Source organism: Amphiura filiformis, chromosome 12 (genome assembly GCF_039555335.1).
Source record: "Amphiura filiformis chromosome 12, Afil_fr2py, whole genome shotgun sequence".
Taxonomy (NCBI): Eukaryota; Metazoa; Echinodermata; class Ophiuroidea; order Amphilepidida; family Amphiuridae; genus Amphiura; species Amphiura filiformis.
The window spans coordinates 32,536,764-32,594,147 of NC_092639.1; the positions used below are offsets into that span (position 1 = coordinate 32,536,764).

Sequence of the window (57,384 nt, forward strand, 5' to 3'; positions counted from 1 at the left end):
ATTTGACAAAACATCACGCCCTTTGTTAAAACACTGCTCAAAAACAATAGAACACAGTCATACTTAATAACAAAAAATATTCCTAGCTGTCGGTATTTTTATAAATATACCATTTGACACGGTTTATTACACTCGCCAAGTGCAGCTGGTTTTGGGGCGTATAACAAAGAATAAATAGTGCACAGGAAAGCTGATGCATAGCATCTATATACATACATATACCAACTCCCTTAAGGGTAGCTTAACTATTTTTTCACTTTATCCTAAATTTAAAAATAAAATAAAATTTTAAAAATAATTCATGACAAAACAATATAGGCATATTTAAAAAAACACAATAGCAATGTTTTCTTATTTGTATTTATAACTTACAATCATAGAAACAAATTACTAATAATTATTAAAATCCGTTTTCTAAAAAAAGATCTCTACCATTAAAGAAAATTGTCTAGCTTTAGGGAAAAAATAGAAACACTGCATCCTTTTTTAATAGCCCTAGCACACGAGTAGTGTTTTGAATGGGTGTCTAAAAGAGGTGTGCAGCTATATAGTCATATGACGTGCTTTGTTCATATATGCATTTATAAAAAAATGGCGAGCATCTCCGATATTTTAGGAGATGTCTATGATATTTTACTCAAAATAGTGTTTATATCGTGTCTTCTTACATACACATCTGGACAGGGTAAGTGAAATACGCTTGATCAGTTTTTCATCTATCGTGTTAGATAATTATTGTTTGTGCATCGTCGGTTCGTTCGTTATAATTTGCTTTATCAAGCAGAAAACAATCATCTATTGTGATTATTATCTTAAGTGACTGCATGTACCACTGGCTGCAATTAACATTTTACACATCTCTCACAATGTCACACGATTCTCGGTATTTGAATTTAAGTGATTTTATGTACTTACTTTCAATTCAGGGTTTTTTTTTTTCATTTCAAAATATATAGTTCAACTATTAAGTAAAATGTATTGTGTCGATTAAGAGCTGACCTTTTGTGCATGATTATGAATAGAAGCAGGTTGGCCACAAGTCTCAAATTCTTAAAGGTGCAATACATATAATAACATTACGTGAATTATAGTGATTATAAAGTTCTCAGTCGTTTATAAACAATTATGTAGGCTTTTAAATTTATCAATCCAGGTTGCAATTCATTGATAAGATATGTAGGCTATTTTTCTATCAGAAAAATGTGTATTGGTACCTATTTATTGCTGAATGTGGGTATAGTGATGTATGGTGATGCTTAATGCTTATAAGGGCATTTTATGATCCACAGCCTCACCCCCCCCTTGAGTTTTTTTATACCACTGGAATGTTTTATGTACCAAACATTTCTTGCAGGTTAATTCGTTTAGCAAAAATAGCGTCAAATTTGAATTTCGTTCTGGTATACCAGTGTAATACACAAAATCATAATCAACTAAAATTTTGGGAATAAGCTTTTTTCGTGAATATCTACTGAAAAATGTCATAAAAAGAGGATGCTAAAATCATGCTATGATCACGAAATCCCCCTTTAAGAGTGTTTACTGAAACATCACAGATAAAAGTATCGAATTACAGCAGAGTTCAAATGATAACTTGTGACACGTTATTTGTATCAAACAAAAAGAGCAGTTTGTCGCTGTGATCGATATTTATGGAAACATTTGTGTTCAAGTTCCACTCTTTTGTTTCTATAATTGCTATATATATTGCTATATGAGCATATATGCTCATTATATATTGTAAGCCGTACAGCTCAAACTTAGACATGGGAATTTAACATATAATAGCATTTGAACGGATAAAATATTAAAATAAACAAATAAATAGTGACAAGTAAATAGCGACTTATGACTCATTTTGCATTATATAGCCAGTCCAGTGACTCCAGTTGTTGAACTTGCCATGAATACCATTCCATTGTTTTTCTTGCGTTAATTGTGTTGCACGCGTGATCATGGTGATGGCTTTTTGTATATATAAATAAATTAACCGCACTACGTCAACGGATTACCAGATCTTTCTACTGTTCTAAGCCTATCTCAAGAACCACTGAACCAATAATGCTAGGCATATTTATATTCGTTCACTATTTCCTTCTTGCTTGATTGCTTTCGAATCTTTCTCGCTTTCTTTCTTATTTTTTATTCTTCTTTTCTTTCTTTCTTATTTCTTTCTTTCTTTTCTTTTTTTTTCTTTCTCTCTCTCTTTCTTTCTTTCTTCTTTCTTTCTTTATCTCTCTCTCTTTCCTCTCTCTTTCTTTCTCTCTTTCTTTCTTGCTTTCTTTCTTTCTTATTTTCTTTCTATTTTCTATTTTCTTTCTTTCTTATATTCTTTTCTTTTTCTTTCTTTCTTTCTTTCTTTCTTTCTTTCCTTCCTCGCTTTCTTTAGTTCCTGCTTTCTTCCCTTCCTCATTTGTTCGTTCTTTTTTCTTCCTTCTTTTTGTGAAATAGGTAAGTTAGGTCCTAATTTATATCAGAATCTTTTTGGTGCAATTTTTCTTTGAAAACTTACCTTTTTGTTAAGGGATATATGGCTTAGGGAGTACACCCATATCTAAAACAAAATCTTATTTCCCGAAGGGGGTTCTATCAAAATGTAGCCAGACAACCAACCGGAACTGACAGTTATGTGGTTCAAATTTTAAACGAGAAAGTGAAGTTATATACTGCTGTACATGTATAAATTCGTTGCACTTGAATTATACAAACCAACAAAATAAATTTATACAAAAGCAATATTGCAGTGATTCTTTTTATGCATTGCTTTATATAGTGTTGTGTTTTCATACTGCGTATTCTACACCTGATCACGTCCGCTTTGACGTTGACAGTAATTTATGAACAATAACATTGACACTCCAGGTATATCAGATATTAACATCCTTATAATTCAAAATAAATAAAATTACTAAATGTGCTCATGGAATACACATTTGTTAATATTAATATTATACATTAAAGGAGTATTTCGTGATCCTAGCATCCTCTTTTTATGACATTTTTCAGTACATATCCACGAAAAAAGCATATTCCCAAAATTTCAGTTGATTCCGATATTGCGTTTGCGAGTTATGCATGATTATGTGTATTACACTGCTCCATAGACAATACGTTGTAATTTCGTTCTGGTGCACCAGAACGAAATTCAAATTTCACGATATCTTTGCTAAACGAATTAATCTGCAAGAAATATTTTGTACATAAACATTATGTAGCCAGAGGTTTCCAGTGATATAAAAATCTCAACTTTTTTGAGAAAAGTGGGGGATGAGGCCATGGATCACGAAATGCCCCTTTAATATGTGTGACGTTTGATAATGACAAAAGAAGGTTACAAACAAATTACAATACCGCTACCTTGCAACAAACAAACCTACAAAAAATACCCCACAAACAAACAAACAAACAAAAGAACGAACAAAAGGAATGCAGTCCTACTATTGATATGTTTCCGGAACTAAATCTATCATTATAGGTCTTTTATTGGCTTTGATTTCATCATTTCAATAATTTTTTATTTCTCTTTTTTAGTTCCCCTGTGTTGATTCATTCCCCCCAACTATTTAAGGGGGTACTACACCCCTGCCTAAATTTGTGCCTATTTTTGCATTTTTCTCAAAAATTACAGCGCATTGGGGACAAGTAAGATATTATTATAGGGGCAAGGACTACAACTACTGTACTGGAAATTTTATTTCAGCACAGACAACAGTTGTGGAGTTACAGTCAAAAATGAGGGAAAACCAATATTTGATCAATAAATCAATAACTACTTGCTTTGAGTTGCTGAATTTTCAGTACAGTAGTTATAGTCCTTGCCCCTATAATATACACATCTTTCTTGTCACCAATACGCTATAATTTTTGAGAAAAATGCAAAAATAGGCACAAAATTGGCCAGGGGTGTAGTACCCCCTTAAGCTTCAAGTGAACACTGCCCTTGTCCCATTTCACATTCCTCAAATTAAGGTAAAACTGTATTATGTTAAGCCATGTTCTTAACATAAATCGTTATTTTGAAAGGTCGTGACCAATCCAAACAAAAACGTGATAGAAATTCAGTATTTACATTGGCACGTGTTCTAGTAGTATTAATCTACAGTCGAGTTTCTTTCATTTCTCTCTTTCTCCCTGTCTTTACCTCCCTCCTCCTATAAACCATATTATTTGAACTGGAACGCAAGCAAACAGAAAACCACATTTCGGGAAAAGTTCAATTTTGTTTATCTATAAAGACTTGCAGTTGTGAAACTGATAAATAAAATTTAATTTAGTGAAATTGTAATTCGTTCTTCAATAGAGATGTTTTTATTATTGTTATTATTATTATAAAAAATATTATTATATTCATTATTATTATTATTATTAGTGGTATTATTATTATTATTATTATTAGTAGTAGTAGTAGTAGTAGTAGTAGTAGTATTAGTATTATTATTAGTATTATTATTATTATTATTATTATTATTATTATTATTATTATTATTATTATTATTATTATTATTATTATTGTGTATAAATAATTTGTATGTGCACACAAATTCATAATTAAAATACGTCAAAGAAAAAGGTCACTTTCAACTAAACCTTTATTGAACACACTTTTATATCGTTTAATATCATCATCATCATCATGCCAATCACAGCGTTTAATTTAATGCTAGTGGACTATCTACAAATTGCCTGAAGGGATTATATACCCTTCACTTAAAAATGGTTAAGCATTTGCATTTCTGTATTGTATGATAATAATAAACTAGATACATTTTCGAAGTTGAAGATGACCTTTTTATTCTGTTGCCCATTTTGAAATTTCTCACATTTACAACAGTAAAATTAAATCTACAATAATATTGGATAATACAGTGAAAATGAAAAATGTTTGTCTTTGACCAACGAAAACCATAAAAATTGTGGCATTTAATTAAATAATCAGGAAACACTCACACATCCATTTCACAAACAAACAAATAAAAAGCGTCTTTACTCTGTAAAACCTATTCCTCAATAGGATAGGTTATCATACCATATTTTCATACAAGGTTTTTTATTTTTCTACGTTCAACAGAAATGCTAACAGGCACGGCTATGTAAGCAAACGAAATGAAAGTAAATTTGCAAATATTTTACAGCTGTATAATATGACATATAGCAGCATGTATTATCATAATATTTTGTGATGAACACCGGTATTTGTCTGATGATTTTATGTCACGTGTATGATATAGTCTGGTATTCTGTTTATGGTCAGCTTATACAGAGAGGTATGGCGGATGATTAATGCCGAAATCATAATTCAAAATAAAATTGATTATAATTATATTGGACATATTATATCCAGAAAATAGATTCACACCCTCCTATAGAGAAGTTCAGATTTCCGGAATTTTTATCCAATCGTGACTGTTGGAAATCCAGACTTTTAAAGTGTCCAAACAGGTTTAAAAAATCCGGCACAAAAATAGTTCAAAATCAGAAATCCTCAATTTGAGAACTCATTTTGGACATTTCCGTGATTTTCCTTCATTTAATTGGATTTTCGCGCTTTTTGCAAGTGACATTGGCAACTGGAATTCCAGTCGTTTTCAGAAAGCAAACTTGGAAATCCAGACATTTCTTTGATTGTAAAGTTACTCCTCTACAGGGGATGTGTACTTATTTCCTGGAATAGCCCACTGTGTAGAAATATCAACGCATAATAAAAAATAATTCTGCTGGAAAAAAAGGACCACAATATTATGTCAATTTATTCCAAGATGCATTATGCCAAAAAATATTGTGTAAACAATAAATTACCCTGACTAATTAATCAAATATGATTGTTAGGCAGCTCAATAAAATAAACACTTTCGTCAGAAAACATTATGTATACATGTACACTGTGTAATATTGTGACAAGCATGTGATCTTTAGAGTGTCCATTGCCTTCGTTTGTTAAGACTTTTCTTCGACAATAAATCATTTCATTACTTCTATAAATGATTGAGTTAGGTGCCTTATTATTTGAAACCGTGTGAGCAGTAGTGTCTATTTTAAGACATTTTTGCCTTGAACTCCTACATGTATTATTATGGTTATACACATACAATATACTACAAATGTATTGAGGGGAAAAGATGAAACAGCGGAAAAGAAGAAAAACACAGAAAAGAAGAAGGCAAGGATTGATGAAGTAAGATGATGACGATGACGAAGAAGAAGTAGAACCAGCAGAAGAGGAAGACGACTGAGACGAAAATAAAGAAGAGAAAAAAATATGAGTGGAAGAAGAAAGCAAGCAATGAAAAGAAGAAAAGGAAGAGTAAACAAAAATAAAAAAATAAAAAGGAATGCAAAGAATACATAATGCCACAACTTATCAAATTTAATACCAAAACACTATTGAACGTTGTCCCCATAATAATTAATGCAAAATATTTAATGTTACATCTTCTAAAGTAAAGTAGATGATTATTAAGCGATTTATATGGATGGTTGGCTAATGACTACTCACTCGTCCAATAATTACCACAATAGCCCATTAAACGACAACATATTGCAAATTAATTGGTGCAGCAGAAATAAGGCAGTGCTGCAAAATATCATTGTAATAATAAAACGGAGTAGCGATAAATTCTACTCCAACGCACGAATGATTATAATATGTAAAAAACTATATGCAAACATAACATTCATATGGCAAATATATATCCATATATCTAAAATAAATGTCACTGTTATGGTGATCTCCCTCTATTCTCCAAATATAAAAGATCAATTTAAAATGATTAGTGATAGAAAAGTGTATTACCTCATTATGATCATGATCATTAACATAATCATGTGCTATCTACTGAAGATAACACACTTGAATGAGTTAAATTAGAGAGTGTGAGATCAACTGATCTATAGATATCAAACCAGTTTTTCGGACCTCTGTTGATAATTTTCACAAGAACTTCATGGTATGATACACTATACCGGTATAAGGAAAAAAAAAAAACATGTTTGTTTCCTGTAGGTCAAAAAACTCAAATGCGAAATGCGGTGTTTATTTTTTTTTTTTTTTAATCCATGTCTTCAAATGAAAAAAAAAAAAACAGTTTTTTACAGTGGGTCTCTCCAACACACAAAAAAGTCATATTTCTTTCAACCTGCAGATTAAAAAAGTATTTAAAAAAATGTGTGATGTTTCCTTCAGTAGTTTTTCACTAAGCTCGTTTGTTGTGTGATGTGTAAATGTTTACTCCAGTAGTGTTTCTTTTTTTTTAAAGATTTTTTCCCATTTTATTCTTTTATTTTCAAAAGTGAAAAAAAAAAATCTAAATGCGCAAAAAAGCCGTCAAAAACGAAATGCGCGCGCTCACAGAAAACAAACTTTTTTTTTGGCCTAATTTTTAATTTTAAAAATCAGTGGTCAGAAGATATGGTATTTTCAGGTAATCTATACAACACATCTATCAAATTCTTCATCTACACACCTGAAGTTAATCATTTAAAGCAAAAATATGATAACCATATACTAAGTTTAAACTTTAAAACTATATTTTACACTAAACTCTGAAGCCAACAGAACAGACAAGAAATAGACAACATGTATTGCAAACTCTCTTTGGATATTATTTTAAAATAGGTGAATATATTTTTTTCAAGTTGGGTCCGGTACAGATAATTCAATTTAATTTCATTCACAATTTTTCATCATTTTTTTTACAATTCTTCCCTTTTTCTGTCACCCTGGTTAAAAAAATAGTCTATTGTTAACCCAATTTATTTTTTACCAACCCCTTCCGTCTACCGACGGCCTTACATGCACAGACGGCCATGACGAGCTGGAGGGGGACACCGTCCCCTGTCCCCCTAGCTACGCCACTGGACATGTGTAAAAAAAGAGGTCTGAGCAAATAACCAATTTCATATAATAAGATCGTACATTGTGGCTTTAAATATATCGCATTATTATTGGAAGGTGGATATCAAAGCTGCTTTCAGGGTCCATGTTCGAATTTCAAATATGTAAATTTATTTAATATTAAACATTGATATCGCGCCAACAAGTTTCTACTTAGGTGTTTGATGGATGTCACCTTTTGCTTTTATATAATTATGTTAATACTTACAGTGTTTATATATACTGCGCCAAGAAAGTATCCTTACACTTGGAAAAATAATCACAATTTCAAAATTGAACCATATTGGGGTAAATTTGTTTTTGTAATAAATGTACTATCTAATCCTGCACATTATGACACCACATTGAATCCAATGTGACTTTTTAAAGAAGTAAAGTTACAAGCAATTTAATAGACGAAGGTCCAGTTTTAAAAGTGACAAATTGGTCTATACAGGTCGTAAAAAGATTCCAACAAGCGCAACAAAGAGGCTACACAGTTTCTTCAATGAAGCCTTATTTAAAGCAGTATTTATTTCAGTTTTTACTTCTCTGTACTTTTCATAACTTGCATTTTATTTGTCAGCTCTTTTGTTTCAGTTTTCTTTTGTTCCTTTTGTTTTAAATTAAAGACACACAGAAATTAGCCATTTACCACTCTCAAACCAGATGTCTGGTCCGTGGAGTCTTGAATAGGCCAGTGAGTCACTTTTAAAACTGGACCTTCGTCTAATCAAAGCCTTGTAACTTTGCTTCGTGAAGCATAGACCATGTCACATTGGATTTAATGGGGTGTCAAAATGTGCCGGGTTAGATAGTGCATCTGTTATAAAACAAAGTTACCCCAATATGGTTCAGTTTTGAAATTGTGATTATTTTTCCAAGTGTAAGGATACTTTCGTATGTTTGGAAAGCAGTTTTGTTTAAAAATGTTCTTGGGACGCGTGGATGAATTGTATTTTAAATTTTAAATTGATTTCACTCGTACACGCTTCTGCTGACTGCTGAATGTCACTTAAATGACACATTACGGTTGACCAAAGACTTACACATATGAGATAATATTTATGACAATCTGAGGGAAAAATTACTGCACACACCGTAATAATTTAATTACCTAACTACTGATGTGTGATGTTATAACGGTTTATGTTTCACTGTAAGATCAAAAGGACTTGTGAAAACAAAACGATATCCACGTAAGGCTCAGTGATTAATGTCTTTACAAAGTCGTGTAAAAATACAGGTAGGTATGCTGAGGCTTGTGGATCAACGTCTAGGTGTTGTGCCAGTACGTAGCGCACTGCAAATCATTGCGCTTTTTTAATACAAGAATTTTCATTTGTCCTTTTCAGATGGAACTTCTCCTTTACCTGATACAACTCTATCAGGTAAGAAAACACGACGATGATGAAACTGGTGATGATGATGGTGATGATGATGATGATGATAATGATGATTGATGACGAAGATGATCGATGACGATGGTGGTGATGGTGATGACGATGACGATGACGATGACGATGATGACGATGATGACGATGATGATGATTATGATTACGATGATCATCTCTGGCATTTGTTTCATCACATCATCATCATCGACGTCGTTAACGTCATCATCACTATCATCATCATCGACTTCGTTAACGTCATCATCATCATCATCCAATCATTATCATCTTCACCATTATCTGGAACATCATATTCATAACAGTAAAACTAGTAGGGCTAAGTCATGTACGCAACGATTTAGGCAAACTACAGCCTGTCTCAAAAAAAATTGTGCAAGTGAAAAGCGCCCTCTTTGGCAATTAGGAAATACCGTTGTGGCATAATGCTTACATCAACGTCACGGGCTCAGTCTTAGCTCTCAAATGCCGTTTGTTCTGTTCAATTTGCTTGTTTCAATTTCGAGATACGTTTATTTAACAACGAAAGGGTAAAATCACAATTGTGCCACTTTTACCAGGGAAGAGAGCTGTACATGCATAAATCAATGATAGCTGATGTTGATGCGTTTAATGCACTCCCTTTCGGGGCGCATGCATTAGACGCATCAACATCAGCACGCGTGCATTATTTTGTCTAATACATCTCCCAACAAGTAATACGCGTTCTTTAACCTACAACATGCATAAGTGCGCAATATTTGTTTGTCTTTTAACATGTCTTAAGTGACTAAGAGAACAGTATTTGATACCATGATAAAATCATTGACATGCACATGTATTTAATTTTTACAGCAGAATGTGAAATATTTATTTATCTTTTAATCTCTTTAAGTGGAAAAAGAGAATCATCATTCCTGCATCATGATAAAACAGTAAAAACAACATTTTGTCTTGTGTAATTGATGCATTCTTTTGATTTCACGAAGGAACTCTTGATAAACTTGATGCTATCACTGTTACATGTAAAGCCCTCTTCCTAGTAAAAGTGGCACAATTGTGATTTTACCCTTTCGTCTTTAACTAAACTTATCTCGAGATTAAAACAAGTAAATTGAACAGAACAAACGGCACTTGAGAGCTACGATTACGCCCTTGACGATGATGTAAGCATTATGTCACAACGGTATTTTCTAATTACCAGAGAGGGCGCTTTTCACTTGCACAATTTTTTTTTGAGACAGGCTTGTAGTAGCTTCATATCAAAAATACATGTAAATCATAATAAAAACACATCCCTTTAATAACAGACACATATAGCTGGTATCTCCTATAACACACAAATTAGATTAATCTGTGCATTCCTGCTTTAATATTAGTTTTATTAACCTCACAAAATTGTGAGGCAGTGTGCTTAAATTGCTGTCCATAATAATTATTCCGATGCCACTCAATATCATTTTTGCAAGTGCATGTGGATAGTCAATATCTAGTCCATACAGGACCAACGCAATATTTAGCACTAATAATCAACGCCGTCAGGCGTTGGTCCTTATAGATTGGTGCTCTACCCCCAGCAGCGCAATCGAATTACCATAAGCAGTGACCTGAACCAACCCAGTTAATGACAACGTAATAACTCCAAATATGGTTGGTAACCCCGCCCATCATTTAACCGCATCTGTTATGTAACTGGGACGAGTACGCTAGTCATCTCAATCGATTGATTTTGAGATTGCATGGATCAAAACACTTCACACTTTTAAAGGAGCTTGGTTTACCAGTGTAGGCCTAAATCGTGATATCATATTGATTTATTTTGTAAAATCAGTGTCATTATATTAGTCTGGTTCTATTTTGGAAATGTGCTTATGTGCTTATATAAGCATCAAGCGGCAAGTTGAACTCCGTGACCCTCAAAAAAGACCCAAAAGACCCTCAAACATCCTACATACTCATAATCATATAGGAGGCAAAAATTAAACATGCTCCAAATTCACTAAAAACATGTCAAATTATTTGTCGGGGTCTAAGGATTCACAGTGTAACATATTTGCACGTAGGACACATAGTTACCAAGTTTTGAGGCTCGACAGGTCCAAGGTCAATTTGCATGCTAGGGGTGAAAAATTAAAAGTTACTCCGATTTTCGAAAAATGGTTGCAAACTGACATTTTTCAAGTTCAAGGGATTCTTAGATTAATCACTCAATCGTTGGTTCATTCAACCAACCAATAAAGTATTCAACAAACAATCAAGAAAACAATCAGAATTATTTAATGAATTGATTGATTAATCATTTAATTGATATGGTCATCCTATCAATCAATATAATATAATAATATAAATAGAATCACAATAACTTATTAGATTGATATGAATTAATAGTCAGTCAAGCATTAAACTACTCAACAAGCATTTGATAATCATTCGTTTGATCAATCGATCAATTATGATTATTAACAAATTACATTGTAGTCTCGTAATTAATGTACCGTATATTGGTGTTAAAATATCAATCAATTAAGTAATCGAGTCAAGCAACCACTCAATTTATAATCAGTCTCTCAATTGGTAGGTCTTCATGTCTTACACTAGGATCCACAACATGCTCATCTAATGAGGGCACAATTCTTTAACCCCAATACATTTGTATATTCATTGAATGACCTTTGAAAATTTGGGTACAAAAACTCATACTCTGCAACTTGAGGTCAAATTTGCACTATTGAGTATTTAATTGAGGTTATTGAACTTTGTCATTGGGATGAAAATCATGGTATTACCCCCTTAAAGTAAATAAATGAGTGAAACCCAAAGTTTTTATGAAGCGTGTGTCCTCCAATTCTATATTTTTCTTAAACATGTTAAACGAATAGGCCAACTATCACAATTAATAGAGGTTGTGCATATGACGATCATACCGTAAATATGGTGGACTCCTCAAATCCATTCAACAAAAGCATGATTGCAATCTACCGAGACAGTTCGTCTCACACACATAACAAATGCACTACGATCAAATAGGTTGATGACAACATTTGATTGAATGGACTGCACTGCCCAATGATTACGGTGAAGAACATCGGTTCAAATCCTTTGTTTGTAGCCAATCAATAATTTCAAGCACAACCTCTACAAAAATAGTAACGAATCGTAAAGGACAATATTAAATGTAGTGATGACAAAAGGAACTGATTGTGTGCTACCTACAGGTCAGTGAACTGAGGGTAAAACCGAGTATTATAATTGCATTAACACATATGCAACTAAAGAGGATTAATAATCAATTTTGTTACGCAATACTGGTGTCAATCCCAAGCTAGAAGCTAGTTTTCTGGTAGCAGGTAGGCAAGCCACACCTACTGACAGCTATTGATGATATTCAGTCGATCGGATTGGCTGAATATCATTAGTAGCTGTCAGTAGGCGTGGTTAATCAGTTTGACATTTCCCCCGACTTTCCGGGAAGGATTTGTCGAATGTAGAAGGACCCACGCCTGACGGCGTGGACTATCGTACTAAATGGAGCGTGGTCCTCCTTGAAGGACTATCAATATCTGGTCGATCCTTCATGTAATTATTTCGTGTAAGCTAATCCTAACTCTAACCCTAATCATAACCTTATAAGCCTAATCCTAACCCTAATCCTAATCCTAACCCTAATCCTAACCCTAAACTAACCCTAACCCTACCCCTCACCCTAACCCTAATTTCGTGTAAAATTACATGAAGGAATAACCCAATATCTAAAATATCGCCATAAAAGTATTGTGACCTATTTGTAAACAGTCCTTTTAAACTTTGAAAAAATAATATTTTCATTATAGACCCATTGCATACTAACATGTTTAGTAAGCTATAGAAACGTGGATTAACCTTAAAACATTGGATACTCAAACAACAACATAATCAAAGCTTAGTTACGATACTATAGTTTTAATTTTAAAAATTCAATCAGATTCTTAGTTTATTTCTTTAGCTCGTTCCTTCACAACAAAGTCGTTACTTGAAGGTCAATCTATAACGATTAGGTAGGTCTTTCGGAAAATGTCAACATCACCATGATCACATTGAGTTATATTTTTATTACTTCGATCAGCATATCTGCAGAGTCTATAAAAATATAGGACTCGCAAGCAGTATAATATCCACCCACCCACACGCTCAGACATAACCACGCATAAAGTGATGAGTAGTATTTCTGACAATAAAGTCACTTTGTATTGCTTTTAAAGGGTCGTTGATGCCTACAAATGTACCAACAGTAACCAATACGACAACACAAAGCTTAAATGGCAGCACCACGGCAAGCAATGAAGGTAAAGAGTCAATTTTTTGAATAATTTCATAATATCCGATTTCAAAAATAAAATTGCAGTCTTGGACAAAATTGGGCGCGATGGACCTTACCGAAGGGGTACCTCACCCATCGTCCCGAACTATTTGTCATGGTAGAAAGCAACAGTTCGAATTGTTATCGTCAGTTTATGTTCAGGAAAGCAATACTTCCGACAGATGATTACAATTGAATATATGAATACAAAAGCCACCTAAGTCCATACTTTGGCCAAATTGAGTTAAGCATGGGAAATTGTTGCTATACATAGGCCTGTTATATGCATGAAAGAACAACTCAAATTCATCCTCTGTGTCTTTTGGGCATGTGAAAAATAGCATGTATGAAAGAATCACCCAATTCCATGATTTGAGTCTTGTAACACATTGATTGAAATCCAGTATGTATAAAAGTCCACTTGTAACACATTCATTGCTGGAGAATGACTTTTGAACAAAAAATGGGTTTAATAAAGGAAAGTGTGTGGTTTATATTACATGGCAGAATGCTTATCAACATTATACATACCTGTGTGCTTTATTTTGTATTATCTTACTAGTGGTAATCTCATTCTAACATTGTTGTCTTTGTATATGATTCAAAAAACCACCGAAGTCCAAAATTTAAAATGAACCCCACGAAGTCCCTGAAATGCTAATCGTCATACCTAATACAGGTTAATCCACTCATTTGCACGTAAAACTTACCATATTGACCAGGTAAATCTAACTGAAGGAATTAAAATGATACACAGGTTTTTCTTTCAAAATAACTTCGCATGGACTTAGGTGGCTTTTGTATTCATGTATTCAATTCTTAGTGGTATAAATTAACAAGTAAGAATTTTTGTTGGTTCCCACGGTAGATAGCAATAACTTCTGTATAGCAAGAATTTAGATAGCAGCAATGCGGTCCACTTATTTATTCTGTATGTACATGCTTATCAATGGTTTGAGCTGCTGTCTACGGTAGATAGCAATAAGTTGATTAGATTTAATCAGTATAATAAGTGTTGATATACTCTCTATGATGGTAAAAATAATTTGCATAGGCCCTAGATTTATTCAGTATAATACTAATAATTGGAGATGCTATCTACGGTAGATAGCAATAATCTGAATAGATTTATTCTGTATTGATAAAGCAAATTTGAACAGATATATTTTGTATATAGCAATAATTCAGGATGCTATCTACGGTAGATGTTAATAATTCGGGCTGGCATTAGGGTTATATGATATCAACCCGAATGTTGTCATTAATTTGATTAAACTATCTACAGTAGATAGCAATATTTTAATTAAGCTATCTACGGTAGATAGCAATAATTTTATTAAGCTGTCTACAGTAGAGCAATAAATTGATCAAGCTGTCTACAGTAGATAGCAATACTTTGTAATTTGATTAAGCTGTCTACAGTAGATAGCAATAATTTGACTAAGCTGTCTACAGTAGATAGCAATAAGTTGATTATATTTAATCAGTATAATAAGTGTTGATATGATGGTAAAAATAATTTGCATAGGCCCTAGATTTATTCAGTATAATAGGCCTACTAATAATTGGAGATGCTATCTACGGTAGATAGCAATAATCTGAATAGATTTATTCTGTATTAATAAAGCAAATTTGAACAGATATATTTTGTATATAGCAATAATTCAGGATGCTATCTACGGTCGATGTTAATAATTCGGGCTGGCATTAGGGTTATATGATATCAACCCGAATGTTGTCATTAATTTGACTACGCTGTCTACAGTAGATAGCAATAATTTGATTAAGCTACCTACAGTAGATAGCAATAATTTGATTAAGCTGTCTACAGTAGAGCAATAAATTGATCAAGCTGTCTACAGTAGATAGCAATAATTTGTAATTTGATTAAGCTGTCTACAGTAGATAGCAATAATTTGACTAAGCTGTCTACAGTAGATAGCAATAATTTGATTAAGCTACCTACAGTAGATAGCAATAATTTGATTAGGCTGTCTACAGTAGAGCAATAAATTGATCAAGCTCTCTAAAGTAGATAGCAATAATTTGTAATTTGATTAAGCTGTCTACAGTAGATAGCAATAATTTGATTAAGCTATCTACAGTAGATAGCAATAATTTGATTAAGCTGTCTTAAGCTGTCTACAGTAGATAGCAATAATTTGATTAAGCTGTCTACAGTAGATAGCAATAATTTGATTCAGCTGTCTACAGTAGATAGCAATAATTTGATTCAGCTGTCTACAGTAGATAGCAATAATTTGATTAAGCTACCTACAGTAGATAGCAATAATTTGATTAAGCTGTCTACAGTAGATAGCAATAATTTGATTCAGCTGTCTACAGTAGATAGCAATAATTTGATTAAGCTGTCTACAGTAGATAGTAGTAATTTGATTAAGCTGTCTACGGTAGATAGCAATAATTTGATTAAGCTGTCTTAAGCTGTCTACAGTAGATAGCAATAATTTGATTAAGCTGTCTACAGTAGATAGCAATAATTTGATTCAGCTGTCTACAGTAGATAGCAATAATTTGATTCAGCTGTCTACAGTAGATAGCAATAATTTGATTAAGCTACCTACAGTAGATAGCAATAATTTGATTAAGCTGTCTACAGTAGATAGCAATAATTTGATTCAGCTGTCTACAGTAGATAGCAATAATTTGATTCAGCTGTCTACAGTAGATAGCAATAATTTGATTAAGCTATCTACAGTAGATAGCAATAATTTGATTAAGCTGTCTACAGTAGATAGTAGTAATTTGATTAAGCTGTCTACGGTAGATAGCAATAATTTGATTAAGCTATCTACAGTAGATAGCAATAATTTGAATGACTGGCTACTATAAATAGCAAACCTCATATGGTACAGATATCTATTTTAGATAGCAAACAATCGGTTAAGCTGTCGTAAGGTAGACAGCAATTATATAGCCAATAGGCATAGACGGTACATAACAATAACCAAAATGCTACCGAAGCAGATGGTGTTACTTTCACTTAAGTAGATAACAATGATTTGAGCATATTATTATTATTGCAATTAAGCATATTGTTATTATTGCAATTATTGCTTGAGGTGCTACCCTTTCTATGGCAAATATGAAAAAAGACAAGTTTTGAAAATGCATATTTTGAGGACCATTCAAATTAGGTGAAAATACTTTGGTCTGCTAAATACGGTTTGCCAGAGAGTGTTAGAAACACGTCTGCACTCAGCAATTTTTAAATCTCCTGCTGGTGGATGGTGGTAATGATACACACGGTAACAAACTGACTTATTAAAATATGCACCAGTATATAATCAATTCTTCTTAACAAAGGGTCGTACGTGACGTATCCTCCGAACTAATGTCACAAAGAGCAAGAAAGACTACATTATACACGACGACTGATTTTAAACAACACCAGCATCATCCTGATATTTCAAATCAATAACAACAAATCTACGGTAGATAGCAATGATTTGAGTCCATGTATTGTATGTTTATAGCAAGAATTTGAGATGCTATCTACGGTAGATAGCAATAATTTTATGTATTCAATGTAATACCAATAATTTGAGATGCTATCTACGGTAGATAGCAATAATTTTATGTATTCAATGTAATACCAATAATTTGAGATGCTATCTACGGTAGATAGCAATAATTTGAATATAATTATTCAGTGTAATACCAATAATTTGAGATGCCATCTACGGTAGATAGAAATAATTTGAATATATTTATTCAGTGTACATTAATACCAATAATTTGAGATGCTATCTACGGTAGATAGCAATAATTTTATGTATTCAAAGTAATACCAATAATTTGAGATGCAATCTACGGTAGATAGCAATAATTTGAATATATTTATTCAGTGTAATACCAATAATTTGAGATGCTATCTACGGTAGATAGCAATAATTTGAATATATTTATTCAGTGTAATACCAATAATTTGAGATGCTATCTACGGTATATAGTATTAATTTGAATAAATGTATTCAGTATGTAATACCAATAATTTGAGATGCTATCTACGGTAGATAGCAATAATTTGACAGAGAGTATTAAAACACGTCTGCATTGTCGCTATCTACTGTTACTGCTATCTACCGAAAAGAGCATTTTAAATTATTGCTATTATAATAAATCTAGTTATAATATTGCTAGGTCTTTTGTGAAACTTCATGTATATCTTCAATACAAAAGGTCAACATTTTCATATGATGGTTGGATTTGCCTCACAGCTACATGTACTCTTTAAAAAAGGAACAAGTTGGAACCCCTCAGGGTTCTTGACCTTGACCCCTCAATGTACTTCAAGGAACCTCTAAAGGGTTTTCTAAGAGTGTATACTTATTAAGTACATATCATTACATTTATAAAGTTTACTTCGAGGACTGTTTAAAGTCAAAAATGTCAATTTTTAATAATTTGCCATAAAATTTGTATTATATCGCAAATAAAAATTAAAAAATCAAAATTATATGAAGGACATTCATCGTATTCAGAATGCAATTTGGTGTGTTTAATGTGCTCTCAGGTCTCACAAAAAGAACTGTGCAAAATTGTGTGACCAAACCCATAACAACGGAAAATACCTGGTATAACCCCCTCCGTCCTCCGAACTAAAATATATCACATAGAGCAAGACAGACTGGTACATGACGACTGTACTATTTAAAAAAAAATTTCAAACAGCACCAGTACTATCCTGATATTTCAAATCAATTAAGGGAAGGGGTATGAACGTTTGGACAGTATTTATTGTGGGACATTAGAGCACATCAGACATATCGAATTGCATTCTGAATACGAAGAATGGCCTTCTGATATCAAATAATTTTGATTTTTGAAATTCGCAATGTAATACACATTTTATGGCAAATCATTAAAATTGATATTTTTGATATTTAACAGTACTCGAAGTAAACTTTATAAATCTGATGATTTCTACCTAAAGTGTACGTAGGTGGAATGAAAAGCCGACGATCAATTGAAAATTTTGACCTTTCGTATTGAAGATATGGATTTTTTTCCCAAAACACCAAAAAAATTAGGTCTTTTTGAGAAAAAATCCATATCTTCAATATGAAAGGTCAAAATTTTCAATGTGATCGTCGGCTTTTCCTCCCAGCTACATACACTTTAAGACTATATCATTAAATTTATAAAATTTACTTCGAGGACTGTTATATCTCAAAATGTGAAAATGTCAAATTTTAATAATTTGTCATAAAATTTGTATTATATCGTGAATTTCATAAAATGAAAATTATTTGATATCAGAAAGACATTCTTCGTATTCAGAATGCAATTCGATAGGTCTGATGTGCTCTCATGTCCCACAAAAATGCTGTCAAAACGCTCATTCCAGTTCCCTTAATACCATCTTAATTATGGAGAAAAGGGTACACATTTCTACCCACACACACATGAACTATTGATGTCGTTTTCTAGCACCTAACTGACGACAATTGTGACGCAGTAATTGGGAATGATTTAATCAGTAGTGATGTTAGAAAATACTTATTTCAATGGATATTTGTCTCGTCCAATACCCAGAATAATACAGAATCAAAATCGCGGCGTAATGTAGCATATAATTTATCACCATTTTTAGTGCACAAAATTTACCATATGTAGGCTACTATTTTGTGAAAACAACTCAGTATGGATACATCAGATAAAATATGTTATAATATATTTTTTGTATCTAAAATGGAACTAGCTTTTAACATTGGTGGAAGGTAATGTAATAATGCTGTAGGTTATACACCACTAATAGGATATGAAAAGACTGCTTTAATATCACTGAAATTGACAAAGTTATATAGCCAATAAAGTACATTTTAGGGTTTGATGCTTCAAAATGGTATATATATATTTTCTCTCATTATATGGCATATTTGTTGTAATATTACCAACATTCATACGCACGGCATCGGTTTTTAGTAAATATTCGCCCCATCATATAGTAACTTTCAGCTTCGAGGGCGCACTGCCATTTTAAGTGTTTACAGTTCAGTGCGTTAAAACAAGAAAAGTCTCAGGTCAACCTATGTTGAGTTTTTGATCATTTGGCATCTAAATCAGTTTCACCTGATATTAGTGGCATTTAACTGTGAGAGTTCTGAATATGAGAAAATTCCACCCGAAATTAGCTATTTTTCCATTGAAACCCGTGTAATAGATAATTAGTGGTGTTGAACCTATAATAATGCCATATTGCTATGGTATTATAATTATTTTTATCCTTTCGCGTGACAATGTTATTTATCAGTAAAAATGACATGCTAATCTATGGTGAATAATACTCATCACGAGTATTTCAACATTCAATACCAAGGTTGTAGGTTCAAGCCAAGTAAGGAGCAAAACACTTTATTGCTCTTGTCTCACTCTACCCAGGTATAAAATGGGGAGCAGTAGTCATACCGGCGCCATTTTTGTTTCTCAGCCAATAGGTGTGATATATCCTAATGGTAGCGGAATAAAATCAATGTAAAGCGCTTTGATATCCTTTGAACTATGGATATAAATGCCTACATTTTATTTATTTATCAAATTATTATATAGGCCAACTGATTTTTGTATTTTGTTTTTCATGTATCTAGTTACAACAAATACCACTACAGACCCCAGTAGGACGACGACGTCGCGTATGGAAACAGTATACACGATGATGGAGGGTAAGATAATTACTATTTATTTATGTAAAATTGTAATCAAAATATTTTAATGACCATTGACTATAGCCTATCATTTCAAATTACATAAATTTTAAGAGCGATACATAAATTCGTGGAATAGGGGAAAAGAGATTTATTATATAAGGCCACACAAAAAAATTGTTGGCTCTCGTTCGGAGGCATGAATTGATGAGAGAGTGAGGTCTTCAGTTCAATAAATATATAGATTTATTCGGTACGATGCCAATAATTTGAGATGCTATCTACGGTAGATAGCAATTATTTTAATAAATTTGTTATTATTTTTTCCCTTTCATGTCAAATTACCACTGTTAGTAGTTTGCGGTCTTTTCCGACAGTGCTCGAAGAACGAAGGAGGCCCTTTTCTTTTCAAATGTGAGATTACAAACTGATCCTTGTTAAAAGATAAACTTATCTGATATGTTTAAAGTTTTCCTCAAGCATAAAAAATCTGACCAGGAAACCCAGAAATTGAGGCGGGAGGGAGAGAGAACCAAAATACAAATTGAGAATTTTCAGTTTTAAAACTGAATTCAGTTTTTTTAAGTCAAAATGTCCGTAACTTTATTTAATTTCAGCCTGTTTTTGGTATTTTTTGCCCAATTTCACGCGCATTTTTCAGGGTTTTTTTACAGGAAAGTTCGGTCTCATGCCTGATCGAAACCATATAGACTTTATCAAATTCAATTCTTCCTGCTGTTGGCTGAAAACGCTCAGTACCTGCATACATTAACCTGATTTTTTATATTGAAATAACACAACATTTTAATGCATAATACTTAATAGCCTAAAGAGTAAGTTGTACAAACAAACTTGGTATTAATGACTTAGCTGTAAGCTAACTTAAGCCAAGGAATTGTATAATATTGGTTGTCATGGTTATGGTGTAAAAATAGGATTAAGGGGATCGAACACAATTATTCATATATTTTTAGAAGCCGTGTTGAGACCACGAGGAAAGGATTTATTTTTAACAACGTGTATTTATATTTTCTTTACTGTAAAAAATGATTTCAGGCATGAGAATACATTTTAATGAAAAAACAGGAAAATTCTGAAAAAAAAAAACCCAGTCCAGGAAAAGTGCATAAAATATGACAAAAATGCTCAAAACGGGCTAAAAAGAAATAAAAATGAGGAAATTTGGGCAAAGAAGAAAAAAATTGTCCTTAGTGTTGGTCTCTGTGTCACCGTTCAATCGTTTTGCATATTGTTAATGTCCCTTTTGTTTTCTTTCTTTGCATTTCTCTCCACAGTAACAGATTTTCAAACCGAAATCGCCACCGAAATTTCAGGTATCTATATAACTTATTTGTATTATATAATTTTGAATAGGTGCATGACTTATTTGATATTTATAGTATTTAAACATATTTTGAACAAAATAATACAGATCTATATTTCTGAATAATTACTCGGCATAAAAATGAAATGATAGTTTATATGTTGGTATGTGAGAAATTATAGTAATAAAGCATAAGCTAATACTCATCAATATGCGGGTATCCAATGTATGGTTCAGCACACAGAATCGCACGTGATAGTAATATTTTTGCAACATAAAAAGTGATTAGGTATCGGTATGTCATTTTTATTTAATAAAATGCATATAATTATCATCATGCAATAATATGTATCAATATGTTTTATTATTATTCAAATTTAGCAAAATATTTTAATCTAAAAGGATTTTAATCAACGTTAATTCTATGTTTCTTCGTATTAGTTGCAATGTTTCAGTCCAGTTCAGCGTAGTTCAATTCTTCAATATTTGTTCTTTATGCTGGTCATTTTAAAATTATAGTGGGAGATGAGAGAAAAAAAAGAAGAAAAAAGGGAGATCTCAATTAATTAAATGAAAACGTTTTTATCAATTTGAAAAGGTATTATCAGTGTCAGTGATCCCAGCAAAAGAGTAAACAAATTATTTATTATAGAATAGCTTAAGGGTAGACTAGGTATTGTTGGTCGAAGCAGCCAAAAAAATCAAATCGATTTTCATTATCTAAATCAATATATATTCAGTATTAAAAAACACTTTGATGCTTTGCCAAAGTTTCTACAAATCATATTCTTGCTTGATTTATACTTTGAAAACTTGCTTGATTTATATTGTTGAAAATGAGTTATGTACGTTTTACAAAAGTATTGTTTCAGCCCTCTTTACAACATAACTCAAGAACCACAGCACCTACTAAAGTATATCTGTGATATTTGAAATCTTCTATACACTCGCTATGAAATGATTAATGCAATTTTTTGCTAAAGCTCACTACCATTTGCAAGATGCCGTGAACTACCAAACTGCAACAGTTTTAAATAGTTGCTAACCTTAAAAGTGAAGGATGAATCAATAAAATTATCATCATTTTTGCACAATCAAAAATGGCAACAAGGAAGAAAACGACAGTAATGGATAAAAAAATGAATCTCCATTCAATCACATGAAGCGAAAGTGTCCGCCTGGACAAACGTCCTATGTGACATTTTACCCTTACTAATTATTACCCTTGTTAGCACACCCATCCTTTCCGCAAAATGTCTAAATTAATGTTTGATGGGGGTTTTTTAGACTTTCTTATTTAGCGAATCAGTGAAGGGCAAAAATGAGATATCAAATTTCTTCTCCGATCTTACAAGAATGCGTTACAAATATATATGAATCTAAGCAAACTTGTTTTGTAATTAAATCGCTCCATATCACCAGAAATCACCAATATCACAAACTCCCAGTCACAGTTCTCTACTGCACGTATTGTTACCATGGCAAAGTCCTCTACTGATGCCTCGAGTAGGTCCGTTTATCTTTGAAATGTCACTTGCGTCACCCTCTTATCATTATTTAATACGAGTATGATTGCCTTCTGCTATATGTTTAAAAAGAAATATGCCTCTGGCAAATTTTTATTGCGATTTTTATTTGGTAAATAGACACTGCTTCTGTTGCGTTTTAAATAGACTCTGCAACATGGGTGTAAAACGATTCTATAATTATGCATTCCAGACTATCCCAACAAAAACAGAAACTGTTTTGTTTGTTAAATCATTTCCATGGAGATGGTGTACCATGTGCTGTAATTAAATATATTAAAGGATTGGATTTTAGTTTATAAACTGACAAAGTACAAGAATAATGCTTGAACTTCATGATTTAATTGATGTCTATGCGCACGTTGTACTGTAGTTTACGTACGACGACTGGTAGTAGCTATCTACCGTAGACGAAAGTATATTCACATACGAACATTTGAGATATTTTCAACCGGAATATAGTTTGTTTGCTATAAATCTGTAAGTTGTGTATTCATGGTATTTATTCTTGAAAAGCTCTCGGAGCATATTATTTTGAAGGAATCTAAACTTCGCTGGTTTGTACGTAGGATTTATCTTTTTTTCTTTTTCTGCAATATTACAATGTAGCTGTATAGTTCAATTTAGTACAGGTATTGAACACAATTTATAAATACGTTCTGATTTAGTTAGCAAGTGTTCTATTGCCTGAAACATTTCAATTTCAATTTATTATTTCCCATATTAAAAACAATACATCAAAACGACAAACAATAGTCAAAACCTTATTAAAACCATTACTGAATACAATGATACTCAGCTGATTTACAAGTGTAATGCTGTTTTTGAAAAATGCTAATAAATAAGTCTGATCCTTCAATTTTGATGAGTAATGTAAATTTTAATTTCTGTAAGTTTTATTTATTCAAATTCACATTAAACCCTTTTAAATATTCGACTGTCTAAATTGATGTTTTAAAAGATAGTTCAGGAAAGGCAAATCGATCATAAGACAGGGTGTTAGAGAATAAATGATGGCCCGGAATGGTGTGAAATAGTTATTGGAATAAATTAACCCCATGTCAGCGGCTACATATACATTTTCTGAAACTAAAATATTGCTAAATGTTTTACTATTTTTTTACTTTTGCTTTTAGAATATGAAGATGATAGCAGTAACACAACAGATACAACAGATACAACAGAAGACACAAAAAAGAAAGGTTTTCCAAATGGTAAGTACAATATCTTGTTAAAATAAGAATGACTATGTGCCATTAATTAATAAATTAGTTAAATGAAGATCTATAGCCGATCAAGATTTAATTAGTACACATATGTTTTAGAAAAGGTGTGTAGGGAGATGTGTGGCAGAATTGGCTGCATTTTAGGCCTTCAGAGCTTTCTTTTAACTGGTTTAAAGAAGGGGTGCTCTATCAAAATGTTGTCCAAAAATCTGGGAAAAGTGTCAACTATTATTCCAGTTGGAATCCATACACCCCTATGGAAGACATGGCCTTAATCTCCCACACAAGGCGGTGTGGATGTCGATGGCGTTACATGAATTCGTGACTCTATTTGAAATTGACACCCTCTGTGTGGGAGATTAAGGTCATGTCTTCCATAGGGGTTTATGAATTTCATCTGGAATAGCCCATTGCAATTCATTACAAATAAAAAAATGCTCAAAAATGATATTAAATGACAATGAACTTGGATTTCTTCAAATGGTAATTAATATTGATTGTGATCTCTTTGTTTTCAGTTATTTTCCCCATTGTTATCTTTGGAGTCATATTTCTTCTATTAATTCTGGTAATCGCCTTAACGTATCTGATAGTTGCTGTAATGAGGTAAGACAATACATGTCAAGGGTGTAGGGCAAGAAAGCCCCATCTGCAATAGCTGCCAGGTGTCATATGTATACAATATATAATGCAGAAATGTTCAAATGTCTATAGGGCAGCTATTACAGATAGGGCCTTCTTGCATTAAGGGAGTACTACACCCCTGCCCAATTTTGTACCTATTTTTGCATTTTTCTCAAAAATTATAAAGCATTGATGACAAGTAAGATATTTATATTAGGCAAGGGCTACAACTACTGCACTGGAAATTTTATTTCGGCACAGACAACAATTGTGGAGTTACAGTCAAAAATGAGGGAAAACCAATAATATTTAATCAATAAATCAATAACTACTTGCCTTGAGTTGCTGAATTTTCAGTGCAGTAGTTGTAGTCCTTGCCCCTATAATATACATATCTTACTTGTCACCAATGCGCTATAATTTTGAGAAAATTGCAAAATTGGCCAGGTGTAGTACCCCTTAACACCCCAATATTCAATCCTTTGTTTGCAATAACAAACTAAGGTTTTAAAAAATATGTTAAAAAAGAGGTTTAAAAAAAAACACTGAGTATTACATGATGGTGAACAACACCTTTTATATCTCAAATCTATATTTAAAAAAAGCATATACCATTGTGTATGATGCATATTGGATCTTACTGGAGAATATTACAATTTTATGATAATCTGATCCACTCAAGTCAAAAATCTTGAAATTGAGTTATTACTATTTCTAACTTGCTTTATACAGGGTGTATCAAAATGATTGGTACCCATCAATAATTGATGTTTATTGAAGTCTGCCTCTTCCAAATGCAACATTGGATACTTTGAAATGTTCAGAATGTATAGTTTATGACTTGTTATACAATTAATATACAAATAATTTGCATCTTACGTTGAATTTTGATGTGTCCGACTCATCCATTATGAATGAAAATTGATGGGTACCAATCATTTTGATACAACTTGTAGTACTGAATGTTGAATTCTCCACATACCTGGCATACTGGGTTGAAATTTTGTGACCTTTTTATATGTTAATTTTCTTGTTTTTGTTGCAATTTTGTTCCTTATAGTTTTGCCTACATCTCAATTTCATTATTGTCTACTTTGGTCTGATTTGATCAAATCACGTAGGCATTGCTGCAATAAATATGAGGGTCCATGACAGAACTTGGTCCGTCATGAGTCTGACCATGACAGACCCGGGTCTGTGACACTAGACCATTCTGATACAGTACCAGATCTGGGTCATTCATGGTCAGACCCTTGATGAACAAGGGTCTGTCACAGACCTGCAAATTTATCATTGCAGGCATGAATCTGCATGACCATGTGGAAAACATTGCACAGCCTTTAATATCAAACCATGTAATGCATCAAGTCTTACTTGTTAATCATGTTCATAAAAGTTGCAAAACATCGGGTCCAAAGACAGAGTACATGGAAAAGAGAGTTGGCTCAGTGGTTGTTCCTCACCTTGCATCACTGAGTCCCGGGTTCAAGCCCCAGCCATACCCAAGTACTGTATGTGCACTTTGTTTATCCTGATCCATGATCGCTCTCGCAGGTTTTCTCCGGGATCTCCGGTTTCCTCCCATTTCAGAATCGGTGATTAGTTGTTTGGTTATCAAAAACATCCTTCACCCAATGGAATTTGGGGAGCTGCACAGACAAATTGGTGGATGTTGAAATCTAAATGCGGATAGTTTGCGCCGGATTTGGATGCAACCCGCCTAGTTGATGTGAGCTGATTCTGATGATTCACCAGTGGCAGCAAAATTACAGCGGTTTGAATCCTCTTGGAAAATGCGCTATATAAATCCAATTTTTATTATTGTAACACCCACAAATTGTATGCATCATTATTCAATGGTGTTACATTTTTTATTTCACAGGACAAAGATGGGCTTGGCCAGTACATATAACTTAACAGCAGGAGCTGCTGCATCAGCTGATACAAATGGACACAAGAACCCGGCATTTGACGATGGCGAGATTGCAGGTGACATGACACAGAATGGTGGGCTACGCCAAATCAAAATTGAAATGAATAAAGAAGACACATTAACACCATTATGAATAGATTTTGATAAATGAATCAAGGGTATTTTTATATGATGTACAAAAGTGGCGTAATGGGTGAAATTCAAAATTGTCAAAGTTGTCCCACATACCCACTCCCTAGACTTCACTGGGACAATTCCACACACATACACATATCCACAAAATGTTTGAAAATTTGAATATTTTGAGAAATGCTTTATTAGTAACACCATTTTGAATATATTTACAATTCATTCAGGGTACTTTTATAATGATGCATGTAATGTGGCATACCTTGCAAAATTTCCATGAGTGAGACAAAATTATCCTGACCCTCTCCCAGGACTGGGATACACACAAATTTGCCATTTTTTAAAGCAAATATGAGGTTAGTTTTGAGCTAAAATAGGCCTAAAATGCAAGGTTGATATATATGCCACTGGATGTGTGGCGGAAACTGTGCCATACTTTGAATACATGATATCAAAAGATATTAACATAAGATAGTCTTAAAGACCGTTTCAGCAACACATGTTGCCTTATTCACCTCTGTGGGCAATTGGGGGTTCCCAACTTTCTTTGGAATCAAACCCCATTTTTTTGAGATTTGGGCTGCTAACAACTATGTGGCAGTGGGTAGTTGTACAACTAAAATGTGAACAAAAACTGAGGAACAGAGCACATACAGGGTATCCACATTTACAAACTGTCAAAATGACTAACAATAGTTAGACTCCAAAAAACCGTTCCAGGTGAGCGAAAAATAGTGTAGTGTTGAAGTTAAAACTTTAATTCATCCGAAAAACCTATTTAGTGCGAATCAGGCATGGGACTACGCATTTATGAAAAAGTCTGGAAAAGCCCGTAAAATTGGGCAAAAACACCTGAAAATGGGCTGAAAATAAATAAAACTGCAGGAATTTTGACATCAAAAAAGACTGGTTCCAGAGTTTTGGCTGGAAGTGCTCATTCCTGGTGAATATATGATCAAAGTTGGTGTGTAAAAGTCTAGTTGGTGATTCCTAGAAACCAAGAGATTGATTTGAACCAAGTTCAAATATTTTTTCTTCATTTTATACCTTTTGTAATTATTCCAATTAGTGTTGCATTTAATTCCAATTGACATTGCATTTTGTCTGTGCTCTAAGATCCATTCATCTCCCCATTTATTTTCTATCCTTTTGCTTCTTGCATTTGCACATTTAGGCTTTCTACACAAATTTACTATTTTCATGGAATCACCAAAAGACAACACCCAGATGTTATTTTTAGAGCTACATGTAGATGCATATAGCCTATACTATTGAAAGTGCAATTATTATAACCCATGTGCTTATACAACTATCATATGCCTTTATATTGCTAGCCTCTATATACAGCCTTTTATCATGGTACATCGTCTGAAAAAAAAATCATCACATAGTTGCATTAATTGATAGTATTAGTAACCTTTGCTGTGCCTTAAACCATATACTATAAATATTACACTGGTCATTGTAGATAACCAAGTCAAAACTTGTATTATGTAACATGATCTGATCTACTCAGAGCAAAGTCAGAAATATTGAAATCCTTATTTTTGCCTATATCTCAATTTCATTATTGCTAACTTTGGTCTGCTTAGATCATGTCACATATTGGTACTGATTTCTTTGATCATAGGAGTCATGTATGTGGTGCAGTAAGCCACAATCATGGCCAAATGTTCAACTGTGTTCATAGAAGCATACTATATCTCTAACACACCAGTTTATTTCACAGAAATGTGCACCATAGATTGATCCTAACAGTTTCTTGAGGGCCTCATTCCCATCAGATTGTCATGGTTGTAGCATCAGAAAATGTGTAGAATTTTAACCCTGCTAGTGCTACTTGCTGATTGGTTACAAGAAGACTATTAATTATGATTTATTGAGCCAATCAGCAACATGGTATTAATGGAAGTGCTGAATAGGATTGAGCTTGAAATATTTAGAAGCTGCATTTTAATCACTCAGAAGAATAAATTCCACAAGTAACCAATCAGAAATCTTGTAAGACAGACATTAGTTCTCGGGTGGGGGTGGGGGGTGGGGTGGGGAGGGTTTAACAGTAACACTGCAGCAAACTTGCATCTGCATGTGTCACATCAAAATAAGATGCACAAATGTTGTAGTATGCTGGGCTTAAATCCATTTTCATCCATTAAATTGAAACTAAGTTTAGGTTTCATATTTTAATGTATTTTATCACATCATAATTCAATATTGTATTTTTTACATTTCAAATATGAATATAGATCGTGTTAATCCGATAGCATGGAATAACTCACGAAAAGTCTTGAAGAGCATGAGATCAGTAGATACTTCGGAGAATTTTTTGAATCGAGCCAGAGATCAGCAAATCTCTGTTCCTCCCGCAAATCCAAGAGCATCCTCTTATGGTAAATCAATTAAATGTTAGCAATTTTTTGGTTATATAACACACAATTCTTTCACTTCCATCAGGCACAGTTTGTTTTGTAACCATGGAAACGCAACTATAAATTTATACAGCATTTTCATGCACGTGCAAAATTTATTCACTCTTATAATATAAAATGACTAAAAATCAATTCTTGTCATTATAAAAAAATGCAGTATTTTGAATATAAATGACTGATGTCAATAAAATCAGGAGTGATTTAATTATGCAATTTTAGCGCACCCACTCCTCACAAAACATATTTATTATAATATCAATTCACAGTACCACATATCATCAGCCTACTATAATAATTGCCTAAGTCATTTTTGTAATTTTGAGAACAAAATACAAAATATGGTTCAAAGTGTATGCATTTTTACAAACGTAATTATTTATTCACCAATCTTTGCACAAGAATAACTGATGAGACAAATTAAAGGAAATAAATAATCCGAAATAATTAGGGTGATTATGCAACTGATGCATGCTTGAATCATCTTTTCGAGGGTTGACAAACAGAAGGCCTCAACTCAAAAAGTCCCTTTTTGAGAAAAATGAGTAAAATAATATTTTGCATTGAAATGTGACCAAGTATTATTGTGCTATAGATGCAATAGGAAGTTGATTGAGTTAAGGCTTTATGATTTTAAGAATCTGTGGGTATTACACATTATTTTGGTACCAAAATCTCAAAATGGCCAAAAGTGAGTTACGGCCTTCTGTTTGTCAACCCTCGTTTTGTACTTTTTTCTCAAAATTACAAAAATGAATAACGCAATTAGCGTAGTAGGCTGATGATAAATAATCACTTTATGACTTGATAACTTATACATCACTGTGATAGGTAGGGTCTATTAATCACTAATAATCAGGGATGTGGCCAGTAGTTAGGGTGTGTCTATGTCTCCATAGTTACTCACAAAAAGACAAAAAAGAAAGAAAAAAAGGTCAGAGTGAAATATGGGGATGGGCATGGAAATTAAATAATGCTTCTAAAATTTGGCAATTTTTCCCAAAATAGTGGGATTATCAGTGATTTTTGTTTTGACTACGGCAAAGTGGGGGGAAGCAATTTTAGGTGGACAACGTCATAACCCCACCACTGCTTGAAGCAACCAATACAAAAAGTTTACTATTAGACCCATTTGTACCCCTATTCAGTATTCTTGCAAGAATACTGAAATAGTAAAACAAGGTCAAATATTTCAGAAATTAACCCACACAAAAATAAACTATGTAGTCTTTAAAAAAATCACATTTAGTATCACAAAATGTGATTTTTACCACTAAAAAGACTAATTTTTTTTATACCTCAACAGTCAACAGTTACCATTTTTCCTCATATCTAAATTTTAGTATAGAAATATCTACTGTGGAAGGCCTTCTTCTTGAGGAGATCTAGAAAAATTCAAAACTGCCACACAAATTTATTCCTCAGTTGTTATCATGTTTCTCATATCTTAAATTTTGTATGGAAGTATCTACTGTAAAATGCCGCCTTCTAAAGGAAATATAGAAGAATGAACAAAAATCCAAAAATAGCTACACTTATTTGTTTTTAACCATATATTTTCTCATATCTTAATTTAGGCACAGAAGTCAATATCTACTGTAGAATGCCTTATTCGTTAAAAAAATAGAAATCAGAGATAAAAAAATCCACTTACACCTTACACTCACTGGTTTCATTTAATTTTTTACTCAATTTTCACTGTGATTAAAATGACTGAACTGTTCTTAATTGTGTTTAAACATGTTGTTCAAGATTTTTAAATAACTGTCGTTTAAAACTTACCTAACATGTTTAATTTTTTCCGATAATGTGTGTTCAGTGAAACTATAGACCCTTTCGATGGTCTATGGTGAAACAAATGTTTTAACTTTTTACTCTGTGTAATTTTGGAGGTATTTTTCCAAAAACAAGAATACTTTTAACAGCAACAAATCTATGTGCACATCATAATGGAATACACACATTATGTAAATGAGTGGAAGATACCTGGGAATATAAAGTGTCTTGGAACAGCTCTTGGGTCATGGCAAATCAGATGAAGTTTCCTCAAATATTGTGGTTCATAACTCAAGAGCTTCAAAACCTACAAATGGGCTGTGTCTTTTGTGTTCCTTGCAACTAACAAGGAACACATCCTTAAAGTATTTCATTATTTTTTCACAGAGTGCTGTGAACTTTAAATACATTTCTGATAGACATGACAAAAATAATCACATACTCATACTAATAACTCTGAAATTTGTTTATGCTTATTTGATTTTTTTACTTGCATAAGCATAATATGCTATAAAGCTTTAAGCATTCACTAAGCACTTTCAGATTCCTTCATGAATGGTGATATGTAATGTAGAATACATGCTATAGTATTTGTACACTTGGCGAATCTGTGACATCAATGCATTGAGGCAGCTTTTTCGCGCATGCGACGTCTTTAGATGTGTGCCAGCCCTTTGAGCGAACGTTCGCAATTTGTGAAGCTGCGGCCAATACGCTCTGAAGTAACTGACTCACCAAGAGTGAAAGTACAATACAATGTAGATGCATCCCTAGGCTAAAAAGCATGGTTAAACCAGTTAAATGTTTTTAACCAAATTTATCATAATAATTCTTAGTTTGGGTTATTAGTGGTCCAAAGACTGATTTAAGCACTTTTGTGCTACTGCAGCCTACAAAGTGTCACTGTAAATAAATTGTTGAATACACACAAGGTAGTTTGGATAAAGGCACCCTGTGTACCAAGTATTGGAGGATTCTACCTGTGTACCTATGTCATGAAATCACTACACATTAACCACCTGCATATACACCAATGAATAATCTCATGATGATTTACAACAACTGACACTATCACACACCTGCATGCTTTGATTTATGATATCAAATCTACTGGGATTCACATTACCATTAAGGGTAGACGAGGTGTTGTTGGTCGAAGCAACCATAAAAATCGATTTTCAGTCTCTAGATCAATAAATTATTGGCAAATAACACATTGATGGAAGTTCATTCTACAAACTATATAATTTGAAAACTTGCTTAATTTATTGTTGTTAATGAGTTATGTACATTTTACAAAAGTGTTGTTGTTTCAGCCCTCTTTACAACATAACTCAAGAACCACAGGACCTACAAAATTATTTATGTGATATTTGAATTCTTCAACACGCTCGCAAGGAAATGAGCAATGTAATTTTTGCCAAAGCTCATTACCATTCGCAAGATGTTATGAACTACCAAATCGCAACACTTTAAAATAGTGTATTACCTTAAGGAAATTATTCAGCAAATGAGTAAAGCAGAGGTGCCGCATTTAGCGTTAAGTTTGGATATTTAATTATTTTCTTTATTTTTCACTCGGTTAGCCGGGTGGAAAATAAAGAAAATAATTAGATATCCAAAGCTAACGCTAAATACTGCACCTCCGCCTCACGATATTATATTGTATCATCACCCTAATACAATAATTGTGTAACTGACTCATTAAAAACATGCAAATATACATGGGTAAAGCATTGGGCATATACAAATTTTCCCTTTTTTATGATTTTTGTGCAAGAATTATGAAGCATGATTGGTCATTGACATGACATGACATAATGACGATCTGAGGGAAAAAATAAATCTGGTTGAGTTCCGCAATTATTGTATTATGGTGACAGTGTGAAATTTGTCCCTAAGGTACGGAATCTTTACTTAACTAAGTTCCACACAAGAATGGCACCCTCTTGTCCATGGTGTGAGTAAACAGCTTAAACATGGATGTGGGGTTCTGATTGGCTGATTCAATCATCTCACAATTGCAACAATAAAACCTTAATCTGATTGGCCAATTAAACATCAAAGTTTCATTCGGTGCAGAGCAGCGTTCATGAAGTGAAAACAAAGCCCATCATATCCATGTTGCTCAGGGCATGAAAGAGAGTGACATTCTGGAAGCTAGTGCATGTAATATTCATGCTATTGTATAATTTGTTATTTGAATAAATGAGGCTTTGTATACTTTCAATCAAATGGTTTTGCTAGTACAACTCTTGTGAGGGAGTCAAATTTGACTTTCCCATCCCATACATAATCTTGATTAGCATTTAATACATTAATTTTAGTGAATTCATATTAAATATATCAAGTCACTCTCCCAGTTAGAGTTATTGGCTGTTACTACATGATACTGTGGCACAATCACTCTTGTATTTGAGTTACATTAAAGACCCATTCAGTGATCCCAGCGAAAGTGTAAAAAAATTAAAATTGCTTAAAAAAGTTTATAAATTGATTAAAAGTGAAGGATAAGTCATTCAAATCGTCATTTGGTATTTTTTGAAATGAAAATTTGGCAAAAAATCAAAGAAAACAGCAGTATTGATGAAGTTGAAGCCCCATTGAAATACATGTAGCTAATTTAGATACTGTCAGTATCTAAATTACAGATTCATGTAAATTCCTTATTATTGTCTTAAAATACACAGCTTTCAAATGAACCACTAGCAGGCTTTGTTAACATATTTATGACAATGACAAAGGTACCAAAATCTGAATTTTGATGATTTTTACAATCATCCGGATGAGCACATCACTGAATGGGCCTTTAAGTCGCATTATTTGGATAGGAGTCAATTTGACTCAGCTTACTCTTACAATAGAGTTTGATTGAAAAGTACTATGGCCTCTGGAACAAATCGGATAAAGCTCCCCTACAGATGAGTTATACTCCTTATACAAGCATAATAATTTTAAAGTTTAAATTTGTGAATATGATGTACAAAAGCAAACCTACTGACAATAACATCAGGTAAAATGAATGCATTTAATTTGATATAGCACCAAGTAAAAATAAAATTTAATTTAGATAACAATGAAATTTTCTAAAGGTTATGTATGACAGGCTATTGTATTTGTACCTTCTCTGTGCATTGCTGATGTACTCATAGCTACACACTTTATAATACTATCGCCAATATGTAAGAACATTGAAATATTGAGGTATATTAATTGCTATCATTAAATTTCAATGCATCAGAAATGTTCAGCTGCAGAGAAGTGAAAATACTTGTCAAGTCAACATAATATTTGTTATGCCGACTGTTCTTGCCATTACTGAAATAGGTATATGTAGATTAAGAAAATAGATTAAGAAAATTATTCAATAGTATAGATGTGTACAATTAGTATGATAGAATCTGTAGTTTATCTAATATATTTTTCAAGTTCATTTGTGGTATATTGGAAGAGTTTAGATGCAAAAAACAAATCACCACCATTTTAAAGTTCATGAGTTAAGGGCTTGGTCATCCACCTTTGCACAGTATTTTTGTAGAACACATCAAATTGCATTTTGAACATGAGGAATGCCATTCTGATATCAAATAATTTTGATTTTTTTCTGTAATTTGCGATAATACAAATTTTATGGCAAATTATTAGAAATTGATATTTTTGACATTTAACAGTCCTTGAAGTAAACTTTACAAATCTAATGATATGTACTTAGAATGTATGTAGCTGGGATGAAAAGCTGACCATCATATGAAAATTTTGATACTATACTAAGCTTTGAAAATTCCAAGGTTCATTTTTGAAGATATGATCAAAAGTAGCACATATTTTTGTTAATATTTTCTTTCAAATTGAGAAAAATTGAAATCATTGTTTGCATCTCAACTCTTCATTTCTACCATCATATATACCCAAGAGTGTACAGATATGCTTATTAAAATCAGAAGTAATTTGCTAAGTAACTACCATATTTGATCTAATTAGGCACCCTTAGGACTTCCTTGCTTTATCTGATCAACTGACCTTTATTAATGGACTTGTAGCATTACATTGGGTCAAGATCTAAACAAAATCACAGCAAAATTAGCCTGGGTGTTTAGTTGAAACTGATTTTGACCTTTGTTTACAAATTTCCCTGTTCTGATATTCTGTATTTTATTTAGCTTTGTTTTCCACAGGAAATTTCTGTCACTTTAATGCACACATTAATTAACCACCCTTTGATTATTATTTACATTTTTACTCCATTACCCAGGGCATCAATTAGGTTGAATATGGTATTTGGGCTGAATATCAGATGCTGAAATTGTGTTTTCAACAGTACAAATAACCTATATCTATATACAAATATACATGTAGAGGGATGTTAGCTGTGAACTATCTACTGCTGATAGCAATTTATGATGCATCTGACATCCACTTCTTACAGTACTGTACTATACTTGTCATTTAATGATAATAACATAATATAGTTTCTTTAACATGATTGTTCTTTTTAGGGATTAACTAAGATGCACAACTTGCAATCATTTACTGGCGCAGCATTTTGCATATTATGCTGACAAAAAATATACTATATATTTCACACACCTTATATAGTATACTTTTATCAAATACCATATGGTTCATAGCAACTACTTGCTATCTACTGCTGATAGCACAATGGACTATAATACTTGCAGGATTTTGCATATTGTGATGTCAGCACAATGTACATCATAATATTTGCTAAAGGCCTACCTTGTAGTCCCGGTACCCCAGGTCAACATAAAAAGTGGTAACCATGTGTGTTCTTCCTTTTTCAAAACCCCTTTTCACTGATTTTCATTGATTTTACCCCTTTTTTGCCAAATCACTGACAAAATCAGGGTAAAAAATACCCTCTTTTTCAAGGTTTTCAATGAGAAGATTTCCAGACACCCCTTTTCAATGACTCCAAATATTTTAATATATTAAGTACAAAATGTGCAAGTATGAACATTACTTTGTGTCTGTTGTACTCCCAGATGATCCTGTGTTATTAACTGGGGTAATTACAATGCCTGTATACTGATTTTAATTGAAAATGAACCAAAGAGGAAAGTTGGGGGATGATGTTGTGGATCATGGAATACCCTTTAATTTATTCATTATACATGTTTTATGAACATCCGAACTAACATTACCGAAAGTATGACTGATCGCCCGACTGATCGAGTGTCGTGGGTGGAGTGTTTCTTTAAAACTGAGCTTGAAAAAAAAAAAAAAAAACTCACGGATTGCATGATAGGTTCCAAATTCGGCAGCTTTGTTAGTTTGACACATGTCAAATGCCCCGTAAGCTTACTTTGATTTATTTACTTCACGAACTAACCGGCGACGCCAAACTTCAAGTGCAACAGGGAAGAGAAACAACGATACAAAATAAAACTTACATGCATCAGAATTAGAACAGAATTAAAAACCAAGGAAAAATATCACTCGGTCGGTCGTTTTTTTTTAAAATTTCGCGGAGACAATGCTCAGAATACCCCCTTTTTTTTTTTTTTTTCTGTCCGCGATTTCAGTCAACAAAATACTCCTTTTCCGCGAAATTTAGAACACACATGGTTACCACTTTTTATGTTGACCTGGGGTACCGGGCTTGTAGTATACCTTATATTATACCTTAGAGTATTTAGCAACTACTTGCTGATAGCATTCCTGGTAGCATTATGATAGCTATTTAATACTGATATATTTTTGCACATTATGATGACAATGTAATGTACATTTTGTTAATAGAATGGCATACACTATGCTACCAGCAACTACATGTATTATCTACTGCTGATAACACTATGTAACCTTTGCTAGTATTATGTTATGCTAGTACCAACTACTCTTACTGCTGATAGTATTATTGGCCGCATTTAGTGCTGATTGTGATAGCATGTTAATTTTTTATGATAACAGCTAAATGTACTCTATGTACTGTAAAACTGATACTGAAAGCATGGTGTACATTACAGTAACAGTAACAGTTATCTATTGTAGATAGCAATGTTGACAGTGATGGACCTTTTGCTATCTACTGCTGATAACTTTGTTAAACACAAGAACACTACCAATAGAGGGTAGCCCAGTAGGGTCACTCAACATTACATTTTCACAATTTCCCCATACATACAAAGCGTACATATTTTTTCAACCCACTATAGACCAGGCTGTAGATGAGCTAGGTGTCACTTGGAGCGTAAACTTATCCCATATGGTTTTTCTAGATCAGAATTTCATGAGGAATAAGAATATCTTGGGTAACAAGCCCCTATCCTGAACAGGCTCCCACAAAAGGGGGGTTCTTTCCGGGGGGTTAATTTTTTAAGGATAAATATCATAAGTTACGTTTAAACACAATAGTGTAGAGCAAACTCTTATAAATCTCATAATGTACACCCAATTAGTCAATTAAGCCCAACATATTCTATGTGGTAACAATCTGGAGGGTGGAAGAGTAGTAGGGGGGTCTCTAAAGGACCCCTATTTAAAAACAACACCAGTGAAATTTGCCTAAAGTTTATTCTTTGTTTGGTATGACCAGATTTTTATGAAGATTAAGTATATCTTGACCAAGAAAGTCAAACTCCTTCATACAAACATCCAGCCACCAACTCCCCACCCCACCCCACCCCCAAACAGGCGGGTGCCATTCAGGCGTTATGAGCATTTTGAGAATATAATGTGTAATAAAGTATGATACTGTAATTTCAAATAATTATGATGCAACACATCGTACAACCTAAAATCAAAATTAATCAAAACGAGACTGATTGACCTTATCCAGAGTGTGCTGGAGTCCAAGAGAGAAACTATCCTGGGAAGTCTTAAGAGTGAAGTGGTTTACTTCTCTTCATACCAGAAATGTACTCTCGTGACCAAAGAAGGTACTGCAGAGGTCCCAGAATTTACCACAGAACAAGAAGAAGCTGACACAAAGGTTATCTTGCACGCGCAGCATGTCATGAGAAATAATGATAGTGGCACAGTCATCATCCGATCTCATTCTGGTGACATAGATATTGCAATCCTAGCGTTATCACACTTCATTGATGATGGTGCAAGAGTTGTACTAGATACAAACACAAGCACATATCACAAGGTTTTTAGAATGAGCGACATAGACCTAACACCAGCACAGAAGACATCGCTGATAGGATTTCATGCCTTCACAGGCAATGACTACAACTCCTTTTTTTGTAAAGGTAAACAAACTTGTTGGAAGTTACTTGAATGCAAGCCTAAATTCCTGGATACCTCCTCCAATCTTGGGGTGTCTTCTGCTGAAACCCTGGAGGCAGACCTTGAAGAATATGTTCCCTTGCTGTTTGGCATAAAGTGTAAAAGCGTCAACGAGGCCCGGTATATACTCTTTGATCGGAAATTTACCAAACAGAACAAGATCACTGATGTGTCATTGCTACCACCATGCCAGCATACACTGAGACTTAATATTTTGAGATCAAACTTTATCGCTAGAGAATGGCGCTCAGCAGTCCTTTGTAGTTATGAGGCTGGAAACATTGCTGACAATGGATGGACAGAATCACTAGAACTGAGATGGCTCGAGAAGGTTATGCCTGATGATATGCAAGAACTGTTTATAGATCATGAATGTGAAGACTTTGTAGGCAACAGCGATGAAAGCGATACAGAGGATTAAGTAAGCATAATTGGTAGAACTTTAAAGCAAACTTTATAGTACAAACAAGTATTTGTGCCCTATTTGAACCAAAGGGTAACATAATGGTATGAAGTATTTTCCTACAAACTACGGACCCAAATGCTTGGAACCATATAATATAAGATTCCCCTAAAGACTAAAGACCCCATCCCGTCTATTAAATATGGGGTCTTCAGAGACTTCCTCTTCCAGCCCCCGCCCCTGCCCCCACACACACACAGTATTGTTGCCATCGAGTTTTGGAATAACATATCAACATTAATTTTGATTTTAGGTTGTAAGATGTGTTGCATCATAATTATTTGAAATTACAGTATCATACATTATTACACATTATATTCTCAAAATGCTCATAACGCCTGAATGGCACCCCCCTGTTTGAGGGTGGGGTGGGGTGAGGAGTTGGTGGCTTGATGTTTGTATGAAGGAGTTTGACTTTCTTGGTCAAGATATACTTAATCTTCATAAAAATCTGGTCATACCAAACAAAGAATAAACTTTAGGCAAATTTCACTGGTGTTGTTTTTAAATAGGGGCCATTTAGAGACCCCCTTCTACACCCCAACCCCATATTGTTACCACATCAAATATAAAAGGCTTATTTAAATAAGTGGGTTCAATCTTGGCATTAAAAAGAGTGTACTTTATACTATTTTGTGTTTAAGCGTAACTTAGGGTATGTTTTCCTTTAAAATGGACCCCCGAAATAGGGGTCCTTTAGAGACCCCTACTACTCTTCCACCCTCCAGATTGTTACCACATCAAATATGTTGGGCTTAATTGACTAATTGGGTGTACATTATGAGATTTATAAGAGTTTGCTCTACACTATTGTGTTTAAACGTAACTTATGATATTTTATCCTTAAAATGGACCCCCCGGAAAGAACCCCCTTTTGTGGGAGCCTGTTCAGGATAGGGGCTTGTTACCCAAGATATTCTTATTCCTCATGAAATTCTGATCTAGAAAAACCATATGGGATAAGTTTACGCTCCAAGTGACACCTAGCTCATCTACAGCCTGGTCTACTACCCCTCAATATACATACATAAAAATTTGGTGAACATTTTATCATTTTGCCACAGAAAAAAAGTACGATTTAATTTTTTTCTTATGTTCACACCATGGTTAGTTTTTACCTTCTCTCCTCATATATATATGCATTGTATAATGGGAAAATGGTGAAAATATTAAACAACCTCCTACCTGTCATATCTCTTCCACACATACTGTGAACAAAATCTTCCTTGGAAACCTATAACATGTAGATAGAAAGTTTATTTCAAATATGTGTATAATACTTTGTCAGGTCAAAATTGTTACATCTCAGAATTCTCATTTGTGTCATACTTATTTTGAATAATTTTTGCATGTTTAACCAACAAAATAAGTTTCCTTAAAACAAAATCAATTTTAATTTTCTCATAATTTTTTTTGCCAGATCATAAATTAAAAAAAAAATAGAAAAAAAAGTACGATCATCTTTTGTGCTGAACAAGTTTCTAAATCAATAGAATTCACACAAAAGACAATGAAGGTTCTTTAAAGGATTGACTCATTAATATTTGCTAATTGAAGGTGATCTTGACAATAATCACTGTTGCCTTTATCCCCTAACTGATTACTTGTTGTTTGCCCTCTGCAATTACTAAACACTATATACCTTGATTCACCTTTGCGTGCCATATTTTACTCATGTTGTGGTTGAATCATGTTCGCTAATCAAATTTTGCAGCGCGCATAGACACACACATGCAAGGGTTAGGGCTATCAACTTTTCGGAATTGCTTGGTGTGAGATACTGTCCTAAATTATAAAGTTGATTCAAAATTTGTATTCTGCGTGGTGCAGGGGGGTCGGAGGACGGATGTGCCCCTCAGCCGTGGAAAAATGTCCAAAATGAAAATCCAAATGAAGCCATTTGGTGCATCATTTTTACACTATTATTGGTTATTTTCACGTAATATTTTGACGATGCATGAGACACACCGACACCGCCTGGCTAATAATTATTTGGTGCAGAAGGGACACTAAAATGAATACACGGGATCGATACACGTGAATTGCTATGCACGATTTTGATATCAGACGAAAATCTTCTGATACCGGGTTAGAAAATGATGAATATCTCCGTCATGATTTTTTTCTCAAGAAACCAGATTTGGTCTCATAAACTTGGAAATACGTGTTGAACAGATATGATAGTCGCTAGAATGCGCTTTGAAAATTGGCCGTGCGCTTTGAACTCAAAATTTGACCATTTTATATTGCGTTGGTCCTGTTATGGACTACAGCGTGCAGCGTGTAGTACAGCTGCACTCACTGTAGGCAGTATAAAAGTCGATGACCATTGACCTCAATGGGGTATACAAGCTTAATCACGCACAACCAAGATCGATTACCCGGCCATTGTGAGTAGCCTTAGTTATGTCCCTCGACTAATTATTAGTTTAAAAGAGCTTTAAAGGTTGGAACCAAATGGCTAATCGTGGCTGTGGATTTAACCTACCATGGCGATTCCTGCCATGAAGATATAGGGTCGAAGACACTGTGTGAGAGTCCAGGTGAGAGTTTACCACTTTGGCAGCTCTTGGATTTACTACCTTGGCACAAGTTTTACTACCTTGGTGTGAGGGCATGAGAAAGTGGCCGAATGTGTGATTGCCACACGCAATGCATGAGAGTTGACAGTCCTGCAAGGGTGCTTTGTCAACACACTTGCGGGGCAAACACATAAAGGCACAGAGTATACAATTTAATTGAATTCCAAGTTATCTTAAGATCATTTTAAAAATTCAATTTTTAGAAATAGGCTGCTAGTTCAATATGTTAATATTTACACTGAACTGAAATTACATTTCTTTCACTCAAAGATATGTGCACAACTTCACATGATTTGCTTTATTGTGTTATGCATTTCAATGATATTAAAACACCAATATTCCCAGAAAATAAAAAATAAGATTTGATTTAAAATATGCTTGGAGTTAATGTTAAAAAAATATCCACTGTCTTTGCAAAATAATTGTAGTGAGATAAGCACTACCTTATGAAATGAAATATATGTATATATTTGTTAAAATGCAATTTTGTAAATGAGTACATAGTAACTTATAAATATAAGAACAGTAATATTTAATCTATGCAACTTGTTATTGCACATATGTGGTCTTGTCCAAGGAATTGTACTGTACTGAGGTAATAGTAACTAGTACTGAGGTAATAGCTCAAATTAAAACCAATTTAGTTAAAATAGATTCCTTAAAGGTGGGTGACCTGATTGACAGACTTATCGCCCCTTTTACCTCATGATAATACAGATTTGGGTATCAGGTGAATGCTCATATTTTTCTTTTAACTCTTGCGAGAATTTTAAACCTGAAATGTCTTGTTTAGGCAGTATTAACAAAAACATGGTAATTTGGTGGTACCCCAGGAAACACAAAACATTTTCGACATTATTCACAAAAAAATGTTTTCATAACATTCAAAAATGTTTTTTGAAAACTTAATGCAAAATATTCTAACATAATGTTATTTAAGCATTGACAAAATATTTGGTAAAAACTGTTTGGAAAAATATTTTAAAATAACATTTTGACACCACTTTAAAAATATTGTAGTGTGTTTTCATACAAAACATTTTAAAAGGTTTCCATGACCTTTAAATTAACATGCCATTTAGTGTTATTAAAACATTTTTACCCAAACCCAAAATATGACAGGTTTAAAACATTTTAAAAACGTTTTGTGTTTGTAAGGACACTAACTGGAAGTCATGCTGGCTCTGTAAGTCACTGTGATATACATGTTTGCTCCTAGAATCCAAACCCACCAGCAATTTAACTCAAAACGTGGAATAAGAATGTTTGGGTGATGGGCCTCAATTATGTTGGTAGAAAACATCATGTGTTGCAATCACACCACCCACCTTTAATTAGTGAGATTAAAGTTTATGTTTTAATTGTATAGATTAATTAATAAATGGTTTTTCCTTTTCCTCTGAACACATTGCATTTGTTTTTCTGAAAGTGATTGTTATACACTAGGGGAATTATAATTTTGACCGATTCATGATATATCAAACCTAAAGGGATTTATATGAGTGAAATGAAGCAACTGCTTGGTCGCACTGCTGATGAAGCATGGGAAGTGCATCAGCAGTACTGAGCTTTCAGAGGCATCACACAACACTGGTGCTAGATGGTTGAGAACTAAATGTGACAAAATGGACAAAGGAACATTTATTTTTATTAGACGGCCGGGTTACACCAATACAACAATTTTTTGGGCCTGATCTCAATGACCATTTATCACACTTTTAGGATTTTTACAATGCAGCACAATTTTTAAAAGTAATAGCTTTTGATATGGTCAGTTTTGATTTACTTTATAATATTGTGCACCATTTCAGATACTATAGTTATCATTAGGCAAGTTAAGACATCCCCACAAATGTTTTAGAGTTTAAAATTATGTTAATAAACTAGGACTACACAAACAAACATTTATATTATGATGTTGATTTCCATTCAAATTGGGGTCACCAGAACATATTTGTTGTACGTAGAGAACTTTATATTGTAGTTGTAATAGAAACTATATACAGGGCTGTAATATTGAAATATTTGTAAAAACTGTCTTTGTATTGAATAATTATGTAACTCATAAAGTTGTGATTACTTTTGGTACAGAAATAAATCACAAATATCACACAAAGATTGCGTTTTTTCCTTTCTTCAATAATGTGGTGTTTTATTCAATGTTTGCATGTAAAATAAAAACAACTAGATGCCACAGTAATGTGTTTTACCAAACACGAATATCTATGCCCGTGACCACACCTAACCCCTTCCCCTATTCACAAACGAAAACTTGGTGAGCACCATGTGAAAGCACTTGTTTTAAGCTTTCATTTGATATACATGTAATGCTCATAACACTGGACTGGTCCACACTCTCTCTAATACCCTACCAAGCCTTCACTCTCTTTTATACCCCCATCAGACCATCACTCTCTCTCTAAAACACCACCAGACTGGACCACCAGACCCTCATTCTCTCATACCCCACCAGACCCTCACTCTCTCTTATACACCATCAGACACTCACTCGCTCTAAAACATCAAGCCTTCACTCTTTCTTATACTCACTATACACTCACTCTCTCTAGAACACCACCAGGCTGACCCATACTCTCTCTATTACCCCACCAAGCTTTCACGCTCTCTTATACCCCATCAGACCATCGATCTCTCTAAAACACCACCAGACTAGCACACACTCTCTCTAATACCCTACCAAGCCTTCACTCTCTCTTATACCCCATCAGACCCTCACTCTCTCTTATACTCCACCAGACCATCACTCTCTCTGAAACATCACAAGACTGGACCACACTCTCTCTAATACCCCACCAGCCACTCATTCTCTCATATACCCCACCAGACCCTCACTCTCTCTTATACACCATCAGACACTCACTCGCTCTAAAACATCACCAGACTGACTCATACTCTCTCTAATACCCCACCAAGCCTTCACTCTCTCTTATACTCACTATACACTCACTCTCTCTAGAACACCACCAGACTGGCCCACACTCTCTCTCTAATACCCTACCAAGCCTTCACTCTCTCTCTTATACCCCATCAGACCCTCGCTCTCTCTAAAACACCACCAGCTTGGACCACACTCTCTCTAATACCCCAACCCTTAACCAACCACACCCCTTGTCCCATCATGACAACCTTTTGAGGTGGTCCAAGGAACCAAAATCAAAATGCCTACACATTCCCTTTTCAGGGAGTTTTTGTCAAGCGATGAGTTTCCTTGACGTACGATTCAGACCTTTATCATTGCAAACACAGGTAGCTAACAATATACTACCTATTGCGCTACACTGTGTTAATATGTCGTACCTAGTTTGCTTTTTAAAACCTTTAGACTTTGACCTCTGGGGATGCGGTTAACATAGAATTCATCTAGGGTCATGGGTCATCATTGTACCAAGTATGAACCCTGAGGGCGCTATAGTTCTTGAGCTAAAGCTGTTTTAAAAGTTTACACATATTGCTCCCTGTAGCCTATGACCTTTGACCTCTGGGGTCGTGGCTACCATAGGTTACATTTAGGGGTCATGGGTCATCATTATACTAAGTATGAACCCTGAGGGCGATATTGTTCTTGAGCTAGAGCTGTTTGAAATTTGACACATATTGCCCCCTGTAGCCCATGACCTTTGACCTCTGGGGTCAGGGGTACCCTAGGAAATTTTTAGGGGTCATATGCCATCATTGGACCAAGTATGGGCTCCGAGACTACTTTGGTTCATGAGCTAGAGGCGTGCAAAGAAAGCGTGAGAAGAAGAAGGAGAAGTCGAAGACTAAACACAACAAATACAATATCTATGCCCCGTTGCACGGGCATAGATAATATTCATTAATAATGCTAATATGTGACATGATCAAAGGAAATGAGTCGGATGTCGCTAATATTGATTTTGAGAGATTGGCAAAGAGAGTGTTAAAATTCTTTTGTTTTATATTGTTTTCAGCGATTGATATAAAATTGATGTAACTTTGCAAAGAAAAGTTGTATCAACAAGGGGTTTTCAGTTTCAGAAAGCTCTAAATGTCCTCGTTAGAAACATATGTAAAACTCATTTTCGACCACTGGTCGACATGCGACTCATTCCCCTTGATCACGTCACATATGCATAATGTGATGATCTACAATCAGTAACAACATATGGAGCATTGCAATGTGCATAACTGTGACCTGCAGCTACCGGCTACCACAAAATGAGCCCAAAGTCGGAAGTTGCATTGGTGTTCTTTGTTTCACCTGTTCACACAAATAGCATGTATGTCTGTCCTTGGTGAATGGGGGCACAATGGGCCATTCACAAAGGACACACTATACTGGCTTGTACTGGTGCCAGGGGTGTGAGTCACCTCTATTGAAAAAAGAGGAACTTTGTTCAAAACAGAGGGAAAAAGAGGAAAAGCACTGAAAAAATGGGCTGAAAATGAAAAGAAAAAGCTAAAATTTTGCCTCAAAGAAATTTCCAAAAAAGAGGAATTCAGCTTAAAAGAGGAGATTTCACACCCCTGTGGTGCGCAGCAAACAATGAACATCAACTCAGCACCCAGCTCTGGAAACTACCAACTTGCGACTTTACACTCATTTTGTGATAGCAGGACACAAATGTCCCCTATCAAGTAAAATCAGGAGAATGTTTTGAAAATTAAATTTTCAGACTTGTGCATTATGATAAAGACAAGGCAGCTTTAATTTGACGCAAATGCCGTACAAAGAGCATTATGGATATGAATGGTAAATCAGTTCATAACTCTAAATCAACTTTTTGTAATATTGTCCCCAGTTAGCTTGATTAAGTGGTCACATATGGAAAAACAATACATATAAAAGTGATGGCTTTCTCTGATGTCTTCTGACGGACAGTTTTTGGAACTCAAACAAAATGTGATAAAAGACAAAAATACTATTAAACAAGAGCACCACTGGTGCTGTAGCTCATTTGTTATGGGTTATGGTCAGGAATACCATGCATAGCTATGTATAGCCATGCATAGCTATGTATAGCCATGCATAGCTATGTATAGCCATGCATAGTTATGTATAGCCATGCATAGCTATGCATAGCCATGCATAGTTATGTATAGCCATGCATAGCTATGTACCTTTTGCTTGTCGAGTATCCTTTGATTTTATTTTGTTTAATATGCACCATCGGATAGATGAGTGCCACTGATGTAAAAGCAATTTCCAAATAAAAACTTGAAACTTAAAAACTACAACAATTTCATGGTAAATGCCATGCATAGCTATGTATAGCCATGCATAGTTATGTATAGCCATGCATAGCTATGTATAGCCATGCATAGTTATGTATAGCCATGCATAGCTATGTATAGCCATGCATAACTATGTATAGCCATGCATAGCTATGTATAGCCATGGATAGCTATGTATAGCCATGGATAGCTATGTATGGCCATGTATAGCCATATGTAACCATGTCATAGCCATGTATAGCCATGTATAGCTATGTATACAGGGCTGCTAACTTTGAAAAACACATTTCAGTATTCTCAAACCTCAAAATCACCATAGTGCTGTGATCAAGCAGAAATCAGCATTTTGAAAATATACTTACGGTTCTCAAGATATTTCTTTATTCAAGGCATTTATTTATTTGTACCTTTTGCTTGTCGAGTATCCTTTGATTTTATTTTGTTTAATATGCACCATCGGATAGATGAGTGCCACTGATGTAAAAGCAATTTCCAAATAAAAACTTGAAACTTAAAAACTACAACAATTTCATGGTAAATGCCATGCATAGCTATGTATAGCCATGCATAGTTATGTATAGCCATGAATAGCTATGTATAGCCATGCATAGTTATGTATAGCCATGCATAGCTATGTATAGCCATGCATAACTATGTATAGCCATGCATAGCTATGTATAGCCATGGATAGCTATGTATGGCCATGTATAGCCATGCATAGCTATGTATAGCCATATGTAACCATGTCATAGCCATGTATAGCTATGTATAGCCATGTATAGCCATGTATAGCCATGTATAGCCATGTATAGCCATGTATAGCCATGTGTATAGCCATGTGTATAGCCATGTGTATAGCCATGTATAGCCATGTATACAGGGCTGCCAACTTTAAAAAACACATTTCAGTATTCTCAAACCTCATTGCTCCATTTTTTCAAATATTTTTACCCGATGACCCTTTTTTTTAAATCTTATACTCAATGACCCCCTTTTTTCAAAATATTATACCCAATGACACCCTTTTTTTTATTTTGTTTTTACCCAATGACCCCCGTTTTTAAATGACGCTTTGTACCCGATAGGCCCCTACTTCGCGACGCCGGTAGGCACATACCCGTCACTACTAAAGTGTGTCCCTCCCCCCGGGACTATATTATAATAGATAGTGGCCAGCACATTTATAAAGGACTGATTACTCAATACAATCTTCACTCTTAAACTGTGTTTTTCTGAATGTGCTGATCATGTTGATTGCTAGTTGGAAACTCCTGCGAAGCTATGGACATGGCATCTTACCTACTCCATTCTATAACAGTCTGCCCAGTGCCTTGTGTGTTTTCTCTTCAATCATTTTGTTGAATGTAATTTTATGAATCAAATAAAAAAGATAGAAAGTGACTTCACATAAGTTATGTGTAATCTTATTTATAATAAAGAAGTTATTAAATTAATAAAGTAAGACAATTTATTTATCTATAAGTGCATGTCAAATGGGGTACATTGTTCAATACTAAAGGCCTACATGAATAAATTATGCCCATATTATAGCTAAGCCTAAAAAACCACACAGGATATGATAGATAACTACTTTCATATCAATAGGGTCCATATGATCACAGATTGTTGAGAATCTGTGATATGATGAAGATTTTGATTCTATAGATCTGTTATCAACATGATATCATGCTGTTCAGTGGTCAAGGAGTAAGGACCCCCCGGTCAAGGACACTGATATGACATCATAGGTGATGTAATTTTCTTCTGCTGACCATATGATGCTGTATATTATTATTATTGTTACATTTAGGCCTATACCTAGAACTTTTTAAAGTCATAATTAGTTCAAACATAACTTAGGTAATACTCGCTCGTTTTCATTCGTTGAAACGGCAAAACATACTTACTTTTCCTTACAAATCGAATACCAACCATTTTAAAACATTCCACCTCAGAGAGGGGTTGTCATGGTCCTATATACTGATATACCAGGCACTGAAAAAGTGCTACTCACCTTGAGTAAATGTTTACATAAGTAATTGGGTTTAGTAACTGGTCAAGATGTGTGATAAATGAGTGAGATTTTGTTCATAGTCGGGTTGCCAACCAACAATTTGGTAGCCCAAATTGGGAGAATTTGAGACACTATTTGCTAGAATTTGAGACACTATTTGCTCATGGCTCGTGCACAGAAGTAAGGGCCTATACACAGCACGAGCCCAATTGGTGCTTTATTGACTTACAGAATGTAAGGCAAAGCAACACTGAAAAGCAAACATCTCTTTTACAAAATCGCCAGATCAAGGAGTTTGTACAGTGTTTGTAATATGAAAAGCACCACAAACAGTCTGCATAGGAGACTATTCCATGAAATGTGGTAAACATTTTCGTAACAAAATGCTCCAAAAATGACCCTTTCCGTCCGAATTTTCCTAGCTAAGTAAGTAACAATCATGAACAATCATGCAAAGATCGCTCCCTCAAATTACTAGCTCCATTGCTCAAACGATGTAGCAAGAGAAAGTAAGAAACATAGACAAATTTAGACTACGGCTATAGTTCATTTGCTGGCGCAAATGAGCTAAAAATGATGAACCTACCAATGCAGGTAGGATCTAACATCACATTTCAAATTAAAAATACACTGGAGATTTAAGATTATGACAGGTTTACTATTATTTTGACATGTGGTGATAAAAATACTTGGTAATTGCATTACATAGTTAATGTTTGGAACTGCAAAATGTTAACACTAAACAAGTCATTATATATATCTTGTCAAAATAAGCAATGGAAACCTTTTTTCCTATATATATCCCAAAAATGCACTTTTCAAGGGGTCTCTTTTTGTTTGATATTTGTCCATCATAGAGTCCAATTTTATTGTCAAATATGTCCAATCACCTAAAAAAAAAAGTACACTGCGGAATATGCGACACGGGCTGGTCCATGGTTACCAAAGGTGGCAAACTTGAAATGAGATAAAGCCAAAAATATGGAGTAAAAAAACAACAACATAAGAAAATAGACATCATAAAACTACAGAACTTTAGAACTCAGTATACTACATTGAGTTTTGTCTCAAGTTGAGAGTAACGCCATAGGGTCATTATTTCTCAAATCACCCCAAAAAATATGATTTTACACCTCACCCCCTTCAAATTTGTTCAAAATTGGTATACAGGGTGATTTTGTCTGGCAAAGCTCAAATTTCAAATTTTAGTTTAATCGGACGTACGGTTTTCACGCTATGCCCCGCCCATTTTTCGTGATTTTGGCGAAAAATGGCGCGCCTGTCAATATTGTCGCGACCATATCTCTGTAACCGTAGGTCCTACTGAGCTGAAATTGATGTCATTTTTTAGCTAATCTCTCAAAGAATCCAAATCTACTATCATTAAGTGTGTAGGAGGAAGAGAAAAAATATGACCTTTTTTTCTGTACTTTGACCTTGTTGCCCACGTGATCGCGAAGCGAATTTGCATTTGGATTATACCCCCATATGTTGTCTACAAAATATCAACAAGAGCACCACTGGTGCTGTAGCTCATTTGTTATGGGTTATGGTCAGGAATACCATGCGTAGCTATGTATAGCCATGCATAGATATGTATAGCCATGCATAGCTATGTATAGCCATGCATAGTTATGTATAGCCATGCATAGCTATGTATAGTCATGCATAGTATAGCCATGCATAGTTATGTATAGCCATGCATAGCTATGTATAGCCATGCATAGCTATGTATAGCCATGCATGGCTATGTATAGCCATGGATAGCTATGTATAGCCATGGATAGCTATGTATGGCCATGTATAGCCATATGTAACCATGTCATGGCCATGTATAGCCATGTATAGAGCTATGTATACAGGGCTGCCAACTTTGAAAAACACATTTCAGTATTCTCAAAATCACCATAGTGCTGTGATCAAGCACAAATCAGCATTTTGAAAACATACTTACGGTTCTCAAGATATTTATTTATTCAAGGCATTTATTTATTTGTACATTTTGCTTGTCGAGTATCCTTTGATTTTATTTTGTTTAATACAGTTTTGTTTGTATATTTAATGTCTTGGATGCACCATCGGATAGATGAGTGCCACTGATGTAAAAGCAATTTCCAAATAAAAACTTGAAACTTAAAAACTACAACACTTTCATGGTAAATGGCATGCATAGCTATGTATAGCCATGCATAGCTATGTATAGCCATGCATAGTTATGTATAGTCATGCATAGCTATGTATAGCCATGCATAGCTATGTATAGCCATGCATAGCTATGTAATGTATAGCCATGCATAGCTATGTATAGCCATGCATAGCTATGTATAGCCATGCATAGCTATGTATAGCCATGGATAGCTATGTATGGCCATGTATAGCCATGCATAGCCATGTATAGCCATATGTAACCATGTCATAGCCATGTATAGCCATGTATAACTATGTATACAGGGCTACCAACTTTGAAAAAAACACATTTCAGTATTCTCAAACCTCAAAATCACCATAGTGCTGTGATCAAGCACAAATCAGCATTTTGAAAATATACTTGCGGTTCTCAAGGTATTTATTTATTCAAGGCATTTATTTATTTGTACCTTTTGCTTTGTCAGTATAGCCATGCATAGCTATGTATAGCCATGCATAGCTATGTATAGCCATGGGTAGCTATGTATGGCCATGTATAGCCATGCATAGCTATGTATAGCCATATGTAACCATGTCATAGCCATGTATAGCCATATATAGCTATGTATAGCCATGTATAGCCATGTATAACTATGTATACAGGGCTACCAACTTTGAAAAAACACATTTCAGTATTCTCAAACCTCAAAATCACCATAGTGCTGTGATCAAGCACAAATCAGCATTTTGAAAATATACTTGCGGTTCTCAAGATATTTATTTATTCAAGGCATTTATTTATTTGTACCTTTTGCTTGTCGAGTATCCTTTGATTTTATTTTGTTTAATACAGTCTTGTTTGTATATTTAATGTCTTGGATGCACCATCGGATAGATGAGTGCCACTGATGTAAAAGCAATTTCCAAATAAAAACTTGAAACTTAAAAACTACAACACTTTCATGGTAAATGAAATAAATAAATAAAATTTTGCACACACATCTAATTTTCCTGACTTCATATTTCAAACAAGTGCTCCCTTCAATCTTCAGAACAGGGAAAGGCCACTAGCCTAGTGTTTACCCACAGCACTTCCCTGTTCAGACTTTCTGTTTGTCTGTTTTGTAATGTCAGAGAGGGGTTGTCATGGTCCCATATACTGATATACTAGGCCAGTGCCAGTCAAAAGGACATTTCACCTTGATTAAATGTTTACATAACTAATTGGGTCAAGATGTGTGATAAAGTGTAAATGAGTGAGATGTTTGTTCATAGACAGGGTTGCCAACCAACAATTTGGTAGCCCAATTAGTTCAGATTTGGGAGAATTTGAGACACTATTTGCTCATGGCTCGTGCACAGAAGTAAGGGCCTATAGACAGCACAAGCCCAATTGGTGCTAAAAGCAACACTGAAAAGCAGACATTGTAGCCGCACTGAAACAGTAAAGTTCAACAATCTCTTTTACAAATTCAGCACGATCAAGGAGTTTGTACAGTGTTTGTAATATGAAAAGCACCACAAACAGTCTACATAGGAGACTATTCCATGAAATTAGGTAAAACTTTTCAGAAGAAAATGCTCCAAAAATGATACTTTCCGTCCGAATTTTTTAAGCTAAATAAGTAAAAATCATTAACCATCATGAAAAGATCGCCGCCTCAAATTACCAGATCCATTGCTCAAACGATGTAGCAAGAGAAAGAAAAAAACATACAGAAAAATAGATCATGCCTAGAGTTCATTGTGCTAACACAACGAGCTAAAAAATTGGAGGGGTAATATTTTTTGTTTTCTTGCTAGGCTTTCATAAAGCAAGCATGTGGTTGAAAAACTGTAATTTTGCATGTATCACATGATGATATTATCATAATATAGGCCAATTGTATAGGCCTATATATGTACATGCATTAAATACATATGTTTTTACCTACATGCTCGCTTTGTGAAAGCCTAGCAAGAAAACAAAAAATATTACCCCTCCAATTTTTTGATATTTTGTAGACAACATATGAGGGTATAATTCCAACGCAAATTCGCCTCGCGGTCACGTGGGCAACAAGGTCAAATTCAAGGTCAAAGTACAGGAAAAAAGGTAAGAATTTTTCTCTTACTCCTACAACTAAATGATAGCAGATTTGGATTCTTTGAGAGATTAGCTAAAAAATGACACCAATTTCAGCTCAGTAGGACCTACAGTTCCGAAGATATGGTCGCAACAATATTGATGGGCACCATTTTTCATAAATCGCATGAAAAATGGGCGGGCATAGCGCGAAAACCCTACGTCCGATTAAGCTAAAATTTGAAATTTGAGCTTTGCCACCCAAAATCACCCTGTATACCAAATTTGAACAAATTTGAAGGGGGTGAGGTGTTTCCCATTGGGTGATGAATTGAGAAATAATGACCCCATATTGGATTTCATAGTGGCAGATTCATATCGCACGCTTTCCTAATCCTGGGGGCATATACACACGCGTATGCTGGCAACACAACCGTGTGAATGCACTGATTCCAGTCTGCCACTACAAAATCAAACATGGCATTACTCTTAACTTGATGTGAGAAAAGTAATAGACATTTGGTGTTTTCAGTATATGATAGCCTATAATGTTTGAGTAAGGTAATACTTATAGTAACTTACTTTTTAAAATGCCACCTTTTGGCCCCATATGGAACAGTCTAGAGCAGACCATGTCACATATATCCGTAACAATATCAACACACATTTACCACTCTATGTGCACAAAAAGTATTGTTACACTCAAAATTGAGGCAACCATTTGGAGCAATTAATTCTCATTTTCTCAATAAGGAAATGTGAATTTTTTTAGGTTGAGAAATGCACATTTTGACAAATTGGCATCCTTTAAATGAGTCTTACTTTTATAAGTGACAATACTTTTCATGCTTGGTGCACAATAACAGAAAGTCCATTTAAGTTGGGTACATTGTCAAGTGTATCTTGTAGGCCTATACAATAGCTCTTTACTCTTAATCAATATCATAAACATTCTTAAATATCTCAGAAATATACATGAGTTAAAATGTTCTATTTCATTACATAAATACCATAACATTTTAACACCTTCTTTATGCCCGAGTTATACTCTTTAAGGCAGGCAGCTACATGTAGTGACAGTTTATATAATTACATATTTTAATGACAGCGGAATAAATGTAAAGTGCTTTTATACATGTGAAAGCGCTATGTAAAATTCAACATTTTTATCTGGGCCAGATAATGTGCATAATTTGTGCCAGGTTTTTATGACTTCCATGATGAAAACCTTGCCACACTAAAAACATTTCTGGTCATCACAGGTATTTGATTTTGTTTTGACTTATATTGCAATAACACAGCACTGATATGCTTCTGATCGGCTTTACAATTATATTTCCTAAACTTAACAAAAATGCAACAAAATAAACTGTGATTATACAGAGGTGGTGATTCTGTCTCTTATCTGATTGATAATGGAAATTATGGAATACTAAATTTAAAAACAAAAGCTCGTTCCACACTGACTGCAATACAACTCTCAAGTTAAATAATAAATTTCATCTGAAAACATGGACTTGATCCAGGCTATCTAACACATACAATTCATCGAGGTAAACTGAAATATACTAAAACTGTTAAGGGGATATGTGAGGAACATAAAAATTTGAAAATCTCATATGACTATGAACAAGCCTGTGGATGCACCTAATGTGAAATACACTTTCTGTACATGTGTCTCACATGTACAGCCTTAGCATCGTTATGGGTGTTCAGATGCAAATTCAAGTGTCTAAAAGTAAAACTTGTTTAAATGTGGAGACAAGAACCACTTTGCAAGTATAGTCGGTCTCGCACAACCAGCCAACCTCAATCAACAACAGGGACATATGCACCAAAGTAGAGGAAAAATGGTAAACGCCAAGATCGAGAAAGAGCAAATAGTCCCAAAAGCAGTCAAGTCGACATAGAGAGTGCAGAACATGACACCCAGATTGACAATAAGAATGCTACAATACTGAACAGTGACAAGTATATGTTTGTTGGAGGAATCAACAAGGATGAACAAGGTAACAAAAATGAATGGCTTATATATCTAAGAGTAAATGGCTCAAGTAGACTTAAATATAAGACTGAAAGTCAACCCAACATCATCAGTGACTTCAAGCCCAGTATCATTCTCACAGCAAGTAGCGAAGTATGGAACAAAAAAAATGGAACTAAGAAAAGAATGAATGCAAAGCTGTGCAGTTGGTGCAGTGCCAAATTTGCAATGTGAAATTGTAGAATTGCAGACTTGATCTGAGAAGTCTATTGGAGATCCATCTGAATACATTTATTAAATCATGATGTAATTATATTTGATGTGTCTACAACTTGTGAATGCCTCCTTTGGGATATTAGATCAGAACATAATATGGTACAAGCAAAATTTGGTGTCATACTATAGTGATCAGAAGAGAACTTTTTGAACAATATTAATCATGTAGTCAACACATAAACCACCAAATCAGCTAAAGATTAACACTCCAAATAAAGAGGAAACATTCTGTATGTTTCTACTGGGGAACGGTTGGTGGGTAATGCGGTTTAGTTTAGAGCAGGGCTCCGCAAATAGCGGCACGCATGCCACTTGTGCCGTGCCGTGGCTTCCCGGGTGGCGCGCGGCGCCGTTTAGATGTACAGAGCAGCTCAGTACATTTTGGAGTCACTACATTGGAAATTTTACTCCTTGCTACAGCCGCACAATGTGGATAGCAATTATCTGGATCCTGTAATTGCATGTCTTAATTACTGCCACACACAAAATGGATAGGATGGATTTGGATGCAGGGCCGATTTACTTTTTTTGGGGCCCTGGGCCTGAGGAAGGGCAAGTTAAGTGGCAAGTTGTGGTTTACAAATTATAGGGGGCCTTACAATAAGATCAGTTTTACTAAGACCTTTGTGCGCGAAAAATTTCAATTTCAGATAATTTTAGCCCAAAATAAAGGTGAATTTTGCTATGTGAATGTCAATAGCCAGTACTAGTGACATGTCAAAAAGCCAGTGCGCGCAAAGCACGAAAAAAATTCAATTTTAGATCATTTGAGCCAAAAATGAAGGTAAAATTTGTAATGTAAATGGCTAGTGCGCGCAAAGCACTCAAAATTGCAATATTAGCATATTTTGGTCCAAAATATGGTGTTTTCGGGCTAAAAAGAAACATGCACAAGGCCAAATTGGGGGCCCCCTAAATTTTGGGGGCCCTGGGCCCGGGCCCATCTGGCCCAATGGTAAATCCGGCCATGTTTGGATGTGCATTGTAAAAACAATTTCTTGATCAGCTTTGAAGTTGTCACTACATCAGAAAGTTTACTCCTTGTCATGCAAGACCCATAAATTTACAGTAAGAAACGAAGGAACTCTGGAACATGTAGTCTTGATGGCTTACCTTACAACGGAGTACACTTTCGCAGATATATTACGCTATGTGGACAATGGAGGATGTGGACTACAGAACAGGGGGTACTTCTGGGAAGATGATACAATCATGCAGGCATGACAATTCCCCATTGCGACCATGTCTTCTGATGGATTTTGCCTGACATACACATCGTCTACTTCATGCGGGATTAGGCTTATGATTGATGTTAATGTGATTCGCCAGTGGTGGATGTGCTAGTGAAAGTGGTGCTATTTGACAACCTTCTGGACACTTCAACTATCACCTGAAGTTGCTTTAAAGCAGGTAGGATGGAAAATAAGAACTGTTTCAATCATCTGCTGCTTTTGCGGTTGGTCACATCCATTATCAGACTGAATTTAACCACTGTGTATGCGGGTGTGTGACTCTGGTGTAGTTAACAGCTTAAGCTTAACTACCTGCAGAATTTTGCACCACGTTCACCACTGGCAAGGCTAATCCAGCTTACAACATAAACATCTCAGCTCTTCATCAAACCCATCTAGGGGCCCTTACGTGTATATTTAAGGCAAGTGGCTGGTGGCCCGCCCCTATGTTAAAGTAATGTAACAACTCACTCGACTGGGAAGTCATTTAGACCATGGGACATCTGCGGCTATCGTTCAGTTTCGTTCTCCCCAGCTGGGCCGAACAGGATAACCATTCAGATACCTCAGTAATATTATTTTAATGTACATTTCACCTTTTCCCAAGAGTAATATTTGCACGTTTGCATGAAATTGGCTTCAGAAGTCTCAAAATTAATGCTGAATATTTGTGAAATAGGTAGCGAAAATCAACCAATCAGCGATAAGCTATATGAGCACATTTCCACTTAACCAATCAGAGCGTTCATCATAAAAGGTCTCGGTGTGAGCAATGAATGAAAAACACTATATGGCAGCAATTATTGTACAGCGCCCAGAACGCATGACACCATGTCAGTAATAGCTGCGCTCAGTAATAGCTGCGCTCAGTAATAGCTGCGCTCAGTAATAGCTGCGCTCGCTCAGTAATAGCTGCGCTCAGTAATAGCTGCGCTCAGTAA

The 57,384-nt window shown here is 34.4% G+C and overlaps 1 protein-coding gene and 1 long non-coding RNA gene across 2 annotated transcripts; both read left to right on the forward strand.

Annotated features, from left to right (window-relative positions):
• Positions 1–510: 510 nt before the first annotated feature.
• On the forward strand, positions 511–13,586 carry LOC140166089 (uncharacterized). Its single transcript, XR_011860813.1, has 3 exons — positions 511–685; positions 9,226–9,261; positions 13,500–13,586. It is a non-coding gene; the product is annotated as an uncharacterized lncRNA (long non-coding RNA).
• A 6,308-nt stretch (positions 13,587–19,894) lies between these two features.
• LOC140166760 (uncharacterized) lies at positions 19,895–27,734 on the forward strand. The gene is made up of 6 exons (XM_072190254.1): positions 19,895–19,958; positions 20,209–20,283; positions 21,561–21,599; positions 24,252–24,329; positions 24,860–24,947; positions 26,848–27,734. The coding sequence occupies exons 1-6, from the start codon at positions 19,895–19,897 to the stop codon at positions 27,029–27,031; spliced, it is 528 nt and encodes a 175-aa protein (XP_072046355.1). The 3' UTR covers positions 27,032–27,734.
• The last annotated feature ends 29,650 nt before the right edge of the window (positions 27,735–57,384 follow it).

Bases quoted from the DNA above. Each gene is read 5' to 3' on its own strand.
- LOC140166760 (XM_072190254.1), top strand. From the start codon at position 19,895: ATGGTGAATAATACTCATCACGAGTATTTCAACATTCAATACCAAGGT. The intron at 19,959-20,208 runs GTAAGGAGCAAA...TCATGTATCTAG, and splicing joins AGGTTGTAGGTTCAAGCCAA to TTACAACAAATACCACTACA. The intron at 20,284-21,560 runs GTAAGATAATTA...TTCTCTCCACAG, and splicing joins AGTATACACGATGATGGAGG to TAACAGATTTTCAAACCGAA.